We start from the raw sequence: 72,089 nt of genomic DNA, 5'->3' as shown, positions 1-72,089 counted from the left end.
ATTCCAGAGACGCGTATTAACTTGAATTTACCGGGAAAACTATTATACTGTTGGGAGTGTGAACTACCATTTACATTTTTGGCATTTAGCAGATGCCTTATTCCAAAGAGACTTACAATCGATACATTTGACTAAGCAAGTGAATCATCAATTCACCAGTTCTAGCAGGAAGAGTAATCTAGCTCAGGCCAGGGGCCATTGGCAATCGTTGTGATAGAAGAAAAGTTTGCATCACGTTTGTGACTGCGACTGGTGAACTTGCAAACCAATTAATTTGTGGATTGGATTCACTGTTCTCGTTTGCTGTAGGCTACCGGTAAGTGATAATGACTTGTAAACATACTTTCGTTTTAGGAGGTGTTCAAAAGCAAGGGCTGTGTGTTCATCTAGTTATGTGTAGTTATGTGTTTTTAGCATGTTGATGTTCTCTCAGATGTTATTAAAATACAGTTTAGACCTTCGTAGCGATGTGCTTTGTTAGCCGCTAGCAGCGTTTGTAGCTGTGGTTGCATTTAGAGTTACTTTTCTCCCACTCAGTGTTTGAGGTGTACCAACATTCAAATATTATATATATAAAAATGTTCTCCGATTTCAATGTATGACACATCATTTGAAAGCTTACAATCTGTAGTTTCATGCTATGTAAAAACTGAAAAATGACTTGGGCGTTTGGTTTATCCTTTAACCAGCTGGTGTTACATTTGGTCAGAACAAAAACAGATCATAGAGGCCATAGAGGCCATGAACAAGAGGAGAAGGCACACAGGGAGACAATGGCCCTTTCTCAATAGCTAGTACGCTCAAGTCCGGACTTGCGTTCTTGCTAGTCCGGACTCGGGAAGTTCGCCTCGAAGTACGAACTTCCGAGGACGGGAGAACGCAAGTTCAATCATCTGTATTGGAACAGGGGTCATCCCTATGTTCCCCGGGTCCTATGTTCCCCGGGTCCTATGTTCCCCTGTTTCTTAGCAAAAAAAAAAAAAAGGGTTCTATGTTCCCCTCTTCCGAAAACTTCCGAAAAAGGGTTCTATGTTCCCCGCTTCCGAAAAAGGGTTCTATGTTCCCCGCTTCCGTATATTCCCCGCCTGCCGTTGTGTCAAGCGACCCCAGGTGTCGTTATGTAGTACTGCATTTTTTTTTTTTTTTTTTTTTTTTTTTACAACATACACAAATACATAATTATACTGTTAGGTTTTTTTTTTTTTTTTTTAAACAACATACACAAATACATAATCATACTGTGGATTACTATGTGTACAACATTATTATATGAACAAAATGATTATATGTACAAAACCTTTTGTAGGTAGGACACTATTGGACCTCGGCCCAAATCTAGTACTGAACCTGACCCCCCATGCTAAACCATTTGGAAGTACAGTATACTAGGACTCCAATTCAGACACACTGGGGGGCTGTCACAAATCTACTAACTCTAATCAGCCTGGGGCCTCATTCATAACGGGTGCTTAGATCAAATGTTGATCTTACCCGTGTCGTACGTAGAAAACCACGTCAACGTAGTGATTTATAAAATGTCAACGTGAGTCAATTTGATCGTGGAAACGATCGTAGCTCGACGTCGAGTATTCAACTTGCTTACGTACATTACCTACTGGTTATGCGGAGTTATTACAGGCATGTGAGCTGCACTGGAAAAACGTTGCCTATTGTAATTCATGCAAGTGGCTCGTAATAAAATTAACGATGTTGTTATCAGCCGAGAAAATGAGTTTAATTCAAGATTGAAAGGGAACTAATGTTTATGATTGTATTTCAGTCTTTCTTTATATCCCTACGGAGCTGTCTATCTCTCTTCAACATGCCTATGCCTTGCCCGGCCACGCGCTAAATGATACTGGATTTCGAGTTGAGTCGGGATGAGGGGGAATGGCATCCCCCCTGAAATAAAAACAGTCCAAATCATCCCCCTTCTAAAACTGCCATCCCCCCTTTCCATCCCTTATGTCATTTTTATCAATGAACGTGGTATTACTGCCCTCTCCCCTTCCAGACGCACGCCTATATAATATAGTATTAACGCCCTGTGATAGCGGCTCAAATAGCGGCTGAATGAAGCTATAATATAATATAATACAGACAGTATATAATATTGTCAGTATTGTCTGTCTGTATTATATTATATTATAGCACTTGGCTTCATTCAGCCGCTATAATTGAGCCTCTATCACAGGGCGTTAATACAAACCTCATTCACCTGCGTTCAATTCCAAGTATGTTTGGTATTTATAGAAGGAAGCACGTACGCAACTTTAAACCATCTCAGCCCGTTTTATAAATAATGCTCACGTCCGTTTAGAAAAATGTGCTTACGTGAAAGTCAAAGATGACGTTCAAGTATTTCTTTATGAATGAGGCCCCTGGTCTCACACGGCAGACGTCAGAATTCGACGTTGATGGACAAACAATAATCTGCTCTATTCATACATTAATCTGCTCTATTCAGACATTAATCTGCTCTATTCAGACATTAATCTGCTCTATTTGTGGTGTTATGTTAGTTAGAACATAAGGATAATAAATATATGGTGTGACGCTTATGCTGTAGACCAATGGGAATGAGTTGGGGATAGAGGGGAGAGCATGCACAGTGGGAAAGCGGGCAGAGTGGAATGAATGGTGGAACTGGATGGTTAATAAAGTACGTGATATATAGTTAACAGTTGTCTCACGGGTTTACATTACGAAACACGACACTATTCAGACATTAATCTGCTCTATTCAGACATTAATCTGCTCTATTCAGACATTAATCTGCTCTATTCATACATTAATCTGCTCTATTCAGACATTAATCTGCTCTATTCACACATTAATCTGCTCTATTCACACATTAATCTGCTCTATTCATACATTAATCTGCTCTATTCAGACATTAATCTGCTCTATTCAGACATTAATCTGCTCTATTCATACATTAATCTGCTCTATTCAGACATTAATCTGCTCTATTCACACATTAATGTCTTCACAAATGACCCAACTCTGATAGTCTTTATATCAAATCTGAGAATGAAATTCAGTATGCTAATTATAAAAGGGGTATGCTATTGATAATATGAATGAATGAATCAATGAATGGTCTTTATTGTCATTGATATAGTACTGGTTTACATAAATAAAGGCTATGTACACTATCCACTATACTATACTGTACAAATAAAACACTGTGCTGTACTCTATGCTATGCTATACCTATTCTAACATTTCCTATTCTCGGCAACCTTATGTACCCTAGGGTTGTCATATTGCACATAGTGTTATTGCACATTCATTTAAAGTGTCGCAGTTTGCAGGCTTGAAATGTACATATCATTGTAGCATGATATGCTAAATGTAGCATATCATTTAGATTGTTTTTAATGTATTGTTTTAGATAATTCATTATTTTAAAATATTATTTTCTTTAGATAAACAACTAAAATAAAAAATCTAAATTAGATGCTATTGATACTGCATAGAAACACATTGATATAATATACTTGTATGTTTCAGGGGACAATGTTGCACTCTGATATTTAGTGTGTCTCTGTTGCGCCCTTCTACTCCGAGTCACCAGAGGGCGTAACACCCCCTATCAATTGTTTTAAGGTCAATTGTAATTGAGCTTGAGTTACAAGACTTCCTCACATACCGGTATGTGAGGAACACATGCGTAGTGACAATGGCTCAAATAATTACTGGAGACCGAGGGGGAAAAATATTAGTTCTGGATAATTTTAGGTACCAGAAACACCGCACAAATTTACAGAATATTCGGTGGCGGTGTTGGAGAGAAGACTGCCGGACAGTTCTGGTTACAAACATCTTTGATGTAGAGGGGGTCAATCCCAACATAGAAGTTCGGGAGGTCCGCGAACATGTGCATGCCCCCGATACACAAATGGTGAACAATGCGCAATTTCGCCAAGTGATTACTGGAGAGGTGGTGAGAGAACCCACAGTACCAATCAAGCGCATTTACGATGCTGAGTGCGTAGGTCTACAGCGGGGCCGTCCCATCCAGCGTGGAGGTCGCGGGCGACCTCCTCAAAGATTCTCCTCAGTTAGGTCTGTTATGGCCAGAGCCAGAGCTGCAGTAATCCCTCCCGTCCCAGCTACCGTTGATGATGTAAGGATCGACGGTCAATGGGCTGAGACATGGGGCAGAGACCATTTCCTCCTGCACCAAGACAGTGAGTGGGGCATAGCAGTGTTTTCCACAGAGGACAACCTGAGACAGCTGCGACACTGCAGGACATTATACATGGATGCTACATTCAAGTCGTGCCCACGCCCATACAACCAAGTATTTACTATACTCGGGGACATTCATGGCTTCGTTGTCCCCCTTGTACATGTCCTCATGGAGCAACGTACAATTGGACACTACCGACAAGTGTTCCAGTGTGTCAAAACGTCACTCAGGAGAATCACCCACCACCTTTGGCGTCCGCGTAAAGTCATCTGTGACTTTGAGCAAGCGCTGAAAACTGCTCTTGAAACGGAGTTGCCACAAGCCAGAATCGGAGGATGCTACTTCCATTTCAACCAAGCCTTGTGGAAGAGGGTACAGGCACTTGGATTGGCTGGTCCATTCCGTCATGACCATCCACTGGCAGCAGTCATCCGCAAGGTTTGTTGTGTTCTGTCTGCACTGCTGTCTGTCCTGTGTTGTTTTGTTTGCATTGCATTTAGAAATGCTCTTACTGTAACGCCAAATCAAATTCCTATATGTGTATGCTTAATGTGTATGCATAAATGGCAATAAACGTTATCTCATCTCTCATCTCATCTCATCTCATCTCATCTCAAGGTGATGGCCTTAGGACACCTGCCTCTGCCTCTGGTCCAGATCAATTTTGATCTTCTCCTCAACCACAGAAACACCAGGCGTGCCCTGATGAACCACCCTGAGTTACAAGACTTCCTTGCGTATGTTCGTAACACATATGTCCATCCTGGAGCGGCCTTCCCACCAGCGATGTGGAATGTGTTCGAAAGAAACATGGAGCAAAGGACCAATAATCATGTTGAATGTAAGTGTAACAATGACAGATCTGAACAAAAAATATATAATTTCATCTAATAACTAAATCTGAAGTATTAAGTTAATTATTTTATATTGTTAATATTGTCTGCTAATTATGGGTTAATTCATTCTTATCCTATCACCTCTGGGCCTGTGCGTATATCGAGGTTTAACTATGAGCCGAAACAAAAATTAACGAAACATCAAACACAGCAGAGGACAGGAGGGCTCTTTAAACAGGTGGACGAGTTGCCACGTACAGGCGCGCTAATGATGATGGACATAACATCAGTCCAATCATGGGCGGGCACCGTGATTGAGAAAGGATTAAAGCGCGCTAATGGTGATGGACGTAACATCAGTCCAATCATGGGCGGGCACCGTGATTGAGAAAGGATTAAGAAAGGATTTAAAATTGTGAAAGGAGGAGACACAGAGGGGAAAATGTTCAATGTCAAAATGTTCATGCCAAACTAATAACATTTAGGGCCTGATTTACTAAGATCCCAAATAACGAATACTAATTGAAGTTCACACACAGGGGAAGTTGAGATATACTTCAAATAAGGCCCGCTATCTTCTACATTGGAAAGATCAACAATCCTCACTGCACACCGTTAGTAGATCAGCCTGCAGATGTAGAACCAGTTTGCACATTAATAGGCCATTAATAGGCTAATAAGTTATAATTCTGTATTTTTGTTCTAGCTTATCATCGTACTCTGAACGATGCTGTCCAAGTGCGCCATCCTTCACTTTGGAAATTCCTTCGGCACCTGAAGGATCAGCAAACGCTTGCAGAGGGTAAACTGGGGATGGCAGACAGAGGCCACGCTCCCCCAACAAGGAGACGGAAGTGGAGGGAGTTGGAGGCCCGTCTACTGAGGCTGAAAGGACAGTACATGCAGGGCCACAGAGATCTGGCTTCGTACTGGAGGGCTGTCAGCCGTAGCGTCCGTATGGGCTAGATTTCCACATTTATTTTGATAGCACTTTGGCCTATGTTGTTGTTATTATTATTGTTATTGGCCTAATTGTGTTATTGTTATTATTATTATTATTGTTATTATTAGTTAGAATAAGCTGTACGCCATTGTTTACGCCATCATGTATGCCATTGTTTACATGTTATTTAGCTCTTTCATTTGTTTTTGCCAAGTTATTGCTGTACCATAGTTTTGTTATTGAAAGATGTCTGTACCTTTCCAGTTTATATGGACCTGTTTACTTAGTAAGCCATATAGTTATTATTACAATATATGTGATGCCAGAGTTAGGACTGATAATTGCACTAGAGCTCATGTGTCAGGATTACCAGGTTTCAGCAGTGAAACAGTAGGCCTCTCCTTATTAGTGCCTGACTACTAAAACACTAGAGTGAAAGAGACTACATCTCTGTATGCCAGGATCCCCCGAGGATTTGATGTGTGCAAGAGGATGTGTCACACTCTATGTGCTACGGATACTGGCTAGTTACTTAGGGATTATATTATGGGATATGTGACACTGTAACCTAGAGACACACTGCGCTGTTACGTGACGTCCTGCCAATGGGATGTACAGTATTGTCTCAGGTTGGCATTTTGATGCTTGGTCTTGGAAACAAACACCATGTTTGCACAAACATTGTTTTTTTGTTGTTGTTGTTGGTTGCAATAAAAGCCTATATTTTGGATTGATATCTCTACTGTATTTATTTGATTCCGTTTGACCAAAATATAGAAAAAATATTTCTTTAATCCATGCATACAATTGCAAATGTTGGGCCGCTACCCACACGTTTAGCTGTGTTGCTCATTCCACAAATGCATGATCCTTACAAGTCATACCTCGTTGTAAAAGTGACTAATCAGCGGGTCATTCCACTAAAGGTGGATCAGTATAGCGGCGCTCAGGGAACTCGAGATTGGAAATCAAGCCTCAGGTGATTCCTCGAACGAGGATCAGCCTTGTGTCATCAGTGTTCACAGAAGACAGGCTTACAAATCTTCGATATGGGCGCGTGCACGCAGACATAAAAAGCCCTGAAGTGTCGATCTGTCGAAATGAAGATACTCCACTCTGCAGGGGTACTACATTTGCGCAGCATTCCGAATTATTGATTTTTATGAAGACGGAAAAATAAGATGTAAAATAGTGCAATACTGCCGCAATTAACAAGGCGAGGGAAATGGTTTGGCAAGAAATTGCTGACCGATTAAATGCGTAGGTCATACTAGCCCCAGTTATTGTTATATGTTCATATTTTAATAAATGAATATTACTACTGTGGTGATATCCGCAGCAGGCTACAAACCGTCATATCGCCACAATGGCCTAGTGGTATTGACTGCTGCCATAGGATTTAATCGTCATTTTATATCAGTGGTTCGAATCCCTCTTCAGGCGCACTTTTTACTGCATTTCGTTGTCTGAATCTAATCTAAAATCTCATCTAAAAAAGTATTGTAGGCTATAAAATTATGGTGCAGGCTAATTTACAAGAACTGACACGATTACAATGGTGTTTGAAACCTTTGCATGAAATCTTCGGTTAAATGTAAAAAAAAAAAAAAATGAATGACTTAGTCAAGTCTCGAACTCGCAACCTTTGGAACTCCAGTCCGCAGCTTTAACCACTACGCTAGCATGACAGCAATGCAAGTTGTTTCTTTTTACACTCTTTTCTTTATTGATATATCGATTTATCTATCACACTTTCAAAATATCAAGTTATCTATCACACAATCAAACTATCTATCGATCGATCACACTTTCAAAATATCAAATTATCTATCTATCACACAGTCAAACTATCTAATCTATCTATCTCGTGTGAAGTGGGAACTAATATTTCCTAGGGAGGAACTATCGTTCGGGATGTAGTTTCCGCCTGTGAGCCTTTTTTGACGCGCGTCTCACTATAGCCTGTGTTTTCGATTTCGAAGACGTCACTCACTGTGCTACGAAAACTGGCTAGTTACTTAGGGATTATATTATGGGATATGTGACACTGTAACCTAGAGACACACTGCGCTGTTACGTGACGTCCTGCCAATGGGATGTACAGTATTGTCCCATAGGTTGGCATTTTGATGCTTGGTCTTGGAAACAAACACCATGTTTGCACAAACATAGTTTTTTTGTTGTTGTTGTTGGTTGCAATAAAAGCCTATATTTTGGATTGATATCTCTACTGTATTTATTTGATTTCGTTTGACAAAAATATAGAAAAAATATTTAATAATGTGTATATATATATATATATATATATATCACTGGTGTTCTTTTAGGAATATAAGATTTTCAATTCCATCTCGAAAATGATCTATCTAGGGAGTTATATAAAATGCTGAGACAATACTATGACATTCATTGTGTTCTTCATTATTTCCAAGTCATCTTAAGACCCCCCCCCAAAAAAAAAAAAAAATCAAACTCTCATGCAGTACCACATAACGACACATGAGGTCGCTTGACACAACGGCGGGCGGGGAACATAGGACCCTTTTTCGGAAGCGGGGAACATAGAACCCTTTTTCGGAAGCGGGGAACATAGAACCCTTTTTCGGAAGTGCGGAACAGGGGAACATAGGACCCGGGGAACATAGGACCCGGGGAACATAGGCATGCTCCCTTGGAACACCAGCGTAGTCGTACTCGTTGACGTCACCATCTCAGCTGGTTTTGTGTGGACTCCGGGGAGCGAATTTTGGGGATTTGGGAAGCACTTTCAGGCGTTTTAATGTACTGTAACGTCCCGACTTGGACAGTGGTGAATAATAACAGATAGCTTCTCTCTTATAATCTGTGCGTTTAATTGTAAACTGTCACATACAACTTTTTCAGTTCACCGGAGCTCTCCTCTCTCCTACGGTCACAACAACAACACAACACCCCCCCCCCCTGTGACCTCCACCAATCACAGGAATGCATTGGCACACAACACATGCACAGTAACAGTGTGAACATTGAATAATCTGAACTCAAGTAATAATGAACATTATTACAGGGTTGCTACACTGCTCGCCCCTTACAAAGGCCCTCGCCCCGAGGGCACAACAAAGTCTCTGAGGTGACCCGGGGCCCGTCTCAGTCTCTGAGGTCGTTGTCCTGGTAGTGACACAGGCGGCTCCGCTGCATGGCAGGGACTTGGGATGGTGAATAGGGGAAATGGGGGGTATCAATGGGGGACACAGTCAGTAAATCTGGGGAATTGGGTTCAGGCTACTGGGGCTCCTGCCCACTGCTGTTCTAAGGCCCGTTCTCCTTGGCCTGTGCGTGTCATTAGTGTCCCTGTCTCTCCGGGAGTGTGTCGGTGGCTCAGGATGCTGCGGGGGAAGAGAGTCCCCTCTGTATGGGGCTAACCTGTCTCTGTGAAGTGAAGTCTAGTTTCTCTTTTGTCTCATGCCCGCTTTCTCCAGCTGATTGCGAGCAAAGCTGTGAGCTGACTCCATCCTGTCTTGGAGTCTTCTGGCGTACTCCCGCCCCGGGGGAACAGTCGGGGTGTCCGGGGATTTGCCAAAAGCCATCTCCGCCGGTGTCCGTAGTTCTCTCCCCAACATGAGCAGGGCAGGTGTGCAGGAGGTGGAGTCCTGCACAGCAGATCTGTAGGCCATGAGGGCGAGGGGAATATGCATGTCCCAGTCACGCTGGTGCTCTGCGGTGAGGATGGCGAGCTGCTGTGCTAAGGTCCTATTGAACCTTTCCACGAGTCCATCGCTCTGGGGATGTAAGGGTGTGGTCCGGGTCTTGTGCATGCCCAGACGCTCACACATAGCAGCGAACACCCGCGACTCAAAGTTTCTCCCTTGATCGCTGTGGATGGTCTCTGCTGCTCCAAACCTGGCAAACATGCCCTCCACTAGAACATCTGCCACAGTCTCTGCCTCTTGGTTGGGCAACGCGTATGCCTCTGGCCATTTTGTAAAATAATCCATGGTCACCAGGACAAAATGATTGCCCTTGTCCATGCGGGGAAAGGGGCCCATGACATCCACTGCTACTCTCTCCATGGCAGTGCCCACCGCCAGCTGCTGTGCGCAGCACAGAGGTCACAGCGGCGACAAAAGTCTTCAACATCCCTTTGGAACTGCCCCCAATAAAACCCTTGACAGAGGCGTTGAAGGGTTTTGGAGACTCCAAAATGTCCAGCCCCTGTGGTTCTATGAGAGGTTCTGAACACGGCCTCTCTCAGTGCTCGGGGGACCACCACCTGCCACTTGCTCTCTCCTGTAGCTGGCTCTTTCCAGGCTCTTTGCAGCACCCCCTCACTCACACGCAGGGTCTCAAACTTTGCATACAGTCCCTTAGTTGCAGGTGAGCTTCCTGCTACCTCAGGAGCTGCAGACTCCAGACTCCACCCACTGCAGCACCGGTTGTAAATCGGTATCCTGCTCCTACTGTGCTCTCCACTCCGCTGAACCTGCATCTCTCTGCAGACCGGCTCACTCCACTCGTGCATGGGACATATCCCCTCCTCTTCCCGGAGCTCTCTCTCACGTGCCTCACTGCGCTCACAGTATCGACACCCGGCTGGCGCACAGGGGCGTCGGGACAGAGCATCGGCGTTGGAGTGGCGAGCGCCGGCCCTGTACACCACTGTGACGTCGTAGGACGCCAGCTGTTCCAGCCAGCGGGCGATCTGTCCCTCCGGTTCCTTGAAAGACATCAACCACTGGAGAGCTGAGTGGTCGGTCCTGACAGTGAAGGGCAGGCCACAGAGGTAATATCTGAAGTGGTTTATCGCCATCACAATGGCCAGAAGCTCTCTACGCGTGACGCAGTAGCGGCGCTCTGCCTTGTTGAACGTTTTGCTGAAATAAAAACTGTCTCCCCCTCCGGCCCCACCTGACTCAGCACCGGACAAATGACAGGTTGGGGTTCGGGGGAGTGAGAGTGGGGGACTCTGTCAACGCCTTCTTGAGAGAGTTGAAGGCCTGTTCACACTCCGGCGTCCAGATGAAATCCCTGTCCTTCTGCTGTAGGCGATACATGAATGAATGAATGGTCTTTATTGTCATTGCTATAGTAGAGGTACCATACAACGAAATTTGGGAGGGGGGGCTCCCCTGGTGCTAGGAAAAAAATACTAAACAAGAAGGGAAAAGAGCTGGTTTACATAAATAAAGGCTATATACACTATCCACTATACTATACTATACAAATAAATAAAACACTGTGCTGTACTCTATGCTATGCTATACATATCCTAACATTTCCTATCTCTGAACCTTATGTACCCGAGGGTTGTCATATTGCACATACAGGGGGGCAGCTAGGCAGGAGAAGCCTCGCACAAACCTTCTGTAGTATGAGGCCAAACCCAGAAAGCTTTTTAGCTCTCGCTGGGTAGTGGGGGTGGGCCAGTCTTGTACTGCATGCACCTTCTCATCCGTTGTGCTGATGCCTTCTGCCCCCAGTTTGTGCCCCAAAAACTCCACTTCTCTCCTCTTGAAGCAACATTTGTCAGGGTGGAGCTTCAGACCCGCTGCTGCTATCCTCTGCAGTATCTGCCTCAGGGTCCCCAAGGCCGCCTGGAAGGTGCTCCCATGAGCCAGAATGTCATCCAGGTATACCAGGCATTCTTGGCGGGGGATGCGAAGCAGCACCTCTTCCATCAGCCTTTCGAACGTGGCAGGGGCATTGCACAGGCCAAAGCTGAGGACACGGAACTGCCACAACCCCCTGCCCGTACAGAAGGCGGACTTCAGTCTGGCCTCAGGGCTGAGGGGCACCTGCCAATAGCCACTGCACAGGTCTAGTGAGGAGAACCAGGATGAGCCGGACACCAAGTCCAGTGACTCGTCGATGCGGGGCAGTGGATACGAGTCTTTCTTGGTCACGCTGTTCAGCAGTGTGTAATCCACACAGAATCTAATTGTCTGGTTCTTTTTTTTGTTGACCATTATAACCCCCGAAGCCCAGGGACTGTCAGAGGGTTCAATGATGCCTGCCCTCTGCATCTCCTCAATCGCACGGTCGGCAGCCGCCTGATATGCCATGGGAAGAAGGCGGGGACGCATCTTGATGGGCAGAGCATCCCCGGTGTCTATCTCATGCTGCACCAGATGTGTCAGTCCCACTTCCTCATCTGTCAGGGCGAAAATGTCTTTAAATTCAGACAACACCTGCCATAGCTCTTCTTGTTGCCAGGGCTCCAATGTATCGCAGTTATACGTTTCCATATTTCTCTCACTGCCGACAGTCTATCCACCTCTTCCGTTGTGGACGGCTGGATCAGGGGAACGGGGCCCAAACCTGTAGAGCAGGGGTCTTCAACCTTTTTCAACCCAAGGACCCCTTGGACGAGAGACAAACAGAACAGGGACCCCCACATGTAATATATATTTTTAAATGTCTCACATTTTAAAGCCTATAATAACTTTTATATTTACTTCATTCACCTTTTCTTTCACCGTATTAACCATTTATATACTGGGTTATTAGCCTATATGTGTTTATGATTGATAAAACGTTCATGCATTATTATGATTGGTTATTATTATTGTTGTTGTTGTTGTTGTTGTTGATGAGGCTTATATTTTCTATTATTATTATTATTTTTCAACAATGAAACTTTTAGCTTCAGGAAGCCAGGTATGCCTACCTCAGTGAGATGACTGGCCCTGGTTGGTGGTACACAGCTTGTCTATTCTGGGGGAGATGGAGGTTGTCAGGCAGAGCATCATGTCATCCTCAGACTGCTGTCTGGAACGGTATTTGCTCTTCAGGTAGGTGAGGGAGGAGAATCCACTTTCACAAAGATAAGTTGTTGCAAAAGGCAAGAGGCTCATCGAGAACTGGGTGAGAGGCTGTGACTCGTACATATTATTGTGTGTACTGTCTGTGGTTAGGTCGATCAGCTGATCTTCCTCAGCGGCTGTCAGGTTGAGGCGTCGGATGCATTGTCTTTGCATGGAAACCGTATCCATGTCTTGTGCTTTCTCCAAGACTTAGTCTCAGAAAAGTACTTCTCAAATTGACTTTCGAGTGCCTCCATGTGATCAACAATTGCGCATTTCACGTCAGGCGAGGGCACCGCGGAATCCGCTGTGAATAAGCTGTGCGTAATTCAAAGACGCGCGCCAATACTGATCCACGGGAAAGCCATCTGACCTCGGAATGGTAAAGGAGCGCGTTATAGCGGCGCATAGAGAAGCAAAGAGGCGGGTTTGTTATTATCAAACTAACTAAATTAGTAACGTTATGCTAGTTATTAATTAACGTTAATTTCGCAATGAAGACCGAACTGCAGCGTTTGAGCCAACACCTAGCTTGCTAGACAGTTTTTTTCTTCTTTTTTTTTTCAGCTGACGTTATGTGAGACTCTAGAATCATGGGCATCATTTATTTTGTAAATAGTTTTTGTCAAAAGTAGCTTATTATTGCCTATTAATGCTTGTACTTTACTCAATATCATTTTTGTTATATTTTTTAATTCTCACAGATTATTTTGGTGAAAAATGTCAAAATGTCAATTATTATTATGACAAAAATTGGCGGACCCCCTGCAGTACCTCTGCGGACCCCCTAGGGGTCGCGGACCCCCGGTTGAAGACCACTGCTGTAGAGGGAAGTGTTGCCGGAGATGGAGGCTGTCTATCAGTGGGGGTGTGGGGCTCAACTGATGGGCTACCAAGCATCGAGGGGATGGGTGAAGGGGGGGGTAGGGGATTTGGGCGGGAGAGTGGGGCGCCATTGTCCTCAGCCGAGGGGTCGGACCCATAACATTGTGTGTCTGTGGCTTTCACGGCCAGTGGTTGTGGTCTCGGGACCAGCGAGGGGGATATCATTTTAACAGTGGGGCCCCCAGGGAGGCTCAGTGTGTCCTTCCCCAGGTCCAGCACACAGCAAGCAAACCGTAGGAAGTCCAGACCCAGTATACAGGGGTCCTGCACATCTGCCACCCATACACTAAATGTCACTGACAGACCTCCCACATTTATAGCCACCCTCCCTCTCCCCTGCATAGAGGCTAGTTCACCTGTTACTGTTCGCAGCTGCACAGCAGTTGGCTCCAATTGTGTCCCCACTGGAACGACGTCAGGCCTCATCAGTGTTGCAGTGGAGCCTGTGTCCACAAGGGCCTTACAGGGAGTCCCAGCCAGGGTGATGTGGACATGGCAAAAATCCCCAGCATGAGTCCACCCTACCACCCTCGCGGACTCCGCGGTGTCATTCACTTCTGGGGGGAGTGGAGCCCCGCTCCCCCGTCTGCGCTGTTGGGCTCCTGTCAGAGGTGGGGCAGCATGGGACGCGGCGCCAGGGGTCCGTATCAGCCCATCTATACAGACCCCTGGGCGTTTCCCTGGTCGCCAGCAAGCTTGGGGCACTGCCTGCGGATATGGCCAGCTTGGCCACACTCCCAACAGACGAAGGGGCCCTGGCGAGGCCGCATGTCGCCCCAGTCATTTTCATTGCGTGGGCATGTGTCACTGCGTGATGATTGCAGCGACACAGCCCGGATCAGTTCTGTCAGCTCTGTCGCCCACGCAGGCCTCTCTTGGGTTAGGCTGTTGTCAACTGCGGTTCTCACAACAGGGCTGCCCAGACTGCTCTCTGCTGTCCCAGCTCCCACGATCTCTCTTTCCAACGCCAGCTCGAGTGCCTCTTGTAGCGTGCGGGGGTGTGCCAGTTGGGTCTAGATGCGCAGCTCCCTTGGATTTATAGCCTGGGTAAACTGGTCCCTGGCGAGCTCACTCTGCATCCCGGGGGGCATGTGGGCATAGGCTCTCCTTGACAGGGTCTCAATGTCATTGGCTAACACCCGGAGTTGCTCCCCGGGCTGCCTGTGCCTGCTACACAGTTCAGAGCGCAGGACACCAGGCTGTTCCAAAACGCCTCTGCAAAGCGCCAACTAAAGCCCAATAGTTCCCTCTCTCATCTGGGCTAAGTAGTAGCAACCATGCTAAGCATCTGTGAGGCATAGGGCCAGCTGTAGAGCTTTATTGTCCTCAGACCAGCCCGCTGCCCACGCTAATAGTTCAAATTGGGCACGGAAAGCCTCCCAGTCTGCCTTACCAGAGTATTCTGGTGTTTTAACAGGGACATGATTCCCATGGGGGCCGCCATCTCTGTGTACATAGTCTCTGCTGTGCATCGCTGCGCTGGAGGAGGAGTCAGCCTGTTTCCCTTTATGCCGGTGCCCGGACGAGCCCAGTCCTGCATCGGCAGCTAATCTCCTGGCTGTGTCCCTCAAGTGAGCCTTGTGTGCTGAAGCACTCCCACCTTCCACCGCCAGCTCCGAAGCATAATCACCTCCCTCCTTCTCTCCATACTTCTCCTCCTTAACTTTCGGACGCGTCCCGGTCCCGTCCCGCTGCATGGCCATTATGTCCGCGGCTAGCTAGCCTAACTGAACACTGACCAACGAAGGGTGACGAACGGTCTTCTTTTTTTTTTCTCCTGACACCAATGTCCCGACTTGGACAGTGGTGAATAATAACAGATAGCTTCTCTCTTATAATCTGTGCGTTTAATTGTAAACTGTCACATACAACTTTTTCAGTTCACCGGAGCTCTCCTCTCTCCTACGGTCACAACAACAACACAACACCCGCTCCCCCCCCTGTGACCTCCACCAATCACAGGAATGCATTGGCACACATGCACATGCACAGTAACAGTAACAGTGCGAACATTGAATAATCTGAACTCAAGTATTAATGAACATTATTACAGGGTTGCTACAGTACGTTTTGATAGTTTTTCAGGTGAGAAAGTACCACCATAAAATCCCAAAATGTGGAAAAGTGATCCACTAAACACCTGTTTCTACCAGTTTAGATAGATTATTTACCTTAGGATTGTCTATGGTGTTTCCATGACAACCCTTGGAAATCCTTGGCAGACTTGTTCATAATAATACTTTTAATTTACAATAAAGCGAAATATGAGATAAAAACACAACCCCGACTTTACTTTATTTTAAGAATATGAATGTTACGAGAGTTGACCTGCAGGTGGCACCAGGTGTTCAGTGTTACTTACCAGTGAGCTTGTTGATTCATTCATTACTATGCTAGCACAGACATACGGTGTGAGTTCTGTATTGTCCTAGAACTAAGATTAAAGACTCTGATTATAACCGTATGCGCAAGATCATTTTAACATGGTGTCAGAACTGGACTCGGCAAACGACAGAAGAAGGGAATAACATACCCAAAAACATTCTGATAACTATCATTACTGCTGAGACGGACCGCGCTAGCTATCACGAACGCAATGGCTGAAGCTAAAGCTATTTACCCGGCGATGCCTGTGCCGGAACGGATGGACATGAAAGGAGATGTATATAGCAACTGGACATTCTTTAGAGCACAGTGGGAAAACTACGAGATTGCAACTGGGCTGGATAAAAAGGATGACAAGATCCGCATAGCTACCCTACTAACCATAATAGGTAAGGAATGCCACATGCTGCAACGGCACCTTCACATGACAGAAGCAGACGGACTCAAACCTGACAAGATTCTAGATGCACTTGAACAGCATTTCCAACCATCCAGCAGTGGCGGGCGGTGCATTTCACACCTAGGCCTTCAGTGATGTCCTACCTGAATTATTCCACCTCTTAATACCATCATTATGACGCCATGGCTCTAGAAACTATACATTTAGACAGAAACGCAGTATAACCGGGCGTTGCCATTGTTATTATAGCGGCACCTTGTCTGGGTGTATTCAATTCATTGCATGAAAACGAAAGCGTCAGTTATTTCCCGAACTTTGCGGTCTGTCGATCTCGATAGGAGAACCGTTTCGAGGTTCCATTTAAGGATGGTTATCTTCCTCGTGTTCATACGGTCACAGGGGTGTGTCGTTTTCCATGGTAGCAGCCCGGGAAGTGGTTAGAAGATCGCATTGAAGCCCCACTTACTCACACAACTGAGCCAGGCAACACAACACACATATCTATGGACCCCAGGGTCGCTCCGTATGTCTACATCTCTTGCAGAAAACATTAAATGCTTTGTACTCACCAAAACAACTGATTATTTGAACACAAAATCCATCCTCCTTTCTTTCCTCAAGAAGACTTCAATGTCTCTGTTGTACAGTTGATCAGTTCCACCAATAAGTCATTTTCTACATGGATAGCGTCGCTAACGTCGGGGTCGGCCGTTCTCTTCTGATTATGTCTACTTTTCTTAGAAGGTTCTTCTTTTGTTGTTATAATATCTGCCACCAAATCTACCTCTTCTCCTCCTTCAGCCATTGTGGCTGCTTGTAGGCTCCGCCTCCCAATAGTTTGTATCCAATCAAAAGACGTGCAGAGCTGATCAGGTGCTCCGCCATCCAGCAGGCCCCTTCGTCGGATTTGCTTGGATTTGCTCGCCAACTCGAGATCTGACTACGGCACGCCACAGTTCTTTTCTCGTTCACTTTAAATTACAATCTGTACTCGCGCCACTGTTGAATCTGCAGGCGGGCAGATTTCTTGGTACCCTGGCAACACATTATGGCTGAAATATGATTGGATAAAAGCTAAAGGCCAGCCCTCCAAATGTCTGGAAGCAGCGCAACCAAGAGGAAAGCTATGACATGAAGAGAATAGACTACGGGAATAATTTAATACATATTTGTAGAAAAAATATATCAAAATTAAATGTATATTCTGATTATGTTTAGGCCAGCAGAGAAGGCCTTGCTGGCCCTGACGGCACACCACTGCCATCCAGGAATGTGATTTATGAACGTTATTCAATAGCACCCAACAGAGCCAGAGTGAGTCAGTAGACCAATATGTTGCAAACTTACAGAAGCTAGCACATACATGTGACTTTGGCGAGCTGAATGAACACAAACGTCATGTTAACGTAATGCAGGATGCATACAATGAGCCAGATAGTGAATCACCAGATGAAATGTGGTACATTTCACATGTAAACTCTATACAGGACAGCTTACCCCACAAATGCATGGAAAAGTATGACCCCAGCCACACAGTGAAATGTCAATTAGACACAGGCTCCACTGTCAATGTATTAAGCTACCGAGACCTACAAATTATTATTATTAATTAAATTCCTTCCCCACCTATCTGATGTGTGTGAACCACTCAGGAGACTGACCGACAAGGACATCCAATGGGCGTGGCTTCCACAACATGACACAGCCATTGACACTGTGAAGACTTTAGTCACTCATCACCCAGTACTAAAGTATTATGACATGAGGGAGGAGGTGACAATTCAATGTGATGCTAGTGAAACGGGCCTCGGTGCAGCTCTCATGCAAAATGGACAACCTGTTGCATACGCCTCCAGGACTCTAACTCCTACTGAACAGAGATACGCTCAAATAGAAAAAGAATGCCTCGCTATTATTGATGCTACTGCGGCTCCAACGCTATCAGCTACAGGTACAATACAAACAGGGCAAACTGCTACATGTGGCAGATTTCCTATCTAGAACTGCTCAACCCAATTCAACACACACACAAATGCAAACACCAGCCACAGTCTACGCCATGGGCCTGACCACTGAAGCCCTCGAACACGTGGATCACAGCAGCTGTACCAACATCTCTACCAAGACCCAAGAGTCCATCAGAGCCGCCACACTCAAAGATCCCTTATGTCAGGTTCTGCATGCCCGAATCGCTGGAGGCTGGCCCATCTCCAAGCAGGCAGTAGATCAAACACTGAGACCGTTCTGGACATTCAAAGAGGAGCTGGCAACCGATAAAGGCCTGATATTCAAGGGTGACAGGGTTTTCATCCCAGAGTTACTACGAAATGACTTCCTATCAAAGATACATTCAGGGCACTCCGGCAGTGAAGCTAGCCTCAGGAAGGCACGGGACACAGTATTCTGGCCAGGAATAACAGAACATGTCAAGGACTATGTCAACAGATGTAGCACATGCAACTCCCTTCAGAGGAGACAACCAAAATAATCACTCAATCCCCATCATCTCCCTAAACTCCCATGGTCTAAGGTAGGCATGGACCTATTCACTGTGAACCACTCACACTACCTTATAATGGTTGACTACTACTCTGACTACTGGGAGCTGGATGAATTGGAGGACACCACAGCTTCTACTGTCATCGATCGATGCAAACACCAGTTTAGCCGTCATGGCATACCTCACACAGTAATCTCAGACAATGGCCCACCCTTCTCGGGACTTGACTTTCAGACCTTCGCGAATGACTGGGACTTCCGACATGTAACGTCATCACCATACCACAGCCAAAGCAATGGCAAGGCGGAGTCAGCTGTTAAAATAGCCAAAACACTGCTAAAGAAGACGGCGTTGGCAGGAGAGGACCCATGGAAGGCAGTGCTGGCATGGAGAAACACTCCAACGGAGGGACTTGACAGCTCCCCAGCTCAGCGACTCATGTCCAGACGAACACACCTGCCCTCCAAGGACCTTCTGCTTCAACCTCTGGTAGTGCACAATGTGATAGAAAAAAAGCAAACAAAGGGGCTTATTTCAAAACACCACTATGATGCACATGCCCATGACATGCCAGTGATCATTCAAGGGGAGACAGTCCGAGTCTTGCTACAACCCAATGTACCCAACAGTGCATGGGCGCTTGGCATTTGCACTGACCAGAAGAGTGACAGGTCATATGAAGTGATGGTACATGGTAAAACATACCGAAGGAACAGGAAACACATCCGTCCAGTGGAAGAAACACTCCGACTATCACCGCCTCAGAACCCTGAAGGAGAGGAGGACTGGGGTACATGGGGTCGAGCTGAAACTAATCCCGACGAGTACGCTCCAGCACTGGATGAAGACACAGTCCAGCCGGCAGACCCTGAGCCTCAAGGTCTCCGGCAGACCAGAACCAGGTCCAACATCAAGCCACCGGAGAAATATACCAAAGACTATGTGACTTAACAATAATAATCCCCCCCCCCCCAAAAAAAAGAAGAGGAATGATAATGGAATGTTTATTATCTTATTTACTGTTCATTGTTTATTGAGTGGCCACTGTAAGGACTAAATGTTTAACTTCAGTACCTCTGAGAGAATCGCTTCATTGATTATGTGAAAGGAGATGTTACGAGAGTTGACCTGCAGGTGGCACCACCTGCAGTCAGTGTTACTTACCAGTGAGCTTGTTGATTCATTCATTACTATGCTAGCACAGACATACGGTGTGAGTTCTGTATTGTCCTAGAACTAAGATTAAAGACTCTGATTATAACCGTATCCGCATGATCATTTTAACAATGAATAAAAATAGTAATATGTATATATTTGGAGTTTTACCAGACCTGTAGCCTGCATTTAAATGCGCGAAAAAGATTGTGTGGAAGGTTGTTGTGGAGGTGAAGGCGGTGTTGCAGTGTCGTAGATTGTTGTGGTGAATGTCAGTGAATTGCTGAGGAGAAAGTTAGCAAAACCAGAGAAATCAGATGGATCAGAGACGGATTGTGATTGCCGTCGGGGTCGGGGTGCTTTATCGAGAAGCTGAAGAGGAGGCTGTCCAGCTGCAGATGCGAACCCGGGAAAGGAGAGCTCAGATGCGGTCGAGGATGGAAAGGAGACGTGCCATCACAGCATCTCTCTCTGGCTTTGTACGTTTACAATCATCATGTTTTGTTAATCTGTATATCCATTTGATGCAGACTTGGTTGGACCATAATTAGTATTGGAACAGTACTTGGGCCGCGACTGATGACGTTTAACAAGTCCACAAGAACACAAGTACACACAAGTATGCATATTGAGAAAGGGCCATTGGCTAAGCTAGAAGTTGATAGAGCAGCCATTGCTGCTAAGGAAACTAGTAATAACGGCTTAGGAGTTGAGTTGGACAGGGCCCCTTAGAAACGGTGTTTCCGTTGTCATAAGGTGGGGCATTAGAAGACGCAGTGTCCTACTCTGAGGTCGAGGGAGGGCTCAGGTAGACCGGTGGTGCTGGTGACTTCTGACTTGAGGTTGCTGTGGTGGACAGTCTCCCAGTGAATGCACTGGGAGACACACGCATATCAACCAGTTCACACGCTCTCACGCCACACCTAACATTTCTCACACCGAGAAATAACAATTGTTTTGCAGGACTTTTATTTTTGAAATTCCTTTAAATAAAGCTACCGGACATGAGTTTCGTGGCATCTTTCTGAACGCGCGTTAACTTGAGTCTGCAATCAAAGCGGGAGGCGAGCGCTGCTGGAAGAACCTGTGTTCACGCGAGCTGCATGTAATGTTAGAACGTAGTAAGCAATGTTGCCAGATTGGGCTACTTTTGGTCACACTGGACGGGTGGATTCGGCAGCTTTGTCAATTTCATCTGGCAACCCTGGTAGCAAAATATGTGCATACAACATCGTGTCTGGTAGCCTACTGGTACTTTCAAATCGCAAGTTGTTTCATCCGGTAACATAGGCTAAGTTACTGGTTTACGTTTCTCTGTTCTCTTTTTCGGGGTGATGGAGGAGAGAAATTCCAGATAAAATCCATGATGGGACTTTGCTCATCATACTCCGTCCTCACCAGTGGGGTAGTCTAGTTTTTTCTAGTGGGTATACTGTGATTTTTCCCTCCCAGCCTCATATCGTTCATTTCGGAACGCCATAAAAATAATGTTATATATATAAATTACATGTTATAAGGCTGATATGTGCATGATAGTGCTGCATTTTGACATAATTCATGTCGCATAACCCTAACCCCCGTTGATGGTATATGACGCTATAGTCAGTCCCAATGGTCCAATATTCGAGTGCTTCGTAACACAGACGGGGTGAATTTTATGAATGAAAGTGAAAGTTCTGTCACAAAACGCTGTTACGTATCCTTACACATTTTTAAGTGGGTATATGGAAATCCTTGGCCTTTCCTAGTGTGTATACGGCGTAGTCCTGCGTATCAAACCCAGGGTCACGGCTTGGCTCAACGACACCATCAGATCTCAGAGAAGAGCGTGGAGACAGGCGGAACGCAGGTGGAAAAAGGACGGGCTGACCATCTCACTCGAGATTTTGAGGGAAAAGCAGAGGACCTATCAGAAGGTCGTAAAGACTGAAAGGGCTAAGTACTTTGCCACTCTCATCTCCATTAACTCACACAACCCCAGAGTGTTATTCAGGACGATCAACACCGTTGTTCACCCCCCCCCCTACCGTCATCCAGGATCCATCCCTGGCTAAGTGCGAGGAATTTGTATCCTTTTTTTCTGATAAAGTCACCAATATCAGAAAAAACATCCCGCACTCCACCAAGGACTTAGCCACCACACTGGGATGTTCATCCACGTTCTCCAGCTTCTGTCCCTTCACTCTACCAGCCCTATCCAAGATGGCCGCTGTACTGAAGCCGGCCTCATCGCCTCTGGACCCCATCCCTACCCCCCTCCTCAAAGAGGTGTTCGACACAGTAGGGCCACACATCCTCTCAATAATCAACAGCTCGCTGGCCACTGGCATTGTTCCGCCCACCCTCAAACAAGCAGTGGTACAGCCTCTCCTTAAGAAACCCAACCTGGACCCTTCTAACCTCAGTAACTACAGACCCATCTCCAAGCTCCCAGTCGTGGTCAAGCTCCTGGAAAAGGCTGTCCTCAGCCAGCTATGGCCCTACCTCCAACAGAACAACATCCTGGAGAAGTTTCAGTCTGGCTTCAGACCTGGCCACAGCACTGAGTCGGCACTTTTAAAGGTTTGGAACGACCTCCTCCTCATCGAAGACTCCAGGAAATGTGCTGCCCTGGTCCTCCTGGACCTCAGCGCAGCTTTTGACACCATAGACCATGCCATCCTCTTTAATCGACTCCAGCAGGAGGTTGGCATCACCAACACCGCCTTGTCCTGGTTCAAGTCTTACCTCAGCAATAGAACCTACGCCGTCCACATAGCAGACAGCTCCTCCAGACAAGCCAACCTCACCTGTGGGGTCCCTCAGGGCTCCATCCTCGGTCCCATCTTGTTCTCCCTCTACATGCTCCCCCTCTGTCTAATCCCTCAACGCTACCAGATCTCATTCCACTGCTATGCGGACGACACCCAGCTTTACTTATCAATCAACACTGACGACCCCGTCGATCTGATGCGCCTGATGGACTGCCTCCACGATGTGAAGGAGTGGATGGCCCAGAACTTCCTACAGCTGAATGAGAGCAAGGGGGAAATCCTCCTCATCGGCAACACCACCGCCATCACTCAGCTCAGCACCAACATGGGAAGCCTGTCCACCCTTGTCAGACCACATGTCAAGAACCTCGGTGTCATCTTTGACTCCGAGCTCAACCTTAACCGACAAGTGAGCTCCGTCGTGAAGTCATGTTTCTACCAACTACGTATCATAGCCAAGATCAAGTCCTTCCACACCCCCAGTGACCTGAGGAGGGTCGTCCTCATGCTAATTTCATCTAGTCTCGACTACTGCAACTCACGCTATGCTGGACTTCCTGATAAGACCATCTACCGCCTGCAGCTAGTCCAAAATGCCGCTGCCAGGCTGGTGTCAGGCACTAAAATGAGTCACCACATCTCCCCTGTCCTCATCTCCCTTCACTGGCTCCCAGTAAAGAAGAGAGTGAAGTTCAAGATCTGCACCTTTGTCTACAAAGCTCTCAACAGTCTCGCCCCACCCTACATCAAGGACCTCCTGGACCTGTCTTCCACCTCAAGGCCCAGGCTCAGGTCCGACGCCCAACTCAGCCTGAGGGTCCCCCGCACCAAACTCAAGAGGAAGGGTGACCGTGCCTTTGCGGTGATAGCACCGACCCTGTGGAACGCGCTCCCTTCCGCCATCAAGTCTGCCCCCACTCTGGACTCCTTTAGAGCCAAGTTAAAAACCCACCTCTTCGTCAATGATGTTCCCTAAGTCTACTCCCTATTTGTTGTAAATTGTATCCCTTGAGATGTTCGTTTAAGTAGTCTGTGTCTGTTTGCTTTCTGTGTTCCTTGTCCTTGTCCTTGTCTTTATCTGTTCCTTTACCCGGGCTGCGCCCCGGGCCGATGTAAAAGTTGGATGGGGGGCGCATTATAAATAAAATTAACAATTAACAATTAACAATCACGTAGACTACACCACTGGTCCTCACACTCATGTTTTTCCCCCTCCATTAATCTTCTGTTATTCAACACGAGTGTGAAAATGGATTGTATCCTTTATCTCAGAGACACTATGGCAGAGTTTCTTAAATAGGCCACTTAATTTGGGTGAGATGATAGGCCTACTTTGCAACTTTACAGTTTTGGTAACAGTTTTTTGTTTCTCTACTGTAACATAACCAGATACATTAATTAAATAACAATTGAGGGATCCCCAATTGTTTGTTGTATTTGTATTGTAATTAATAATAACAATTGGGGGTCCCTCAAAAAAATGTGGGCGCGCTGTGCGGGCACAAGATCGACCACCAAGTCCTCATTCTGACCCAGGAAAAACCCTGGTATGTACTGTATAACATGATAGCCATCTATGAGCAATGCACAGTATATAAGATGATGACCAAGGGTCTTTCTGCTGCTGACCAAGGGGCTGAGCCCTGTTGATGGGGCCCAATTTTCTTTTAGACTCTGTAGGCTACTGTATTTGTTTATTAAGATTTCATTAAATACCAAATATATTTTAAATTGAATGTAGGTGAATAAGGTTTGTATTAACGCCCTGTGATAGCGGCTCAATTAAGCCAAGTGCTATAATATAGGGTAGGCATTCGTCTGGAAGCGGGAGAGGGCAGAGAAGGGTGACTTAACGTTTCTAGGATCCTGATGAGAGTGTGTAGCCGGTGTAGGCTGACACACTGGATCTCTGCGTTGTGTTAACAATTGAGACGGACAACTTCTTGCCGGACAGTAGAGGGGTTTATTCTGTTGCATACACACACCTGTTGCACACAGAAATAGAATGAGCATTCACAGCATACACTGGCTCTCACGACACACCTCTCCTCATCATGGCTCATTGCCGTCTCCAGAGAATTATAATTATCCCAAACAATAAAACAAAAATGACTATTGTAAAATAGTTGCAGTACTATAAGATGTGGTCACACAGTAGTTACAGTACAATAAGCTGTGGTCACACAGTAGTTACAATACAGAATCTACCCCTCCCCCCCCAGCGGCAATATTTCACAAGCAAGAAAATGAACATGTGACTAAAATCAGAAACATCACATAGGCTACATACAAATAAAAAGGAATTAAACATACAATGACCAAGAGCACACATACCTGTTGCACACAGAAATAGAATGAGCATTCACAGCATACACTGGCTCTCACGACACACCTTCAAGAAGAAATGAACAGCAGCGATTGTGTGAGAGACCACTCGTGCGCACATGGCTAACTGGCTAGCTTAAGCTGAACTAGCACATTGTTGTAAAGTTTAACAAAAAAAACATCCTCGCTGTGAAATGCACATTATAATACTAACCAAAAGCATAAATAACTTTTACAACAGGCATGTAACTTTGTCCTATGTTTATACCCTGTTTTAACCGAGTTTTAACATGCTAGCTCACGGGAGCTCTGTCAATGCTTACCTCTCCTCATCATGGCTCATTGCGGTCTGAAGAGAATTACCGCGAAGCATAACGGAATAGGAAATGAAAGTAAAGGTGTCAAAGGTCACAACTTAATAAATTAAAAGCTCCCAAAATAAATAATACACAGAAACGATACAATCATGAATACCAACAATAAAACATTAGTAAAAAGCAAAAAGGATTCTTGGAGAAATATAAATTAAATAAACACATTGGTTACAAGTGCGCAAATACGATCACATCACACCCATCCTCCACTCACTACACTGGCTTCCCATCTCCTCTCGGATCATTTACAAAATCTCACTGTTAACTCATCAATGCATTCACGGCAACGCACCCCCTTACCTCAAGGACCTGGTCAAATCCCACAGCCCCTCCACTCGCACTCTCCGCTCATCAAATGCAAACCTCCTCAAACCCACCAAAACCCACCTCCGCTCCATGGGAGACCGGGCCTTCTGCTCCATCGCCCTCGAACTGTGGAACGCCCTCCCTGCCCACCTGAGAGCACCACAGTCGGTCGACTCTTTTAAGAGCGGACTTAAGGACTTATCTTTTTAACAAAGCGTTCCAGTAGCCAGATTTGTATTTATTTTTTTCTTTAGTTTTATGCCACAGTGTCTTTTTAACCTTTCTGCTTTTGATGTTTTTAGTGATCTTTATTGTGTTGTGCTGTTTTTGTTTCTTTTATTGACTGTAGCACTTTGAGATTCTTGAAATGTAAAGTGCTTTATAAATAAAATCCATTATTATTATTATTATTATTGTTTGATCATGACAACTAACCAGGCAACTGCTTATACTCAAGTTGTAAAAGAAAATCAGAGGAGATGGTGGATTTTATCATATGAGGACAATTTTAGCATCCCTTCAGCATCAGTGACTTCGTAACTTGGTAAAAATGTCATTGCATGTGTGCGTGCCCCCTCATCCACAGTATTTTACTCAATATGCGCAAAACTAAATGTTGAAATAGCAGTAATACCATGTTCATTGATAAAATGACATACGGTTTGGAAAGGGGGGATGATTTTGACCGTTTTTATTTCAGGGGGATGCCATCTCCCCTCATCCCCCCTCAACTTGAGTGCTGATGACAACTAACCAGCAAATGCTGATACTGTAATAATATAATGGTCTTATTTTTATCAGGTGAAAAGAAAAATCCTGTATAACTTAGCACGTGGCTGGGCAAGGTCCGTTGTGTAGCGCACTAGGCATGTTCAAGGGGAGATTGACAGCTCTGGAGGGATATAAATAAAGACTGAAATACTATCATAAACATCAGATCCCTTTAAATCTTGAATTAAACTCATTTTCTCGGCTGATAACAACATTGCTAATTTTATTACGAGCCACATTCACTTCGCATGAATTACAGTAGGCAGTGCGGCTCACATGCCTGTAATAACTCTGCATAACCAGTAGGTAATGTGCGTACGCAACATCAATACCCGACGTAGAGCTATGATCATTTCCACGGTCAAATCGACTCATGTTGAAATTGTATAAATCACTACGTTGACGTGGTTTTCTACATACGACACGGGTAAGACCACATTTTATAATAATAATAATTCATTACATTTATATAGCGCTTTTCCGAGGCTCAAAGACACTGACAATATGGGAGAAACGGAAAACACAGAAACAACAAGCAACGGAAAACATGGGCACATAGAACACAGAGTTAACGAATGGGGAGGGGGGGGGTGGCAGGGTTGGGGGAGATGGCTAGGGGTAGGGGAGGCTGTAAGCATGGGAGAACAGGTAGGTTTTGAGGTGGGATTTAAAGGTTAGGAGTGAGGGTGAGTCTCTGAGTGGTTGAGGGAGAGAGTTCCAGAGGCGGGGTGCAGCTCGTGAAAAGGCACGGTGACCGAAGCCTTTGACTTTTGAGGGTGGGACAGTGAGGGGAACAATGGATGAGGATCAGAGGGTACGGGTAGGGCGGTGGGGGAGGTCAGTCAGATAAGGGGAGGCCAGGCTATGGAGGGCTTTGGATGTGAGGATGAGCACTTTGAATTGGATACGTTCTTTGATGGGGAGCCAGTGGAGAGAGTGGAGGACAGGAGTGATGTGGTCACGGGACCGGGTGTTTGACCATCTGGAGTCTATGGAGGGAGCGGGAGGTGATGCCGGTGAGTAGGGAGTTGCAATAGTCAAGGCGGGAGGAGATGAAGGCGTGGATGAGGGATTCAGCAATGTTTCGGAGGTGGAAGTCGGATGTCTTGACAAAGGAACTGACGTGGGGATCAAATGAGAGGGTGGGGTCCAGGATGAAGCCAAGGTTGCGAGCCAGGGGGGAGGGGGTGATGGTAGTGTCGTCAACGGTGAGTGTGATGGGTCCGGTTTTATTGAGAATGGATTTGGTGCCGATGAGGATGACTTTGGTCTTTTCACTGTTAAGTTTGAGGAAGTTGTGTGTTAGCCAGGTTTTTATTGCTGAAATGCAGTTTTCAATGTGACTGAGGGGTGGGTTCTGGGTCGATTTTGTGGTGATGTAAATCTGGGCATCGTCGGCGTAGCAGTGGAAGTCCAGGTTGAATTGGCGGATGATATGACCGAGGGGGAGTATGTAGCAGAGGAAAAGCAGGGGGCTGAGGACTGAGCCTTGGGGGACCCCTGTGTGACAGAGGAGGAGGTGGAGGTGTGACCGGAGAGGGAGATGAACTGTTGTCTGTTGGTGAGGTAGGAGGTGAGCCAGTCCAGGGCGGTGCCCTCAACACCCAGTTGGCGCAGCCTTTGAAGGAGGATGGAGTGAGACACTGTGTCGAAGGCTGCGCTCAGGTCTAGTAGAACTAGGATGTTGAGGGCACCTGAGTCTGCGGAGGTGAGGAGATCATTGATGACTTTGACCAGGGCTGTTTCGGTGCTGTGATGTGTGCGGAAACCAGATTGAAGGGGTTCATACAGGTTGTTGGACTGGAGGTGGGAGTGACGTTGGACAGAGACAGCACGCTCAAGGGTTTTGGAGAAGAATGGTAGGTTGGAGATGGGGCGGTAGTTGGAGAGGTTGGCTGTGTCAAGAGTGGGCTTTTTGAGAATGGGGGTGACAGCGGCGAGTTTGTATATTGAGGGAACGTGGCCTTGGGATAGTGACTGATTGAAGAGGGCAGTGAGGTGGGGGATGAGGGCAGGGAGGCAGGCCTTGGTCAGGGTGGTAGGGAGGGGGTCGAGGGAGCAGGCGGTTGTTTTGGAGCCGGTGATGATGGTAGTGATGAGGGAGGAGTCAACGGGAGAGAAAGTAGTGAGAGGAGTAGGGGGGGGGGGGGGGGGTAATCAGCAGGGGGGAAGATGACAGCAGGGGGGGCGGGGGTGGAGGAGTTGGAGAGGGAGGCAGTCAGTGAGCTGTTAATGTGGGAGATCCAAAGTACTTTCTATAAATGAGGCCCCTGGACTTACTGCTGAGAAATGACATAGCTGGGACTAGGGTTAACCCAGAAGTTACAGAGTGTCCGGTCTATCCTGTTGAGATCAGGAATTTAGAGGCAGAGTTTCCTGAGGTTTTCACCTCTTGTGTGGTCACCCGAGCTCAGGCTAGAGAGAAGTTAGTGGCTAGCGCATCAGATCAAAGTGTCCTATCCTCACCTATAGTTGATGAGGAGCCAATGGTGGATCTATGTGACACCATTTTCCCTCAGTTGGTGTAAGGGAAAACTATGGGTTTTGATAATACATTTTGTAAGTCTGTCTGGGCAGAATCAACATTTGATTACCTCAGTCTAGTAGACAATGAAAAGTGGTTTCCTCTGCTTCGGTTTCAACATTTGCTAGATAACAGATACATTTGAATAGTTCACCTCCTTTTGTTTTCCATAGTCTGTCTTTGATGCCTAGAAACTCAAGACAATGTTGATCCACACCAGGTTGCTCAGCTTGTGTTTGCTCTGGTGCTCTCCTTCCTTACCTTTGTTATACCGTATAAGGAAGGGAGGGCCAGATTCACCCACATCACTTTCCTCCCTCTTCCTCATCTATGACCTCCCCTCAACATGATTGGTTTGACCTCACCTGAGGGCGGGTTTGCTACGACAATCATTTTCATCCAATAATTGTCTGCGACCCGACTAGACGCTGTAGGTTCTGCTGCGACCCGACTAGACGCTGAGTGTGTTCTCTGGTGATGCTCTGCCAGGCCTGTACTGCAGCCATCTTCAGTTGTTGTTTGTTTTGAGGTCTTTCTTCCTAAAATGTTAAAATCAGGATATGAAATACATGTTCAATTAGATTTAAATCTGAAGATTGACCATTCAAGAACTTTCCGCTTTTTGGCCCTGAAAAGTCCTTAGTTTAGTATGTTTGGCTCAAACAGACAAAATGTTTCTGTACACTTCCAAATACATGCTGCTGCTACTGTCACATGCCCAAACCACATTTTTCTCTGCAGGCCTTTTAGCAGTGGCGGCTGGTGCTAAACATTTTGGGTGGGGCACAGGTTATGGGGGCATGCTCCACGGGGAAGAATATCAACTTTAAAATCTGGATTTACAGTCGATTTTAGCATGAGAATATTACCCCCCTGTACAGACCTCGCCATCCCCTCTACCCCCCTGTACAGACCTCTTCATCCCCTCTACCCCCCTGTACAGACCTCTTCATCCCCTCTACCCACCTCTACAGACCTCTTCATCCCCTCTACCCCCCTGTACAGACCTCTTCATCCCCTCTACCCACCTCTACAGACCTCTTCATCCCCTCTACCCACCTCTACAGACCTCTCCATCCCCTCTACCCCCTGTACAGACCTCTTCATCCCCTCTACCCCCCTGTACAGACCTCTTCATCCCCTCTACCCCCCTGTACAGACCTCTCCATCCCCTCTACCCTCCTCTACAGACCTCTTCATCCCCTCTACCCCCCTGTACAGACCTCTTCATCCCCTCTACCCCCCTGTACAGACCTCTTCATCCCCTCTACCCCCCTGTAGATACCGTCATCCCCTCTACCCACCTCTACAGACCCCGTCATCCCCTCTACCCCCTGTACAGACCTCTTCATCCCCTGTACAGACCTCTTCATCCCCTCTACCCCCCTGTACAGACCTCTTCATCCCCTCTACCCCCCCTGTACAGACCTCTTCATCACCTCTACCCCCCCAGTTTTCTCTACAATTTCTACAATTTTCTCTCTACAGTTTCTACACGTCAACGTGTACCGAAACACTTGTTTCCAACGTGGTCCTACGTTTCTCCTACACCAAGACACATACAAAGAGCATAGAAACATACAAAGAGCATAGAAACATACAAAGAGCATAGAAGATACAATCAGAATACAGTCTGCCATTCCTTCTCCCAGCATCGATTTGGTTTTCCTATCATGACTGAAGGACAGACGATTCACTTACTTACACTACTGTAAGTCGCTTTGGATAAAGGCGTCTGCTAAAATGCCAAACATGTAAACAAATAAATCATGTAAATGTCGGCTAAGGTGATCAGCTGAGCTTGACTTGGGACTTGACTAACAACAAGTGACCCATTTCCCATCTCACACGCTGTTGTTGCACAACGTTATTGTGTGTGTGTGAGTGTGTGTGTGTGTGTGTGTGTGTGTGTGTGTGTGTGTGTGTGTGTGCGTGTGCTGGGTGAATACAAAACACACTATTGTTTCTCAATTTGAATGTCTTCATTTAATATAAAATATAAAAGATAAATAATTAAAAATAAATTATATATGTTTATATATATGTATTTATTTTATATCTGGCGGCCAGTTGGGGGGGCACCAGCACGTCTGTGGCCCCCTGAGGCCCGCCCATAGTGCCTAGAAACCAGAGGGGATAGGGCCTTCGCAAAGTCAGCCCTTAGGCTCTGGAATAGCCTCCCCCTCCATGTCAGATCTGCCCACAGCGTCGAGGCTTTTAAAACATTAGCTAAGACAGTGGTTCTCAACCTTTTTTGGGCCAGCGCCCCCCTGTCCATTATCCAGGTCTCTTACAGACCTGTACGTCTGACCTTACGTCCCCCCATCAAAAAAAGTTGGCTTATTTTCTTCCCTAAATATTAATGTTGACTAATATTCTGTGTTATATAATTTTAAAAGCATGTCACTGAATGCCAAATAATAGATTGGATTTAACTGGGCAGTTGGAATATCATTATCATTAGTTTACCAGAGAGCAGAAAAGCCATGTGAATGTGAATAAAAATGCTGTTTCTGAGTGTTAAACAAACTCAGACAAACTCAGAGAATACAAACAGACTGCTACGGAACTGCAGCAATTTCACACATGTCCGATGCAGAACAAACAGTAGGCTGCAGAACTGTACATTACAACTAACATTGTTAGTTTTTATAAGTGTGCTGGTGTTGCATTTCTCCAAATTGCTGTTTTATGATGCTAATATTTATTCATTTTTGATTGGACTTTGGGGGGGGGGGGGGGTGTCACAATATGGCGGCAAACGCTAGGGGGCTATTATTTTAATATTTTATTTAGTATTCTATGGTATTATTTTCATAAACTGACCACTTCGAATTTCTCATATCAAAACATATCAAAACATAACAAAGTTCCAAAGTTCAGAGCTCTGCACTCTGGGAGCGCTCAGAGATGGGCGCTCTGACTGAAAACACGGTTTTGCCCGAGCGAACTGACCGTTCGTGCATTTACGAACGTACCCGTAATAACACTGACAGCTGATCAATACAAAAGACGCTGCAGCTGATGCGTTCGTTTCCAGGACATCACAAGAGGAGCAACATATCACAAAAAAGCGATCGTATATTTTAGTTTGCAAACACATCGCAATGCTAACCTCAGAATGGCACTAGGGATAACATCCACAACAACACTTAACAGTAATACATTTATGTAATATACTGTGATGAACCTGCGAGGGGAGGGGACATTCGTAGCTAATTTCTCTTTTGGTATTGGTAAGCAACAGAGAACTTTCAGGACTGGTTTATTACGATCGCTTTTTTGAGATAGGTTGTTCCTGCTGTGATGTTCTGGTATGGTGGTATAGTATTAGCACTCATTTTAACTAAATTAAATAAGCTGTATTGAAAGGAAGCGAACGAAGCGAACGCAACAATTACAATGAGCCCACAAACTGAAACATATATCACTCAAGCATAGCCGACAAGGAAAACACTCATAGAAGTTGGCCATTGGTCAACATGATGTTACAGATGGGATGAACCGGGGTTCTTTCTATCGTAGCATAGTATTGGAATTTCTGCACTGTACATGAACTGTCAAGATTCTTCTACAATGCAGCTTACCCAGACACATTGGAAACCAGTGGCGGCTGGTGCTAAACATTTTGGGTGGGGCACAGGTTATGGGGGCATGCTCCACGGGGAAGAATGTCAACTTTAAAATCTGGATTTACAGTCGATTTTAGCATGAGAATAACAGTGTTTCCCCTAGGTTTGCTGCCTTGGGGGGGTGGCATGGACCGTGGCATGGACCCCCCCCCCCAGGGGGTAAGACCCTGCGACATACCAGCGTCATGTCCAGGGGGTGTACTAACTTGTACATTAAGCCGCCTCACACTACGGAAACAGGAGATAGGCTCCTTCCCTATGGGCCATTAGGCTCGAGAACCATCGGTTCTCAAGGCTACTTACTTATGTGGTCTTGACTACCTGTCCACTTTCTCACCTGGTTCTTGCTCTCTCTATCTCTGGTGTGCCGACACCATCCTGCTCTCTCTCCTTCTCTCCCTCCCTATCCTCCTCTCTCCCTTTTGCTGTCAACCAAAAGGCAAACATAACAACCAGAGTATTTATAATCTAATAAGAGGTATAAATTGATCCATATCAATTGTTATTCATATATACATACATATCATATATTCGTCATAGTCAGGGACTCCAATTAAATGTCACGTAGCCTATAGGCATCTCCATCAATCCAGGATTCATTACATTGTCTACTGTCACATTGCCCATATAGTGGGCTGTTGTTCAGGTATTGATGTTAGCCATTGATGTAGTCAGGATTATAGAGTTGGTTTAATTACCTGGATGTAGTCTGCCATGGCCTCTCTGTGGTCCGTGAAGGAGGCAGTGTTGTTAGCAAATGTGACAATCAGCTTGCGTGGAAATAACAGCCCATACCTCACGTTAGCCTCCCGCGGGGTTGAGGTCCCAGCTTGTCGGCACCAAACACGTACACGTCGCATAACAGGGAATTCATAAAAGCAGTGGGATTGCCTTTCTCACTGTCTTCAGGCAGTCCCAACACTCGAATATTAAAACTGCGGCTACGTGCTTCAATCTGTTCAATTTTCTGTTTCAGTGACATATTATCCGACTGTGATTGAGAAAGTTTTTGTTCGATATCAGTTAGACGGCGTTCCGTCTCGTTAGCGGCTGTTTCCAGGTCCTTTACCTTGGTCGTATTGGAAATCATATCCTTGCGGAGTGAATCCAGACATTCTTTAATTGGTTTAAGTTTCAGATCAAATGCGGAGTCAAGCTCTTCACGTATGACTTCTCTCATAATTGATGCAAGTTCTCCGCGGTCCATCACCGTAACTTTTTGTTTTAGATCGCTTCTTAGATTTCTTAACTCTCTGCTGCCAGCAGCGTTGGCCATACAACTTGAGTAACATATATCAAACAATCAACAAACAGCCTTGACTTCGGTAATAGGTCCAGTTGCAATATCAATGTATTTTAACAGTGAATTTTACACACACACAGATAAAATGTTTATTGTATTGGAGGATTTTTAATGAATGCTGATAGGCGCCGACAGAATATCAGCCGCATTTTGTGAATAAACAATGTTTATTTTAAAAAAAAACTTTTACAAATCGCAACTAGGAAGTGAAGGTGGGGGCGGCGCCCCAGAGCCCTCTATCGGCCAGCCGCCACTGTTGGAAACTATCAAAAGCTCTGCCTTTGCTAGCTGAGTTTTTAGCTTCTCCATCTTCTTGATGACACTCTCACTTTTATTTTTTGGGGCGCTGCGCTACGTGTGTCTGCGTCACAGAGCCCGGCCAAGTTCAGAGCGCTCAGAGATGGGCGCTCTGACTGAAAACACGGTTTGTCCGAGCGAACTGACTGTTCGTGCATTTACGAATGTGCCCGTAATAACACAGCTGTTTTTCATGAGAAAAATACTTTATGCGTGAACGCCCCCCAAGAACACCTCAACGCCCCCCTTTAAAAATTATTTGCTACAGCGCCCCCCGATGTTGTCTGAACGCCCCCGTTGAGAAACGATGAGCTAAGACGTACCTCTTCTCCCTGGCCTTTGGCTTGAGTTGAGCCCTTCTCCCGACAACTGCACTTTTCTGCACTTTTATTTCTGCATCTGTTGTATTCTGTATTGCACCTTGTTTTTGTTTTAGTGTATTCTTATTTGTTGTTTTCTTTTACTTATATGTTATTCTGTTAAGCACTTTGGGCAGCTGTTTTGTCATTGTGAATGTGCTATATAAATAAACATGACTTGACTTGACTCTAAACCAATTTGATTAATTCATGGACTGCTTAAAATATATAAAGGTAGTTGGTGACCTCAAAGAAACCAGCAAGACCATGGTCCTGACTGTATGAACAGAATGAGCATAAAGCAAGGTATTTTATTAGAGAGAAAGAGAGAAAGAGACTTGCTTTAATCTAAGCAAGGTAATCATTTCAATAAAATTATAATTTGTTAAATGCGCTTTGTTGACTTAGGCTCATTCATTTGCAAATAGTTCTAGTGTGTACATATTGTAAAACAAATATTTCCAGTCATTTGTGCAGCATGTTCATGATGTGCTTGCTGCAAATGCAAGTTGGAACACAAGTGTGTGTGTGTGTGTCTGTGTACTCAGTTCTGCAGGGTAGTTTGTGGGCAGTTCTGCTCTGGCCTTGTCTGCTCTTTCTAGGCTTCCCTCTGGACTGTCAGGATGAGCAGGGCAGCCTGACGCGCTGTGATTCCATCTCCCAGGAGGAACAACTGGACAGAGTCATCCAGCATGCTGAACTCATCTACCGTGTCTACCGAGTCCTGCACACTCTCTGTGAGTACCAGCCAACTCCAATGAAATGTTCTGTGTTTGCAGAGAGAGAAAGTCTTGAAAAACCATGACATGCTTTATCCTATGCACCTTGTATTTTGGGGAAATTCTTCAAACTGCAGGGAAATATTTTCAACTGCTCTTGGGCATCAGGGATGGTCAGTTCCCCTTTGTACCAAATATAAACATCAGGGATGGTCAGTTCCCCTTTGTACCAAATCTACATTCAGCAGGTAGTGAACTAGTGGCGTGGTCCTCATCAGGAAAGTTCATCAACGTCACTAGTTCCACTGATACCAGGCTCATACACTGTCCTTAAAGGGGTAAACTGGGATTGGTACATACATATTTGGCCTTTTAAATTAATTATATAACATTGATTCATGAAGAATATAACTTGTAATGCTTCATAAGTTTAGTTGAACACTAAGCTGCTTTCACATTAGGATTTCACGAATTCCGCCAAAATAATGTAAATAAAACTGTATTGCTTCATAACTTATTAAAACTATCATTTTGATCTCATGGATGGTCAGTCATTGCATCCTTACGGCCAAGCTCCACCTGCTGCGTTGCGTCAACTCGCCATCGGCGTTGCGTCAACTTCCCGTTGTCCAAGCTCCACCTGCTGCGTTGCGTCAACGTTGCATCAACGTCAGCGTTCTACTCTAGCTCCACTGGCTAGCTCGTACTTGGAGCTGTCCGTGGTACCACGTGGTACAATTGGTCTCATTGTGACGTCTGCGTCCACCGTCAAAAATCTAACTTTTTTGAATGTCTACTTTGGACGCAGCCATCGGACGCAACGCTGACGCAATGCAACGCTGACGCAACGCAGCAGGTGGAGCACCTTTCATTGATTACAATGCATTTGATCCCAATTTCGGACGCAACGCACATTAGACGCAACGCTGACGCAACGCTCGATGGCCATGGTGGAGCTTGGCCGTTAGCTTCATCTATGAATTTGAAAGTGGTTATATTTCTTCAGCCCCATCCCACAGCTGTTTACCACAAAAAGTGGCAGGTGACCGCTTTCTTGTGGTTTCCCATTTTAAGCTTAATGGCTGATGAGCCATGACCGAAAATATTTCTGGTAGTCTATGCTATCAATTAGTAGGCCTATTCATTAAGCCTGCAGACATTTAACTTCTCTAACCAGTTCTTCCTCTTCTCTCTAAGACTGTTCTTCTAAAACCCTCTATAACATGAATTCAAATGATTGTACATGACACAGTTACTAACTTGCTATAACATAACACTTGTGTAGATGCTAGACGAGGGCATGATGAGGGCATGATGAGCACCACTTACTACAAATGGTAAATGGACTGTACTTACATATAGCGCCTTTGTTGCTGCTCCAAAGCTGCTCCAAAGCGCTTTACAACGGCCTCTCATTCAACCATTCACACACACATTCACACACCAATGGCGGCAAGCTGCCATGCAAGGCGCCAGCCCGCTCACTAGTATACAAGCAGGGCCTAGCCCAGTATGACATGCAAGTTGAAGTGCTGGAGTCTGTGTTGAGGGACTCCAACCTGCTCAGCTGCTTCAAGAAAGATGCCCACAAGATGGAGACGTTCCTCAAGCTACTCAAGTGAGAGACTTGAGAAATACAGCTGTTTTTAATCTAGAGGAAGGTTCTGTTCACCTCCTCCAAATCTTCTCTACACATAGAGCACAATACACTCTCCCTTTAATGTGGCATATTTCCTTCCTGTTTTGGTGCACCTGCTTAAATATGTAGCAAGGTCATATTAGACAGATACAACCGTGCCTTGCGGTGTTTGACCTTGTGCTCAGTGCGAGCTGTTAGTTAAACAGTTACATTGAACACCAAGTTGTTATCATGGTTTGCCAGTTTTAGATGCATTTAATATTTTACTGTGTACTGTACTATGTATTATTATTTTTGACCTTACACAACATGGCTATCCCAGAGGATGAAAATAAATCTACATATTTGCCGATTGATTTCCATTTCCTTTGTTCTTAACATGAGTTAGTATTCCTCCTTGGTTCAGCACTGTTTTATTATTCTAGTGGCCCAATGTGTATTTTGTGAGATGCTGTTCTTTTAGTTGGACTGGCTTCACCAGCATTAGTGAAATGAAACATACTGTTTGCGGACAAAAAGATTAGCTAGATATGTTCTACAAGGACAGAGGGAGAGAAGAGATGCAAACAGAGAAGGCAGGAGGAAATGGAAACTAATAATGTTAGCTATAGCTAGCTATGTACTGTAAACTTGTCTATGAAAAGCCTATCTGACCCAGTGACTAGCACTGAGATATTGACAGCTGACAGGAGTGGTTGGGAGTGGGTATTGTTACCGCCCATTACCTGGCAGGTGTCTAAAAGATCCAAATCTTCAAAAGGCTTTTTCTCTGGATTGTGATTTCAGGGGTACCAACATTGCGTCTTCTTAAATGTTCTTCCGATTTCAATGTATGACACATCATTTGAAAGCTTACAATCGGTAGTTCCAGCATATGTAAAAAAATAAATAAATAAATAATAATAATTACCTTGGCAACTGGTTACTCAAAACACCAGCTGGTGTCACATTTGGACCCCCTTTTCAGATTTTGCCTTTTGACATCAGCATGATGTCAGCATCAGTGTTGTTTTTAGTTCAGCAGCTTCAAGTTCCTCGGTGTCCACATCATTGAGGACTTAACACTAGGGAATCCGTGAGGTGTTAAACAGCACCAGTGAGTACAAAAAAAATTCTACCTTTGCACTCGATCACATTTCAGGACCCTCCTTTCATGACTTTTCCTAGATATGTGCGTTCTACCACCCAGCATCTTTACATTTTCAAAATCGAGTTAGTATAAAGCGTTTTAGCAGGATTTCTGTGTGTGTCTGTGTATTTGGCCTGGTATTATTTTTCTCCACGGCTGCAATTCTCTTTTATATCAGCAGAGGGAGCAAGGACACACACACACACACACACACACACACACACACACACACACACACACACACACACACACAAGGGGACACACACAAGGGGCTTCAGTGGATAAGACTGATATTTGTAAACATATATAGGCTAAATAAAGCAATAGGGATACATAAGATATGTCTTTATAATAATGCCTTTTTTTGTATGTTTTGTTTTGTTTAATGTTTAACTGTTTAACTGTTTGTAAGTGCTTAATGTTGTGTGGCCTGTAATTGTCCTGTGGCTTCTATGTGCTTGAAATGTCGCTGCCCCCATAAGTGTGTATGTGGTGTTTGTTGTAGCCCCTTCAATCACCTCAGCTTGCTTACGTGTGTTTTTTGTCAAGTGTGATGTTGGGGTACCCTGTCTCAGCCACGTGTTCTTAGAATTTTTAAATGTTTTATTTTAACTAATGACGTTACTTTTCAGGATGCCATGTTGCAACTGGCCGGGGACTTCAGCTGAAAATTAGCCGACTAGGCTAACGCTGCCTTTTTTACTATATTTTATATGGTTCATGTATTAGGATTGTCCTCGATATAATAAACTAATAAACTAAACTAAACTAAACTATATGTACAGACAGTTATGAAAATTATAAACTGTACAGTATGTCTCCCAATCCCTTCAGACGTTTGAAGTGCTGCCTGTCTATAGTGCTGCCTGTACTCATCAACGTATATTATAAAAATATATATATTTATAATATTGTATATAATGCATTTTTTGTATATCACTGTAGACCACAGTCTCACTCACATATACACAACACATAACACAACACTGTTGTGTATAATAATAATAACTGTAATACACAACAGGCAAGATGGTTGTAGCCTACATAGATATATACACAGATTAATATTTGTACACTCGTTTTCGAACATTAGATAGTTGATTTTGGCAACATTGTAGTAGCCAATTTCAGAGTGTATTAATAATTGTGTTTGTTTCAATCCTCAGTGTGTTCATTTTATAGTGTGCAGTGAACAAAAATTTGATAATAATCGTTTTCGAACATTATACTACATTACCCATGCTGCTTAGCGGTGATGTCAAATGATGTCACGATGATTATGCCTGTTGCAACACTGCGTTACCACAATCATCCACAGAACGCTGCCACCCCCCACAGCGGGAACACGGATGACCACGGCAACACAATGCTGCAACACCCATCACCTTCCTTTTCAATAATAGCAATCAACCATCATTCAGACATATACATATCTTATGCATCCCCACCGCCATGCCACAAACATGAGTCCCACGCAGCGCCGAAGCCCGAACCCGAGCACAACGTGTGCCCCCCCCCGACGGTGTGCTGGGGGTGCTGTGGCAAAGGCGCTGTGTGACAGCGCCCACGCTGAGCGCTCCGGCGACCTCCTATTCACTTTTTAATATATTTTTTATATATTGGTATAACATTTGTTACCATACTTTTTACTTGACGTGAACATTGCAAGTAAATTAAAATGTTACTTGAATTATCTGTCTTTCTGTGTTCGTTTGTAGTACACATATGCCTTTTTGATAATTTCCACTCATCTTCAAAAATTCCCAGAATATTCTGTTCTATGAATATGTAAACACTGATTGATTCTATCTTCTTCCTAGCATGTTCAATGAACACTTCAATGTTGGTCATTTTCATCAAAAAACTACTTTTCAGACAAAAAACTGAGAAAACCCAATCTGAACCAATCTGAATCAATCTGAACCAATCTCCAATCTAGGTCTGAGCTAAAACTATGTTATAAAACTAAGTTGTGCTGACAAAATACATCCAACATCTAAATAGCAAAACATATCATTTTAGTAATATTGTTACTAACGTCAGAACATGAGAGTTCTCTCGAGGAATCTCGCATACTATTTACGGTAGGATGTAGAGCTGAATTCGACCCTAAAAGAGAGACTCCTCCGGTCTTGCAGACTCCAGAGGGATAACATATATAACATTGATCCAACGTTACTGTATGATAATATTGCATAAATCATAAAACACGGAATTTTCCAGGTTTGGCAGTCACAGAGTTAATAATATTAAATTTTGACTTGTAGTTCAATGCTTATGGTAGTAGGATCAAATTATGATGTGACACACACATATTACACACAGATTACACACAATTTGTTGAGTTTACAATACTTTTTCTGACCTTTGTGAATCTCACCCCCCTATATATATATCATAACACATTATTATTCTCATCATTGATTCACACATACAGAATTCTGCCCCAAACCAATTTTACCAACACAATTTGAAAACTGGCCATCTGGCAAGGTTGGGTCCCCCCATTTTGACCGACTTTGATTCAAATGTGAATTGACACATTCCAATGTTGATGGGTTTTTGAATTGGTCGTTGATGGTAACGTTTCTGTAAATTAATATATATATCCTATTGCATTATTTGAAAATGTACAGCGTTGTAAATAGTGTCATTCAATGCACAACGCACGTCATTTCACACAACTGAATGACTTTCTGAGGCAGTGAAATAATACATTATCAATACATGATATACTGGTGGCCTTTCCTGTCTGTCTTCACTAGATCTGTCCAATAAAATGAAAAATTATGAGTGGGACTGCTCAGAAAAAATAATAATACATTATATACTGTAGGCCTATTATAAATATCCGTTCGTTATATAATATTAGTTGATGATTACATAATCAAATGTAGGCTACTTCAATTACTTTGCTCCGCACAACAGAGAGAGTTGAGTAGCCTACAACTAACCTACTCAACTACTCACCAGGCTGAGTACAGCCTTTCTGGTGGGAGGTGAGGGGGGGATGGTAGAATGCTTTGTTTGCTGATCGGCAAGTAATGAATAAGATTACGCTCCCCCTCGCATGATCCATTACATCAAGTGAATGGAACTCTCTTTAGAAACTAGTTATTCTTGTTTATTTCAGTGGTGTAGGACGTGACTTTCATTCATACAATTCACCCCGTCTGTGTTACGAAGCACTTGAATTTTGAACCATTATGAATATATAGCGTCATATAGGCTACCATCAATGGAGGGAAATGCGACATGAAATATGCCAAAATGCAGCACTATATGTACAGATCAGCCTTATAACATGTCATTTAGATATTTTAGATATATAATATATATATATTCACCCTGACGGTCAAGAAACGCAATGCAGAGCAATTCAACTGATCAACGCAACGGCCCCATTGAGATGAATGACTTCCGGTGCAACGCAATGGCCTTGTGTGCACGCAGCTTAACAGCTAATGGGGATCCATAGAAATAGACACACAGACTCACGTATTATCTGCTTCTGGTCCTCATCGGCAGCGACAGCCAGAATGGAGGCAGGGAGAGGCTCCTGGTCCTGGACATGGACAGCAGGCTGCTGGGCCTGTGGAATGGCAGCCATGAAAAATCCAGGTGGGGGAGCAACCTGGTAGAGGTTGATGTCTGGGTTGGGAACGGTGCAGACGCTGGCCATCCTCTGCATGTGCTGGTTGGTTCTGTGAGCTCCTCCTTGCTCTGGGCCAGGGCCACATACAGGGGCTTGGTGGCCACGATGCGGCTGTTCATCTCAGTCACAGCCTTGGTGGCCGCCTCAGGGGGGGAGAAGCACACAAAGCCAAATCCCTTGCTGCGTCCACCCTCCATCATCACCTTTGCACTGGTGATCGTTCCAAAGTGGGAGAACTCTTTGTGCAGCTGCTCATCATCCAAGCGGTCATGCAAGTTCTTCACATACAGGTTGACACCCTGGTAGAGAGAAACCCTGTTTAGTGAGATGTTTTTCATCCCTCAAATACATCAACAATGGTTACCATGACTATCAACTTATTTTACTTACATAGTATATGTATATTTTTTTCATAAACACACACCTGGTATCTGGTCCTGCAGCCCTGCTTTATCTGCTCAAACTGGCGCTTCAGCACAGTCTGGCGCTCTCCTCTCTTCAGGGCACGGCCCACGTAGATCCATCTCTCATTTATCTCCTGGCCATTCATCTCATCAATGGCTCTCTTGGCATCTTCATGCCTTTCGAAGTTGACAAATCCAAAACCCATGGATTTACCAGCGCCATCAGTCATGACACGGACGCTCAGGGCTGGTCCAAATCGTTCAAACATTTCCTTAAGGCGTTGGTCATCCATATCCTCTCCAAAGTTTTTGATGTAAATGTTAGTGAATCCAAGTTCAGCCTCTCGTTCTTTGAGAGATTTGAATTTTTCAATAAACACTTTTCTGCCATTCAATACCATGCCATTGAGTCTCTTAATAGCTCTCTCAGCGGCCTCCTTGGTATTATACTGCACAAAGCCAAAGCCTTTAGAGCCATTCTCATCAGATGCTACCTTGCAGGAAAGGATGTCCCCAAACTCAGAGAACATGTCGTAGAGGTGCTTGCTGTCAAAAGTCTCCACTAAATTCTTGATGAAGATGTTACCGACCCCACTATTCCTCAGAGAAGGGTCACGCTGAGACCACATGATGCGCATAGGTCTTCCATTGACGTCATCAAAGTTCATGGTGTCCAGGGCACGCTCTGCGTCAGCTTGCTGTTGAAAGTTGACATAGGCATACCCAAGAGATTGGCGTGTTAGCAAATCCCTGCACACTCTTATAGAGATGATTGGACCAGAAGGGCTGAATTTCTCATGCAGCATTCCCTCAGTGGTGTCCCTGTGGAGATCTCCTACATACAAGGTGCAGACGCTGGCCATCCTCTGCATGTGCTGGTTGGTTGTGTGAGTCTGGCGCTCCTCCTTGCTCTGGGCCAGGGCCACATACAGGGGCTTGGTGGCCACGATGCGGCTGTTCATCTCAGTCACAGCCTTGGTGGCCACCTCAGGGGAGGAGAAGCACACAAAGCCAAATCCCTTGCTGCGTCCACCCTCCATCATCACCTTTGCACTGGTGATCGTTCCAAAGTGGGAGAACTCTTTGTGCAGCTGCTCATCATCCAAGCAGTCATGCAAGTTCTTCACATACAGGTTGACACCCTGGTAGAGAGAAACCCTGTTTAGTGAGATGTTTTTCATCCCTCAAATACATCAACAATGGTTACCATGACTATCAACTTATTTTACTTACATAGTATATGTATATATTTTTCATAAACACACACCTGGTATCTGGTCCTGCAGCCCTTCTTTATCTGCTCAAACTGGCGCTTCAGCACAGTCTGGCGCTCTCCTCTCTTCAGGGCACGGCCCACGTAGATCCATCTCTCATTTATCTCCTGGCCATTCATCTCATCAATGGCTCTCTTGGCATCTTCATGCCTTTCGAAGTTGACAAATCCAAAACCCATGGATTTACCAGCGCCATCAGTCATGACACGGACGCTCAGGGCTGGTCCAAATCTTTCAAACCTTTCCTTAAGGCGTTGGTCATCCATATCCTCTCCAAAGTTTTTGATGTAAATGTTAGTGAATCCAAGTTCAGCCTCTCGTTCTTTGAGAGATTTGAATTTTTCAATAAACACTTTTCTGCCATTCAATACCATGCCATTGAGTCTCTTAATAGCTCTCTCAGCGGCCTCCTTGGTATTATACTGCACAAAGCCAAAGCCTTTAGAGCCATTCTCATCAGATGCTACCTTGCAGGAAAGGATGTCCCCAAACTCAGAGAAAATGTCGTAGAGGTGCTTGCTGTCAAAAGTCTCCACTAAATTCTTGATGAAGATGTTACCGACCCCACTATTCCTTAGAGAAGGGTCACGTTGAGACCACATGATGCGCATAGGTCTTCCATTGACGTCATCAAAGTTCATGGTGTCCAGGGCACGCTCTGCGTCAGCTTGCTGTTGAAAGTTGACATAGGCATACCCAAGAGATTGGCGTGTTAGCAAATCCCTGCACACTCTTATAGAGATGATTGGACCAGAAGGGCTGAATTTCTCATGCAGCATTCCCTCAGTGGTGTCCCTGTGGAGATCTCCTACATACAAGGAGGCCATCGATTGAATAGACGCACTAGGATTCATGTCTACTGACTGTAAGATTGGAAAAAGTTTGGAAAAGTTTGTGAAACAAATAATTGTCTATCTATCTAGCTCTTCACAGAGGATTTGCAGGTAAATGAACAGCATGTGTACTGCAGATGGATTCTAGAAGCCCAGCTGCATGTTCTACATTGTTATGTCATCACACTGTGAGATTCTTAATGACTGGATGTGATGTGTGTAATGTTTTAGAAGAATTCTAACTTCAGTCATTGTTACATCACAGACCATAGCCAGGGTCCATTTAGAGGCCCTTAAGCATGTCTTTCCCAGAGAGAGAGAGTTGACCATAGCTGCAACGTTTGCAGGAAAAGCACTATGCAAATAAAAAGTTATTATGATTATTATGATTATTATATTCATCACAAGTCATTTCACAGCAATCGGACTGGTTGAATTATGGCTCAAAACCACCAAGGTCATGTCCTCTGTGTGTCTCAATGGGAGCTACAGTCCTGGTCCATCCATGTTGGCAGAGCCTTCTGAAAAATCATTTCATAGAACACTTTGAAAGAAGTTGAAACATTTGAAACAATGTAACTATTTATTGAACTAATAGATATTTCGTTGTTCATTCTCTAAACAACTGTTCAACTTAAGTTAAATTCAGCACATTGTCAAATGTTTAAATAACTTTAACTTTCCTACACTTTGCACATATCTGTGTAGACAGAGAGCTTCAGATGTAAGACTGACAAACAGTCAGATATTGCTTCCAGCTGTTTTACTTTTTCTTTTCAGTAAACCTCATTATGGTTTATGGATACCCAAGTATATCAAAGTTAGCATTGTTTTGGGGCCCAAAATACCATAACTGTCCCATCTCACTGCTGTGTAATACTGATATAACTACATCTCACTGCTGTGTAATACTGATATAACTACATCTCACTGCTGTGTAATACTGATATAACTACAGTAAACTGTGTACTACTGATATAACTACATCTCACTGCTGTGTACTACTGATATAACTACATCTCACTGCTGTGTACTACTGATATAACTACATCTCACTGCTGTGTAATACTGATATAACTACATCTCACTGCTGTGTAATACTGATATAACTACATCTCACTGCTGTGTAATACTGATATAACTACAGTAAACTGTGTACTACTGATATAACTACATCTCACTGCTGTGTACTACTGATATAACTACATCTCACTGCTGTGTACTACTGATATAACTACATCTCACTGCTGTGTAATACTGATATAACTACATCTCACTGCTGTGTAATACTGATATAACTACAGTAAACTGTGTAATACTGATATAACTACATCTCACTGCTGTGTACTACTGATATAACTACATCTCACTGCTGTGTACTACTGATATAACTACATCTCACTGCTGTGTAATACTGATATAACTACAGTAAACTGATATAACTACAGTAAACTACATCTCACTGCTGTGTAATACTGATATAACTACATCTCACTGCTGTGTAATACTGATATAACTACAGTAAACTGATATAACTACAGTAAACTACATCTCACTGCTGTGTAATACTGATATAACTACATCTCACTGCTGTGTAATACTGGTATAACTACAGTAAACTGTGTAATAGTGATATAACTACAGTAAACGGATGCTTGGTAAAGTCTGTCAGTGCTGCTCCACAAGGGATGTGTTAACATGGTCACACCACACCTACACACCACACAACAGTGATCAAGACGGTGTGTCAGCCTGAGGAAATTTGGGCCCCTAGATCGTCATGAACTTCTACAGGTGCACCATAGAGAGCATCCTGTCAGGTTGTATAACTGCCTTGTATGGCAGCTGCTCTGCAAAGGGTGAACACAGCCCAGGTCATCACGGACATGAGCTCTCAGCTATACAGGACATCTACTCTGGAAGGTGGAAGAGGAAGATCATCATGGACCGCAGCCACCTCAGCCACACCCTGTTCTCTTACCATCTGGCAAATGGTACCGGAGTATCCAGACCCTAATCAACAGCCTTTACCTGCAGGCCATAAGACTGCTCAGTTGACATTGTTGAGGAGCTAGCTTGCCCTAAGCATTTCATTGTATGGTGTATGGCTGTATTCCATGTAGACAGGGCTGCCAAGTTTCACCAAAAGTTTGGAGTGAGATTTTTTGGCGGTGGAGCGACCCAAAACTGTGCACGTTTTGGCGGCAGCGGCCCCTCTCTCCCACCCAATTATTTGTGCTAGTTTCCTGCAATTTCATAATAAACCAGCACAAGAAATGAAAATAATTAACATTTTATAAAACAAGACAAAAATTCAGACAATATATCATATTTATGAAATCTTAATGAACAAATACAGTAGGCTACAGACTCTAAAAGAAAATTGGGCCCCATCAACAGGACTCAGCCCCTTGGTCAGCAGCAGAAAGACCCTTGGTCATCATCTTATATACAGTGCATTGCTCATAGATGGCTATCATGTTATACAGTACATACCAGGGTTTTTCCTGGGTCAGAATGAGGCCTTGGTGGTTGATCTTGTGCGCCCGTAGCGCGGCCATTTTTTTTTTGAGGGACCCCCAATTGTTGTATTGTAAATTGCAATTACTATTTATTATTACTATTGTAGGAGCCAGATATGGTCCTGTGATACGTGTTGTAATTCACTGTGTGGGCATGGGGTGGCGCTGTCACAATACCTGAGGCAGGTATATCAGGTAGCACATTTGTTGTTGTTGTCGTCAGGTGTTGACCCCGGAAGGGCAAATAGGTTTGACCGCAAGGGCGCTAAGTTTGTTATTGTTATTGTTTGTACCAGTGATTAAGCCATTGATGGCACATAGTAACACAATAAATGTTTATTATGCAGCAAACCAACGACTACGGATCTTATATAACCAACAGCAACGCATCAAACTAGGACGCACGGCGCATCAACTGGACAATCCGTCGGGTTAGCATCTCAGTAGCAAGTAGTAGACTATGCTCCTTTAACAATTATTAATAATGTACCTGGTTATGTTACAGTAGAGAAACAAATGCATTTAGTAAAGACTTACGCCAAATTGGTGCAACCCAGTCCAGTAGGCTACCAGATACGATGTTGTAATGTATGCACATATTTTGTTACCACGGTTGCCAGATGGAATTGACAATGTCCAGCCCAACCGGTCTAAAAACTGCCGAATCCACCCGTCCAGTACCAAAAGTAGCCCAATCTGGCAACCCTGCTTGCTACTGTAGTATATTTTTACACATTAATAGCTTTCTTATATAACGTATATCTTACACATATATTCACGTATATTTTTATTACTTCATATACACTTTATCAAATACTTTTGATACTTCATTATAAACGATCTTGTCGCACATGTGCTGACACACACACACGAGTTGTCGCACATGTGCTGACACACACACACGAATTGTCGCACAATGCGCAGTCACACACACACACACGCATGCACGCCCCCGAGGGTCTAGGCCAATCAGAGGCCTAGAAGGAAGGCTATAAAACCTGGAGCTCAGTCGGGAGCTCATTCTGATCTCTACTACCTCGATTCACGTTGTGACTGTTCAGTGTGCCTGTAATCTGAAGACCCAACCTTTTTTTGAATAAATACTTTTAAAACTTTGGTCAGGAGTTTCCACCTCTTCTTTTATCACTGAAACAGAGAAATATTCGACATAAGTGGCAACCACGAAGGGACCCTTTTTAATAGCTCTGGGATGATCGGTCGTTTTGCAACTCTTCAGGAGAACAGTAAGTACAAGGCGAAGCTGTGCAAATTAGACTGTGTAAATCGAATGAGCTGTATTTTAAACGGATCTTCTTTAATATATAACTGGGTAGAGTAGTCAGAGAGAGCCGGGTTATAAAGCCTGTATTGAGAAAAGTGTTTTAATTGTACGATTTTTATCGTGTGTGTGGTTATTATTGTGGTATAGCAGAGAACAGCTGCTGTAGTCTTGTTTTGAGAACAAGGATATTAGCACAAGCTAGGAGGAGACGTTTTTCTAGCGGGCTAATAACTGTAGTTTGTATCAGGCAATAGTCTGGTGGAGTGTAAAAGCTCAGGAGATAGCTCTATTCAAATGGTATGGAATTGGAATTCCTAGTTTGAAAGAGCAGAGTCCGTGCTAGTGAGCAGAAAATAGCGCTATTTTAGAGATATGCATTGTTAAATTACTTGGAAGCACGGAGGAAAAACGTGGTTTGAATACTAAGGGCGCTATTTTTCCTTTGTGTGAATGCATGTCTGAATTGGCGCCAATTTCTTCCTTTGTGTGAATGGAGGCAGGCTTAGTAGACACACAGGGCCTAGTAGGAAGCATGTGCCATTTTAGAAGTATTTGAATAAGATTATCTTGGCAAATAACACGTTGAACTGCATTGAAAAATAATCTTGATATTGCGGTGTCGTGAAAAGTAATCGTTTATGAAAACAAGTTGTGTTAAAAAGATTGTTTTAAAGCAGGCTACAAACACGCGGGGGTTTCCCCACAGAGAAGGACAAAGGCTAGCCCCTCCCTCTCTTCCTTCTTCTCCTGTTGTTCAAACATACAGACACGTTGCGTGTGATTGTTGCATTACATAGATTTAACGTAGTTTAAAGATATTTGTCATAGTTTGTTAAAAGTAAAGATAGATTGTGACTTTAGGTTAGATTCAAAACATATGAGGCAATTTGTGCGTGAGTCTAGACAAGGCTGCTTTCCCTGAGCAGAATCACAGCAGGGTCACAGACCCCAATAAAACGGCCCTGCCTGCTTGCATAGAATGTTGACGAGAGATCTGTAGAGATCACTCATAGATTGATGTTTTTAATTGATTGTTCTATAGTAAATTACTTTAATTAATTTAATTAATTACTTATCAGTTGAATTAATTATTCAGAGCATTCATTTTCTGTTTCCCAGAACAATTGATTGATTCCATAAGTTTTAAATCAATGTATATGATGATATAGTGAATAATTCTAACGAATCATTCATTCATTTCACTTAACAATTGACTTAGGGATAGATTGTAAAAATAAAAAAGATAGATTGAGAGTTTTAGGTAAGATAGTCATTCTGTAAAACATCTTCGGTGTGGCGGCCTCTACTGGTCGAAACAAGATAGGACGTTTTTAATTGTGTACTGCCCTCTGGTGGATAAAACAAGATAGGACGTTTTTAATTGTGTACTGCCCTCTGGTGGATAAAACAAGATAGGACGTTTTTAATTGTGTACTGCCCTCTAGTGGATGAAACAATATAAGACATTTTTAATTGTTTGCTGCTCTCCAGTGGACGGAATACGAATCACACTGGAACACTGGTTCTCCATCAGTGCATCCGCCTGAGGTCGACGATATAGTCTTTTACAATGATAAATGGAGGGTTACTTCAATTAATTTAAGTAATTACAAATTGATTTAATTAATTATTCAGATTATTTCATTTTCAGTTTTCACAAAACTTTGATCAATTGGTTTATAGTGGTCTAGGGATGACGTTTTCTTCCACAGGATTTCATCAATGAAGTGTAAATGACTAAGTCTAGTTGATTGTGCATTCCTTCCAAGTAGCAGGTCGATTTCCTTACAGATTGTAATTGATAATTGATCATTTTGTTCCTTTCAAATAACAAATCGATTTCCTTACAGATTGTAATGAATAATTAATCATTTTATTCCTTCCCAATGACAAGTCGATTTCTTTACAGGTTGTGATTAATATTCGTGTTTTACATCTTTTTATTTGAAGTTAAGTTCTTTTTTCACAGTTCTTGATTAAAGAATAGCAGAACAGTTTCTATCTGAGGATTGATCAAGCAAGGGGTTGTGGATCAGAAAGACTTAAAGCGTGACCTGCTTTTTGTAATTTGATAATTGTGTTGAACAGCCTTTGTAGTTTAATAATTAAGTTGACCTGAACTATAATTAGTATTGATTGAGCAATTAAGTGACACATTCATACATAATAAGGGAAAAAACCATTTAGATTAAAACGCATACACATAGATTACATTTAAGTCAATAATACACAATACCACTGAAACAATCCGTTGTTCCGGAGTTGTAGTGTTCTGTGTGGACAGTTGACACAGTTAAGAGTTGGACTAGCATCTGTTTAGCAGATACAGCAACAGAAGGTGGGTTGTAAGGAAAGTACACCTTATAGCATATTTTCAGCATATTAAGCAGTATAAATATTTCAGACATGGGAGCCAAACCCAGTAACATTGTGAGGGCTGTTAATACAGACAAGGGAATATTAGCAAATTCATCTCCTGTGGCTATAGTGGAAAAAATGAATCCTCTTGTTAAGGAGATTAGCGAGATATCAACGAAATGGAATATTCGTTGGGCAGACATTGAACAACCATGGCCAGCAGAGGGCACCTTTGATTTACAATTAATTGCAACATTGGAGATACTTATCAATGCACATAAGGCGCATCAAAAAGGAAAGATTAGATCAGAGAAACGCAGGTTAGAGTTAGCTATTTTAGACCTCTTCAAGGTAGAGGGGCAGAAAGTAGCATTAGCTTGGAAAGAGAAAACAGCTCACATGGATCCAGAAAAAAGAGATGAATTGGCCAAAGCAATGGAAGAGAAAGTGAACATTCCATTCTCACACACAGCTCCAATCTCCAGTCCTCCTCCCTATGCCAAGAGACTGGAGGACAATTCTCAGCGGATCTACCCTCAGGTCCCTGTCCTAAGTACGAGTGGAACCTTCACTATCAAAGATAAGGATGAAAATGTACTAGAGAGGGGAAGAGCGAAAGTGACCGTGGACTTCGAACCAGAGAACAGGTCAGGTGCCAAACAGAAAAAGAAGGAGGAGCCGAGGGGAAAAGGGGACGACAGGAGGGACAAGACGGATGACGGTGAAGATGGCAGTGGAGGAGATGGCAAAGATTCCAGTGATGACAGCAATGCACAAGGAGGCTACAGTTCTCCGATAAGAAAACTACTAGCCAGGGCCGAAAAGCAGGGAGGGAAAATACGCTATAAGAAGGGAAAAGAAGAAAATAGTTCTGAAGATGAGCAGAAGTCTCTGAAGGCAGGGAAGAGAAGAGAGAGCTTAAAGCAAAAGAAGATGAAGCTGCAGGAAGACAGGGATGAAGAGGAGGGAGAAAGGAGGGCAAGAAAACTCCGTGCGAAAATCCTAAGAAACGAAGAGGACTACAGACAACAGCTGCAGGACCTAGACGTAGAAAGAGAAACGTGTCGTCAATCTCAAGCGGCAGCATCACCTGCATCCCGGTTGAACTCCCCAAGGTCCGGAGCGACACCAAGGCGGGAAGCGACACCAAGGCGGGAAGCGACACCAAGGCGGGAAGTAAAAACGGAGCCACAAGAGCCACAAGTAAGCGATTATGAAACAGCATCGGAAGAAGAGGAAACTCAGGGGAACTTCCCAGTGCTGATTCGAGGTAACCAGATGGAATATCGTCCTTGGAATCATACGGATCTGTCAGAAGTGATCGAAAAACTCCCAGTCCTGGAAGATGGAGGCCACCCTTGGACGGCGCAAGTCGACGTGAGATTGACAGGAACGCACGCTGCTATGGGGGATTTGAAAAGACTCTTAGCTACCATTACAGGATTGGACACCATGCAGGAAATATTGATGAAGGCGGGACTTCATAGATATATCGATACATCCGTTTATGATCCAGAACTCTTCGCAGCAAACAGAGGCAAGCTGTGGAAGGCAATCAGAGAAACATACCCTACTCACATTCATCCAGACAATGTCATTGTGAAGCCACTGGGGGGAGATGAAAATCCCCGGGGGTACGTTGCCCGTGTGCACTCTCAATGGAGAAGTGTGACAGGGAAGGATGCCGAAGATAACCCGTTAGAAAAAGCCATAATCAGGGAAAAGATTCAACAAGGTCTCCCTACCCCAGTTAAGAACAAGTTAGCAGAAGTGGTGGGCCTACGACACATGAGCAAGGCTGTTTATATAGACAACATAGCACACCAAGTAGAATTATTTAGAAAGAAGATTCAGGCACAGAAGGCACAAGACGAGGACTCACTCAGAAAACTAACTCAAGTGCAATTGACAGAAGGCAAGAAAACCAAAGAGAGAGAGCAGACTATAGCCCTACAGGTCCCATCTCAGCCACAGCAACTGCAAATTGTCCCTCCCCAGTCATACCCACAGGGGCCACAAGGGGGGAATCCATACCCACAGGGGCCACCAGGGGTGCAAGTGGTTCCATACAACCAGCCTGGCCAAGGACCACCACAAGAGGGATGGACCACAGCACCGAGGAGGGTACTAGGACCATGTTTCGTATGCGGCCAGTATGGACACTTAAAACGTACCTGCTTTAAGAAGAACCAGGGGGGCGCAGGGGGGAAACAGAAAGGAGGAGATAAGCCCCCTGCTGCACCGGCTCCAGGAGTGGTGAACCCCTATGGAGGCCCAGCGGCTGCGCTATAGGGGTGCCCAGAAGATCCGAAAGGGGGGTGCCAGCTGGTGGTGACAAACAGGCCTGAAGATGAACCTACAATATGGGTGTCGGTCAACCAACGTCCATTAGAATTGATGGTGGACAGTGGAGCAGCCTACACCTGTCTGAAGCCTGAAGACGCCACGCACCTTCCTATGTCTGGGAAATATGTGAAGACAATCGGATTCGAGGGAATTAAACAGCTGATCCCTACCACTGAGCTTGTAAGCTTAGAGTACAAAGGACAGAGAGCAAATCTGTCAATACTTGTATCAGAACACACGCCAATAGGACTACTAGGGAGAGATGCACTATGCCAGTTAAATTGTACCGTGAAATGCACACCGGACGGCTGTCAGGTGACAGTGCCACAAGAGAACAGACAACTGTCTGTCATGATGGACAACAACGCATCTATGGTATATTGGGTGGGAGGGCTTAGCCCAGACCTAATGGAACCAGCAAGGATGTGGGACAATTATATCCTGGCACACATGGCAGAGGCCAGAAGGCCTACTGATCCATTGCATTGTACACTCCAGTATTTTAGAGAAGTTGCAGATGCAACCCCAGATGAGTGGCTGAAGCATCAGCCAAAACAGGTACAGCTTAGTGCAAGTTGTATAATCCTAGGCCCTCAGGGAGTGGCTATGAAGATAAACAGTGACACTTATCTAGATCAGGAGCATAAGATTGAGGGTAGCATCCCTCATGTGACACTTATGATATCTGAACACTATAAGCAGAAGCATTTAGGGGCAATGATGGCAGACTCAGAAAAAGCCAGATTTGTAACGGCAAAAGAAAACCCTGCTATCTGGAGGAGCATTGATGGACAGTTCACCAAACTGATGATCTCTGCTCAAGGAATAGGACATCCGCAGACTGTGAAGCTAATGAACCAGCTAATCCTTCCTGTACAAGCTGACCGAGACCTCAGAGAAGAAATGATGCAGAACGTGCCAGCCGACCTGTGGGCAAAGAACAGTACAGACATTGGATTTGTGAAATCAGCTCGTCCATTGAGAGTTGAACTCATACCGGGTGCAGAACCCCCTTGGAAAAACCAATACCCATTGAAACAGGAAGCAATTGATGGAATTGAGCCACAGATCAAAGGACTGTTAGAGGCAGGAGTCCTGAAGATAACTCAATATCCGTTAAGCAATACACCTCTTCTGCCAGTGACGAAACCTGATGGTTCATATCGTCTGGTACATGACCTACGGGCTGTGAATGAGGTAGTCGTCAGCTATCCAGCTGAAGTTCCTGATCCTCATGTGCTGTTGACTCAGATTCCATCTACAGCCAAAGTATTTACAGTGATTGATTTATGCGGGGCTTTCTTTTCTATACCTCTTAGTGTAGAAAGTCAAGGGTTATTTGGGTTTACCTACAAAGGTCAGCATTATCAATATACCAGAATGCCACAGGGGTACAAACACAGTCCTCATGTTTTTAATCAGGTCTTAAGGGAGGACTTAGACGGGTTAGAACAGATGATAAGTAGTACTGCCATTCAGTACATGGATGACATACTCCTTTGTGCCCCAGATGAAGAAACATGTCACAGGGATTCCGTTAAACTGTTAAAGGTTTTGGCGGAGAAGGGACACAAGGTGTCTAAAAAGAAGCTACAGTATTGTCAGGAAAAGGTAACTTACTTAGGACAATCCATTACACAGGGACATCGCAGCGTCACAAATGAACATTTGGAAGCTATTCAGAAGGCTCCAAAACCACGAACGGTTAGGGAAATGATGATGTTTTTGGGCATTACTGGGTATAGTTCAGCATGGGTGGAGGATTACTCTAGACTAGTCGCTCCATTGAGGGGGATGATTAAGGAAACAGGTAGCGATAACCTCCAATCTTGCATTACTTGGACAAGGGAAGCTGATTTGGCGTTTGAGACAATTAAACACAAATTGCAAGAAGCGCCAGCTTTAGCGCTTCCAGATTATTCCAAAGAATTTGGATTGTATGTTTCTTCTTCAGCCGAGGGGAAGTATGCCTGCGCTGTTCTTACGCAACCAACAGGCATTGGACCTAGTCCACAGCCCATAGCCTATTACTCTGTCGCATATTCAGAGGTAGAAATGGGTTTCGCGCCATGTTACAGAGCAATGGCCGGGGCTTATCTTATGTACGAGAAGGCAACAGCCTTAACAATGGGGTACCCAATTACCATTCTCTGCCACCACAGTCTAAGGAACCTCTTGAATCAAGGCAAGTACACTTTGACGATGCCTAGGATTAGGGATTATTACAGGATGTTGGAAAGGGAAGATGTAACCTTACTAAGATGTAACACACTTAACCCAGCAGAGACCTTGCCAACCCCAGAAGATGGGGAACCACACGATTGTGTGAAGGAAGCTACGAGGTACTCTAAGCTTAGAGCAGATCTACTAGCTTTGCCTTTAAAGGAAGCTGACGTTGAGTATTGGACTGATGGATCTTGTTACCGGGTAGGAGAACATTTACGTGCCGGGTATGCCATAGTCCGATCCCAAAATTCGGAGTTCATTGTGGAACAAGCCGAGGCTGTTCCTCAGCCTTGTTCAGCTCAGTTGGCTGAATTGATTGCCCTCACAGAAGCATGCAATTTGGGAACCGGACAAAGAGTGACAGTATACACCGACTCTGCCTATGCCCACAATGTGTGTCATTTACATGGAGCTGTATGGAAGGGACGGGGTTTTAAGAAAACTGATGGTTCGCCTATTCAGCACCACGCTCAAATCATGAAGCTGTTACAAGCCATGATGAAACCAAGGGAATTAGCCATAGTGAAGTGTGCCGCACACAGATCTGACTCATCACATGTCACACAAGGTAACAGGGCTGCAGATGATGCAGCCAAAGCTATTACAGGAGCAGACAAAGCAGGTAAAGTTCTGCTGGTCACACATGAAGTACAGTTACAGGGCATGGTCACGCTTGAGGATTTGTTGATGTTACAGAGTGAGGCAAATGCGCTAGACAAAAACCTATGGTTAACCAGAGGAGCTAGTCAGGATGACACAGGTCTATGGAGAAATCATGAGGGACTGGTTGTGGCACCCCCAGATTTATTAGGCGTACTGATACAGGAAGCCCATGGATTAGCGCATGTGTCCAGGGGGGAGGTAAGACGCAAGATCACCAAGGAATATGGTTTTTGGGCTCCATATTTGTTGGAACAAATAGACCATGTCCTTGGTCAATGTGTGGTCTGTTTGAAGAACAATATCAGACCTGGAATACCAGTGGGAACTGGGCATATCCCTACCCCAAACGGGCCAATGAAACATTTAGTGATTGATTATGTGGACATGATTCAACCTATTGCAGGATACAGGTACATGCTAGTTGTAGTAGACAGGTTCAGCAGATGGGTAGAAGCTTGCCCCACTCGAAGAAAGGATGCTCAGTCTGTAGCAAAGTTCCTATGCAGGGAAGTCATGCCTAGGTTTGGAAATCCAGATAGGATATCGTCAGACAATGGTAAGGAATTTGTGGATAAGACGGTAAAGCTTATACTACAAAAGTTGGGAATCAAGCAGAGACTTGGGTGTATTTACTCACCTCAAAGCCAGGGGATAGTAGAGAGGATGAACGGGGTCCTTAAGAACCGTCTTTCTAAGGTCTGTAAGCATACAGGTCTTAATTGGTTGGAAGGACTCCCTCTTGCATTGATGGCCTGTCGTTCCAGTGAGATTCGAGGGCTGCACTTGACTCCCCATGAACTGGTAATGGGGAGGATAATGACAGCTCCCGGTGTACGAACCAGTGGGAAAGGGCCAAGTTTGGCTCTCCTGGAGAGTGACATGAAAGCCTATGTACAGTACATGACTAACCGGCAAAAGAGTATCTCTTCTTATGTGCTCCACAAACAGGAACGTGAAGAGGAGGTGAACGCACAGGAGAGGAAGGACGCGTTGCAACCGGGTGACAAGGTATACGTGAAGGTCTACAGACGGAAGTGGCACGAGGCTCGACGGGAAGGACCATACGAGGTCGTTCGGTGCACTGGGACTGCCCTCCAAATCAAGGGGTCCCCCACCTGGTATCACGTTCATCACTGCATCAAGGCACCCAATGAGGACGATGAGGGAGAACCTCGGCAGGATGGTGAGGAGATCCCTGGGGACGAGGAAGTCCACAGCTTGGACATCCAGGCTGACGAAGATGTTGGTGAGTATCTGCGCCATGATGCAGATGATGCCGGGGGCTTCGTCCCAGACCCTGTCCAGCCCACTGATGAGTGGGTCAACGGAGACCGTGAAGGATCCAGTGACTGCGACACCCCTCTTGGGGGTTCTACCGAGCCTGGTGTTGCCCCTGTTGTCACCCCTTCCGACCCTGACAATGTTCCAGACGGAGATGTCAGCAACCCGGGCGGATGCCCGGACCGAGGTACCATTGAGAGACACAGACCTGTCAGTGATACACCTCAACCAGTCAGACCCCGTAAAACACCAAGGCCAATTAGGAGGAAACTCAAGCCATGCCGTTTCAGAGACTGATATACCCCTTAGTGTTCCTACCCCATTGACTTCTTTGGACAATGTTACACTTTACTCACACACTGTTATGCCTGGACGTCAGAGAAGAATGATCATAGCAAGTAGAGCTTTTACTTGCCCACATTCACGTTGTACTATTGATGATTGTTTGATCTATACCGCCGAAGAGAGCGAGTGGTATTTATTGGATACTACATATATTACACTTGATCAGTACTCAAGCAACATGCAAGAAACTCGGGTGACATTAACTAATGTTGACCAGGAAGAGAGCTCGTATTGGTGTGCTAGACGTGATATCGGTGAACCGGTGTCTAGTAAATCCAACAATTTCAAGGACAAAATTTGTAGGACCAGGCCTGACTATCCACACCACTATAGGTTGGACTGTGAGACATTGGTGCATAAATATGTTCACGATGAGTTACCAGGAAAGGTTGAAAATGTTGCTGTGAAGGCTCCTACGAAGGCGATTGTAGTCGCTACTGACGATTATTTGTTGTATGATTCTAATCACCTGGGGACACGGTCCCACCCTAATTCTGCCACTAGTATCATGAAAGATTTTGCTTCAAAAATGAATTATTCTGATTGCTGGATTTGTCAACAGGTCCCTGTAAGTGCGTCTGCTCCTATGTTTTTCCCCATACCGTTAACTAAAGCAGAATGGCTTCATTATAATTGGCAGGGTTTAGCCCCATTTGTTTTACAGGGCAAGAACCAGAGCTCTTCTTGTCAGCCCAGCACGATTCTGGTTCCTTTAAATTCTTCCTATGCAGGTGTGGATATTGGTGTGTTGGAACGTCTGACAGCAGCGGTTAACAAACACCATAGGCCTAGCGGTGTGGGGAAGGTTATTATTGATAGGCTTACACATTTGTCACAACCAACAGGTCCGAAGAAGATATATATTATCCAAGCTATGTTCGCTCAATTAAATGGTACTGCATTGAGTCCTCATCTGTCATGTTCTGGGAGTGTGACTTCTACACGGTGGAGGGGTTCAGTTGTTATTTCTGGATTAAAATGTAAAGTTGTTGATTGTGCTATGGTGCCTCAAATGAAATTACATGATACCAATACTACCAGACGGCAGAGAGGCACCACGCAGCTTAAAGTCATGCCTCTCGTAAATGTTACAACCTGTATTGACATTCAAGTACGGCCCAAGATCAGCTCGGTTCGTCAGTTAGGGGCTGCGTCTTGTGTAGGTGGAACCATTTTCTCGTATCCTGGTACGGAGCTTCAACTCCCGGAACATGTGTTTCTTGTGTGTGATAATGATGCATTCTCTAAGCTTCCTGCTTTGATTGAGGGTGGTTGTTATTTGGCTCATCTGATACCTTTGATTAGGAAAGTTACTCGGGAGGAGATGTCTGTACTTCACAAACAAGCAACCCATCGTAGTCGTAGGGCGTTGTCTACCGCTCAGAAGTTTTTTGGCCTAATATTCCCAAGTTATGGTGTCTACAACACTCAGACTGAATTAAGTGCCTTATCATCCGTTCTTGAAAAACACATTAATGCTTCGGATGCTGTAGTGTCTGCCCTGGCCACTGAATTGACTGAAACTAAGAATGTAGCTCTCCAAAATAGAATGGCTTTGGACATTATTTTGGCCAGTCAGGGTGGTACTTGTGCTTTGATAGGCGGTGAATGCTGCAGTTATATTTCGGATTCTGGTAACGCTTTGCATGATTTTCATGAATCTAACAAGAAGGGTGTTGAGGATTTACATAAAGAACACGGTTGGAATATGTTAGATTTCTTTGATTCTGCTTTTTCGGGTATTGGTAATATGATCAGGTCCGTCGCTATTATTTTTGTTGTCATTATCATCTGTATTATGTTACTTGGTATTTTGATCAAATGTTTTGGAAAGTGTATTTCGGATGTTCCTATTAATGCTTTAATGTTGACCAACGTTGCTGATGAGCAAAAGCTGGATTCTGTTTTGCTTTCTGATTTTGTTTCCTGTTTTGATGATTTGTTTGTTAAGTGATGTTTTATGATTATTTGCTTCGATTACTGTTTGTTTCTTTCTATATCATGTGATTGATGTCAGTTGAGAAGTGGTGTGGTGGTTATGCAAAGATAGGAAAGCGGTTCTGTTCCTAGCACAACGAAGAAAACACTCTTGACTGGGAAAGGATATCAATCTGAGAAAGCGGTAAAGGCTGTTCTCCAACTGGGTTCATGTGCTAGTAACCTCTGTCCCTGGCGCTTCAAGGACAAAGAAAACATCGGTCGTTGGAAGTTTCTATATTAATTTGTGCATGATGGACTGTGTTTGGTTTAATTGTGGTTGTTATTTTCAAGATTCTTTTTGTTATTGGTTGATTTCTGTTTTTTGCATGATGTCTTTGGGTTCTTAATAGTTATTTTTTATTTTTTATTTTTTATTTTTTTATTTTTTTTATTTTTTTTTATTATATTTTCTTAGCTGTGATATGTGGGGTTTGTGTTTTTATTTTTTGGTTTATGTGATCATTTAGTTTCGGAACACCCTCTGGGTGGTCCGAGGGGGGATGTGTAGTATATTTTTACGCATTAATAGCTTTCTTATATAACGTATATCTTACACATATATTCACGTATATTTTTATTACTTCATATACACTTTATCAAATACTTTTGATACTTCATTATAAACGATCTTGTCGCACATGTGCTGACACACACACACGAGTTGTCGCACATGTGCTGACACACACACACGAATTGTCGCACAATGCGCAGTCACACACACACACACGCATGCACGCCCCCGAGGGTCTAGGCCAATCAGAGGCCTAGAAGGAAGGCTATAAAACCTGGAGCTCAGTCGGGAGCTCATTCTGATCTCTACTACCTCGATTCACGTTGTGACTGTTCAGTGTGCCTGTAATCTGAAGACCCAACCTTTTTTTGAATAAATACTTTTAAAACTTTGGTCAGGAGTTTCCACCTCTTCTTTTATCACTGAAACAGAGAAATATTCGACACTACGTTCTTGCAGCTCGCGTGAACACAGGTTCTTCCATCAGCGCTCGCCTGCCGCTTCGACTGCAGACTCAAGTTAACGCGCGTGCAGAAAGATGCCACGAAACTCATGTCCGGTAAAACCAATTGTTATTTCTCGCCAATAGAGATGCGGCGTGAGAGCGTGAGAACTGCTTGAAATGCGTGTGTCTCACGGTGATTGCGTGAGACTTGGCAGCCCTGCATGTAGATGATGAATAACATTTGATTTAATTTAATTTAGTTAATTAAGTTAGCATTTTTGTCTTTACCATAATCATGTATGGACATGTGAATGTGATAATAAAAACTATATTACCTATGGACTTAACTCAGTCTTGATGCACTCCTCTTGAGACACTACCTGACAGCGTAACCTGACAGGGCCAAAAGGTTCCATCCTTAATCCTTAATTGGTTGTGTAGAAATTGCTGTAGGTCTGACTAAGAAAACTTCTTAATTTCTATGCAAATTTTTTTAAGGTACCTGGTAAACTGAACTAATTGTTTCAATATTTAAGAGATGTGTAGACATTGGCACAGTGAGCAGATATATGAAATAGCATATAAATCGGTGGTGAAATAACTGAGTAATTAACCAAGCCGATTTGGCATTTTCAGTGGTTCAACTAACAACGGAATACGAAAATGTGAATGTTGTGTTGGAATGCTGAAACTGGAAAGTGTTTTTGAACTATTGACACATATGTCACGGCTTGATGACAAGGTCAGCATGTCGGAATTGTGAAACCTCGCAATACACCTTTTCCTTATTTTTGGGTAAGTGAGTTACATGTGTTGTTTACTAAGCTGTTTGTATGCTTGTTAGCTAGCTTTGCTTATTAGCTAGCTTTGGTAGAAGCTTGTTTGATTGTTTGTTTTTGTTAGCTGACTTAGCGGTTTTGTTTGTTGTGTGAGTGTGAAGTGTGTGTGTGTGTGTGTGTGTGTGTGTGTGTGTGTGTGTGTGTGTGTGTGTGTGTTTACTACGCTAGCCAAACAAGTGTTAGCTTGTTAGCTAGCTAGCTAGCTTTGTTAGAGATAATAGATTATAGAACAGGTAAATGCTTTTGTAATGAACGGTAATGTTGTGTGGAATCAAAAATAATGATTAATTCATTGATTTGTAGATTTGCTGTAGAATAATACTGTGGATTGAAATTATTTCACTACCCTACTTCTTACAGGATGACTTCAACAAGTACAGTACACTAGGTTCATGAGAGTCTGTGAGTGGAAAGCACACTATAGAAGTGTCCACACCTCTGACCTGAAATGTGTGTTACAGAATGAGGAGGTGAGACGTTCTGAGAGATGACACCTTTATGTGAGCCCCCAGCACTTCAGGTATTTGTCATTGTCTTGTATTAGCAGTTCTATTTTATCAACATAGTAGTATTTCCTAAAAATGGTGTGTTGGTAACAGTGGGCAATCATTTTAAATGTACTGTCTTCTTTTTTTATTACAGCTTTGATCCCCAGATGGTATGGGAAGGAACTACACCAAATATTATTATTTTTTTTAGCAATTTAAACATGTCAGCCCTGCAAGTTTGTTTCCTGAGGGTTAGCTGACAACCCAACTGACAGATGACAGGTAGATAATGAGAGGTAGTAATGGGGGAGTGGTTTGTGATTTGGGGGGTATCAACATTCAAATACACATATTTGAAGTTGAACTTATTCAATATTATTAATTTATATTGTTTCAGATTTGACACTCATTTGAAAGCCTACTATCTACCCTTTCACAATCTGGAACAAACTGAAAAATGATTGTTGCCAGACTTGCGGACCTTTTCATCAGGCCCCCCGGAAGGACGGAAACTGAAATTGCAATGCATTGGAACTTGAAATCATTCCAGAGCCACTACTCTGGAACTAATTGTGTACTTATTTTTTGGACAATTAAAGAGTCAATGGAGAGTAATTATTTTTGACATGACATTTCTATATATCTAGAGTTGTGTAGAATCAACTATTTTGGTTGAATGCCTAATTTACCCAGAGACTAAGTTGCTGTTCTCTGATTGGCCAGGAGTTTTGGATGTTAATTGGGAAGCAGGAAGAATGTGGCTGGTCAGAGTTATCCATCTTCAGTGAGTCATACAACCACCTTTAATGTTTTATGTGGGAAATATTCAGTATACAGTATAGCAGAGAAGAGATAACAGTCAAACCCTTCTGAGTCTAATCCGATTTTCCCCCATTTCCCCAAGTATACTTTTTATAAATAACCAATACACATGAGCCATCAAGTGTAATCCATCAATCATAAATGCCAAACTGTAAATAATTTTACATATTCAATGGCAATCATATCACGGCAGAATATCAGGTGAGAGAAGGGTTTATTTATTAAGATGAGTCCAGAAGATGTTTTGATGTCCATGTTGAACCCTTTCCACAGAGGAAAATCCAAAAGGGTTCTTCAAAGGGTTCTACCACAGGGACAGCTGAAGACCCTTTTTTTCTATGAGTGTAGAAGACTCTCCCTGGAAGATATTTTTTCTTAGTATTCTCAAATGCTGTATACATTTTTTGCAGACGTACCACATTAGCTGGTACTGATGACTCAAGACTAGGAAAATGGCAAACTATAAAGGAAGCAGCCAGCAGGCCAAGACAGTTGTTTTGATTTTATCCTTTTCCTCTTAGATACAATGTACCTCCTTTGATCCTCCATACCAATACCACTCCAGTTCCCCTCATCAGAAGATATAAATCAACTGGTGGTTTTCATGGCAAATTAGGTGTAGCAAGGGGTTTTATGGGAGAATGTGGTGGAGGGACCTAGTGTCAGCAAAGTCAGGTTCAGAATCCTGTGCCCTAATCACTTCAGTATGGGGGCCTATAAGCCTTGGGTTGCCTGCACATAACCCCTCTACTCACACACACACACACGCACCCCCCCAACCTATTTTCGGACAATGCCCAGGGACCCAGGGAGGGAAATGATTTCACAGTCTAACTATTATAACCCGACGTAAGGACTCCGACAGACTGTTGGGATGCAGACGTACAGCTGAGAATGCAGAGGAGGTGAGAGAGAGAGGGAGGGAGAGGATGTGTATGAGGTAGAAAAGGGGATCATGGGAGAACATCATGGGGTGGTTGGAAGGCTGGTACTCAGAGGATGAAGTTTAGAACCGGAGCTTGCTTGGGATGAAGGCTGAGTATGGATATGTTTAGTATTGGCTCCCACATAGTGCTGCTTTCATGTGTGTCTTAGACAACAGCTTGGGGAGCCTCAAACTATCTCCAAAAACCAAATAATCCTGAAACTAAAAGCTCTTGTACAGATACTCTCCTTGTATGCTTCAATGACACATCTGAGTGGAGAAAGAAGTGTCAAGAACTTGTCATTTTATGTGTGCATGTTTGTGTTCAATGGTGGCAGAGGGAGGGTGGTGGTTGTGGTGGCATGTAAATGGACTGACTTATATAGCGCCTTATTCCAAAGCGCTTTACAACGGCCTCTCATTCACCCATTCACACACACATTCACACACCAATGGCGGCAAGCTGCCGGCAAGCTGCCGTCATTGGGAGCAATTTTGGGGTTCAGTGTCTTGCCCAAGGACACTTCGACATGTGGCCAGCCGGGATTCGAACCGCTGATCTGCCAACCTTGTGATGATTAGACGGCGACTCTACCTCCTGCGCCACAGCCGCCCCCCGCATGTGTGTGTGGGGGTGGTGTGTGGGGGTGGTCTTTCAATTGCATCTCAACTTCTGCAACTTTTCCTACGATGCCATTGTCAACATGCCAGCACAGGCCAGAGGGAATGTGGCTGGGGTCATGAAAGAATGACAGAGGGCTTCAAATCCATCCCTGCAAAGAACCATGTACCACTGGGGCTGCAGCAAGCTGAGCCGTCAGACAAAGTTATGTGTATGTGTGTGTGTGTGTGTGTGTGTGTGTGTGTGTGTGTGTGTGTGTGTGTGCGTGTGCGTGCTTGTACGTGTGTTACTGGTAGGGTCAGTGAAAAGGTCCTAATGAGGGGTAGGGGGCCCACTCTGAACCCCTACCTTCATCCCCTCCTCCATTGCTTCCCTCTGGGCATCTCAGGGAGGCTGCATGTATGTGTCAGTGGAGGCGAGGTCAAAAGGTCGGGAGGGTCAGGCCCCTTCTAACTGTTCCAGTGTGTTGGGAGATGTCAAGCGGAGTCTGTCAGGTTGTAATAGCAGGGTAAGGTTTCACCTAGGAAAGCTGGTTGTAAGAAAGGGGGAGACGATACGGTACAGAGTGACATGACAAATGCAGAAAGGAATATCTAATACAATACAAGAGAATGAGACTTTATGTAAAACAAAGGGGAAATGAATATGCTCGCCCGGACAGTTATTTTATCACTGATATTCATTTAATATATACTATCTACTGCAACTTGGTTTTTGTTACAATGAAAAACCAAGAGGGACTTTTATCTATCACTATTACCACTGTGTTAAAAGAGAGATGCCTTCTCAAAGAATATATGTACTCCAACAGGAATGCCTCTTTGATTTGGTCTTTTTATCGTTTTTTATCTCCGAGACAATATGTGCTGCTGTTGTTGAAAATATAAATTGGGTCATTAAACATTATTTCATATTGTTTTTGTCCACACCATTTTATGATCCAATTAGAAAAAGTAGTTCACAATACTGTATAGTGCATCAAAGATTGTTGTTTGTAGAAGGCAAAAGGATTGACTTGCTGAAACCCAACCCTATGGGGTGTCCCCATTCCCAACGACTGCAGACAGTGGAATACAGGATTTACACCACAAGGAAATGAGGTGATTACCCACGAGGGTGCAGGGAAGAGGCGATGGGCTGTGAACTCACCAGAGATGAGACCATCAATCATTCCTGCATGGAACCTTCCGCTGTTCTACTGCTCTGTTGTCCTCTGCATATTCCCACGCCAGGAGCAGAGGAGAACAGCAGCTTGGAAGTTACACATTATGTATTATGGTCTTGCAAACCTTCAGCACTGATACCTGGTGATGCCACAGACGCCAGAATTGTTGTCACTGACAAAACATAAAGTAGGAGCACAAAGTAGGGTTGAAAGATTACTCGGGGATGAAAATGGGATTATGCCATTGAACACATTTGTCTTTCTGAAATAGAATGTAGACATACCAGTGTATTTACTGTGACATGTTTTGCCCTGTCTTGATTCAACAATGCATTTGATGTGTTTGTGTTCCTGCAGAACTGTTATGGTTCTACCATGTGGTATCAGTTTTGGTTAAAGAATGGTGGCTGTTCTAAAAGAGGCAGCTGCTGTCACATCCTCTCAGCCTCTCAGGGATATATATAAAGACAAGAAAAACACCTTACACTACTGTATCTAAACCAAACAGTCTGGAACAAACGTTCTCACTTAGTGAAAAAAACTGCAAAAGGGGGCAGACATATGCCAAAAGAAACTGAGCTTAAATCAATGCAATATCCTCCCCTCACTTCGCAGGCCAGGAGGACCTCTGGAGTTTTCCAGGTCTTTTTTCTCTGAGATATAAATTGCAATGCACATAGTGTGACTGAGGTAGTGGGTGGGAGGGTGGAGGGGGATATATTTGCCTGTCTGCCAGGCTTCTTTGTGTTGTTCTAAGATCAGAACACAAGCATAACAATCTAGTGCATTTCCTCCACTTCAGGAAGCACTCCCATAGTTTCAAATATATAATTTCCTTTTGGAAAGTGGGGGTTATCCCAGCGTTTATGGCTTTCATTTATTTATGCATTTTTCTTCTTGAAAGAAAGGGAGTAAAGAAAAAGGAAAGCTTGCTGATACTAAATTGTTGGACCTCTAGCCTCTGGTTCTAAATGCATTTTGAAAGGTGTGGTGAATTTGGTTACAGTTCAAGGATTATTACTTACTCTATTCCCTGTGAGGCTCAATGAAAGTAGGGTGTGACAGGCGTCCCCTTCCCTGCGTAGCTCTGCTCTTAAAGAAAACATCCAAAGAATGCAAAGATGCAAATAAGCCCAATCACTGTGAAAATCATGCATTTCTATGTTTATTGTTTACAGAGAAAGCAATTCAGACAAATAAAGTGAAGGATGAAATATTTCACAGAATCCAAAACAATATTTGTAGCACTTTTGACATCATTTCTAGCACCTTTTACAGACAAATGTCGCAAAGTGCTTGACAACAAAACACTACTAGCAATACTAAACTATATAAACAATAAATCCAATGCAAACAATATGATCTCACACCTAACCAAAGACCTCCAAAAAGTAACCCAAGAAAAAGAAAAGCCTTGAGAGGAACCAGACTCCAGGAGGACCCATAATCCTCTGACTGATCCATTTCTGAACAGTAAACTAATGTGAAATGTGGAATGTGGTGTGGTGCAGGAGTTCAGGGGTCCATAGTGAAGGGCAGCTTCTGGTGGGACCCGGGTGTGGCGCTGAGGACCAGGATATGGGCTGGAGTCAACTCAGCTGAGGACCAGGATATGGGCTGGAGTCAACTCAGCTGAGGACCAGGATATGCGCTGGAGTAAACTCAGCCTGGACTAACTCTGGAAGTGGAGTCTAGTGAGGGAATTGATAAGATGCCATTATCCATTCTGCTTATGGGTCAGATTCTTTATAGATTCTGCCTCTGATGTCTGTCCTATTTAGAAAAGAGTCTGCAGTAAAGCCAGCAGTATCATTATGCTATACTGATTATATAAAAATATGCATTGTACTTACTATAATAGATTTTCAGTGGTCTCATTAATTGGAAGAGTAACTTCATAATATAATTACCAAATTACCACATAATAAACCAAAGGAACATTTACATACAACTTTAAGTGAGATACTATAGAAATGACTGCAAGATAGAAATAACATTGACCTCACTTGAAAACAAAGACATGTTAACACATCGGTAGCACTTTCTAGCACGGAGCACAAAGTATCAATGGGCACGTTATTAATCAGTGACGGGGACGTGCAGGTCATCTACCATTTAGAATCCACAACGTTACATTTCCGTTGACTTTGTTTGTCACGTGACATGCTACTTTATCAGCTTTCTAAAACAACATTTGCTAACGGATATCAGGTGTTGTGGGGTAGCCTGAGTGCTTGAATACTGTTCTGTTACTGTTTGTGAACTTCCCATGTATCTAGAAATAACTTTTGCTTGCTTGTTTATTATATATTATTATATATCTATATATCTATCGGGGTGAATTACTGGATAGCCTGTTTTTCTCCCCTTTATTGTTGAGTCAATATACTCCATATACTCTCTAGATGTTTTAAGACAAGTTTGAGCTAGTCGTATCACATCTACTTGATGGTTTGTAATAACTTCACTAACTATATTAACCTTAGACGTGAGCGATCTAATGTTTAGTATGCCCAGTTGAAGCTGGGTGTTGTAAAGAGAGGCAGAGGAGCATGTTTCTATACCCACCAGCTTACTCCAACAAAGGCCCTGCTGGTGGATTTAGCTTAATTATACCAGATGCATGACGGGGGACAGAAACAGTCTCAATATGATTAGCTAAAATATTCAAACTGTGTATACTAATACTACTGGCAGTGCCCTGCCTGGTGTGCACCCTAGCATATCATAGTTGATTAGAGTGATGCAAGCTATAATATATGATCCTCGACAGGAGATTAGCACCACACTAGCTCAGATGGAGTCTGTCACTGTTTAGCAAACCAGGCTTACCCCAGAGCGTGGAACACTTATTAATAAACCCTTCACCTTGTGTTGCACACCATTTAGCCAGCCAGGGATTGAGCAGCATGAGGGGGGGGGGTGCAGAGATGATTACCTGCTGCTGACTCATCTTTTTAGCATCACAGGATGTAGTTCTTAGTGATCTCTGACTGCTTCATTCTAACATCATTGGAGCCGACGTGAATAATAATGTCGCTATATTGCCTAAGCTCTCTAGTTTTGTTATTTTTTCACATTTGACAGCAGCACCTTCATATTAGCTGCTACATTGATACTGTACAGTAGCAGGTGAAGCTAATCTAATATTCTGAGTTATAGAGTCGTCAGTGATTAACATTTTATTTGTTGGAAAGCTGCGATGGAGACACAGATACCCAACGTGCTTGTGTAATGGAGTAGAAAGAACAGTTACATGATTGCTAAAATAGAGGTAAACTGCGCCCTCTAGGGGTTTAATGTAAATACGGCTGTACAGTGCAATAGCACGGGACGTAACGTGATCTCGCTCAGTTAATCCTTAACCACTGATGCGGTAGGTCACGTTTTCTGCAGGGTCTGAGATCGCATATAATTTAAGAGATTATTAATGTACCTATGTTTTATTTGAATGTTTGATAATTAAGATAGCTGTTTTGAGTTTCCCCATGTATAGTATTTTACTTGGAACATATCATAGCATTGGTAAAATGAGTTTTCTGTTGTTAGCATTGATGACGCTAATGTGACTGTTCGTGTGTAATATCATTTTAGAAATTAGACCAATGATTGATGAAGTTGAAGTTGATGCACTGTACATATTTTTCGACAGGTAATATTATTATTTTTGTGTTATTGTATGTCTGTTGTTCTGTTAGTAGACTGTATTCTATGAGGAGGTTGGATTTTCCACCTCACGAGTTTGCACCACGCTCGCAGCTAGCCAACAGTCAGGTTGCAGCCATGTGTTGCACGTGGTGTGCATGCGTGTATTCCAGTTGCGCTGTTTTTCTATGCATTGTATTGTTATTGTTAATAAATATAATTGATTGTTTGACTGTTCAAATGCCACTATACGATCACACAAGTGAGGATTTATGTAGTCTACACATTTTGTATTTTTGTTTCATATTATTGTTATAATTTGTGTAGTATGAGTGACTACTGTATGTGCAGTTCATCTCTAAACACTGATGCGAAATTAGACCAATGACCCTGCACGTTCCGTTGATGAAGTTGAAGTTGATGCACTGTACATATTTTTCGACAGAATAAATGAACGTGAACCATACAGCTGAGCAGTGATTCATGTAAAGATACACCCCGCCACACTTGCGTGCTAATGCTAATGCTAATGCTAATGCTAATGCTGAGCAGAGAGAAGCCATTTGACATCTTCATTTGACACCATGGTGAGGGTGACTCAGGCAAGCAACTGTGCCTCCCTGAGACCACAACAAACCCATCTGCTGGCTGTGCCAGTGTAATGCTACTGTCTAAATCTAGAATGTGATCTAGTGCATCGGATAGAACGATCTCACTAAACTCTAACTCTTCCTTAACTTGTCTTAATGAATCCTACATTTTTACAAAGTTCCCTGCATCCGAATGCGACTCTCTAAACCTTCTACCATGGATGTATGGTAGTATTTGTACTAGTGTGGGGGTGTATCCCTTTAGTTTCAGTTTAGTTTTCATCTCCAAAACCCCACAAATGTGACGCAGCTGGTCAAATGGAATACCAGGCGCAAATGTGAAAGTGGTGAAATGGCCTTTTCTCAGGAATGTGATCTCAGGGGCATCAACATTCAAATATGCGACGTCTTAAAAAAAAAAATCTGATTTAATTGTATGACACATCATTTGAAAGCTTACAATCTGTAGTTTCAGACTATGTAAATAACGATCAACACTGTTGTCGATCAACATACTATTCACGGCACTGTGGGCTGTTGATACCTGCTTTTTGGGGGGTAACTGTGGGATACATGCGTTGTTTACTAAGCTGTGTGTATGTTAAGGCTAATCAAACAAGTTTGTATGCACTTGTTGCCGACACACCGACATTCCATAGCCAAACGTGTTAGTTTGTTAACTAGCGTAGTGAGTTACATGCGTTATTTACTTAGCTGTGTGAGTGTTTACTAGGCTAGCCACACAGGTGTTTGCTTGTTAGCTCGCTAGCTAGCTTTGTTAGAGATAGTATAGAAAAGGTAGGCTAAATGCTTTTGTAATGAATGGTAATGTTGTGTGGTACCAAAAATAATGATTCATTCACAAACTGCCCATCACTCATATTTAGCAGCTTGATGTATGCTGGAGAATGTTGCTGATTTGTAGATGTGCTGTAGAATAATAGCGTGGATTGAAATTATTTCACTAGCCTACTTCTCTCTGTACAGTATGTGTATACAGGATGATTTCAACAAGTACAGTAGTCTATGAGATGTTCTGAGAGATGAGACCTTGATGTGAGGCACCAACTCTTCAAGTATTTGTCATTGTAATTGTATTAGCAATTAGCCATTTTATGAACAAAGTAGTATTTTGTAAAAATGGTGTGTTGGTAATCTTTTTTTTTATTACAGCTTTGATGCCCAGGAGGGATGGGGAGGAACACCGAAGTCCCACTAGATGCATTATGGACTATAATCATAAATGCATACACACGAACACAACATTATTATTGTTTCCTTTTGCCATTTTTTCAATTTCCGTGTTGTTTTCTCTTGCTGCTGCAATATCGACTGAAACTGAAGCCATAAGAATGTTACTCTCTTGTACTTGTATAATGGGATGTAATACACTTTTGGCACACATGGCAATAAAAAAAATCATGAATCTTGAATAATTATTATTTAGCAGTTTAAATAAGTTAGCCCTGTACGTTTGTTTCCTGAGGGTTAGCTGACAACCCCACTGACAGATGACAGGTAGATAATGACAGGTAGTGTAATGGGGGAGTGGTTGGGGCGTGGAGTTAACCAGCTATTGTTCCACCCTATTACCTGCCTGTGAAAAGTGGCTGTGAAAACCTTGAGGCTGAATTTCTCTGTTGATTTGGGAAGAATCAACATTCAAATATGCATACTTCCTTCAACTACTTTCAGATTTCAATGTATGAGACATCATTTGAAGGCTTACAATCTTCCCTTATTTAGGGACTAAAACACCATACCCTGACACTATGGCATAGTTAGCACTTACAGCACTTAATTGAATGGGAAAGTGTGTCCAAACTTTTGTCTGGTACTGTTACAGTATATGGGTTATCATATTCAGTAAATATGTTTTTGAATTATGAAGTCTGATATCTCTGTCCAATGGTATTATCTGTGGTTTGATAAAATACCTGAAGGAGCACAGGACACTCCATTTTAGATCAAGATATCTCATTCTCTGATCGCTACCGATTAAACGTAGCCATTCCAACCATTAGGAAGGTTTTAGAATGCTTTAATGTTGCATACTGGACCATTGATTACTGAAAAGTTATACTTATATGATATGCACCATTGATCATATCCAATCTGACTACTGTACATCCCTTCAGTTTGACTGGATCTCAACTAGGAAAACACATCTTGCCACTCTCATTCAAGCAGTTCACAAACGTTTTGAATTATATCTTGTTTACTTGTTGTGGTTACCCTGCTCTAACCCCAAATTAGTGGCTTTCTCACAGTTGACTGCCTCTGCGTTCTGTGCCACTTTTATAAGGCCATGGCAGTCCCACATGCTGCTGAGGGAAGCAAATATACACGGCCATAGCTAGGATCTACTTGGAACCAGGGGTTTAGAAGGCCTTGTAGACCAAACCTCCCCACACTGCATCCCCATGTTGGTCTAATCTAGTTCAGAGCAAGGTGTAGAGAGTGTTCAGCATCCCCCTGGGAGCCTCTACAAGTGTTTCCATCAACAGTGGGAAAGTAAAGGCAGGGTGAGAGACTGGGTCCCTGCAGACACTGATTAAGAATACAGACATTACGTCAGTGGTGTAGTGGCGGGTGTGGGGGTGGATGAGAAAGGTGAAGCGGCAAGCAGAGAGAGGCCCAATCTGGCCAAAGACGA

General features: G+C 43.8%; 1 protein-coding gene and 1 pseudogene across 2 annotated transcripts; one reads left to right on the top strand and one right to left on the bottom strand.

Annotated features, from left to right (window-relative positions):
• Window positions 1-22,283: 22,283 nt before the first annotated feature.
• LOC308169062 (somatolactin-like) lies at window positions 22,284-37,066 on the top strand (the record flags this gene model as incomplete). The annotated part of the gene is made up of 3 exons (XM_080543696.1): window positions 22,284-22,485; window positions 35,274-35,462; window positions 36,933-37,066. 3 exons carry the CDS (start codon window positions 22,284-22,286, stop codon window positions 37,064-37,066), a joined length of 525 nt encoding a protein of 174 aa, XP_080399822.1.
• A 2,580-nt stretch (window positions 37,067-39,646) lies between these two features.
• LOC308169061 lies at window positions 39,647-44,399 on the bottom strand (annotated as a pseudogene). The gene is made up of 4 exons: window positions 43,539-44,399; window positions 42,292-43,413; window positions 41,745-42,166; window positions 39,647-39,748 (listed from the first exon to the last, which is right to left on the bottom strand). The product of its transcript is annotated as an uncharacterized misc_RNA (transcript).
• Between the last annotated feature and the right edge of the window lie 27,690 nt (window positions 44,400-72,089).

Source organism: Nansenia antarctica (assembly GCF_963989245.1).
Source record: "Nansenia antarctica genome assembly, chromosome: 12".
Taxonomy (NCBI): Eukaryota; Metazoa; Chordata; class Actinopteri; order Argentiniformes; family Microstomatidae; genus Nansenia; species Nansenia antarctica.
Note: the sequence above shows the minus strand (reverse complement) of the source record. Positions and strands in the feature narration are given on the sequence as shown.